At 41.8% G+C, this 72,089-nt stretch overlaps 2 protein-coding genes across 2 annotated transcripts in view; both read left to right on the forward strand.

Moving 5' to 3' along the window:
* The first annotated feature begins 3,293 nt into the window (after nucleotides 1-3,293).
* On the forward strand, nucleotides 3,294-33,996 carry LOC139651983 (vitamin D3 receptor B). The gene is made up of 10 exons (XM_071528896.1): nucleotides 3,294-3,725; nucleotides 4,014-4,090; nucleotides 17,792-17,939; nucleotides 19,131-19,261; nucleotides 21,371-21,567; nucleotides 22,444-22,543; nucleotides 23,541-23,721; nucleotides 25,952-26,103; nucleotides 27,106-27,222; nucleotides 27,986-33,996. The coding sequence occupies exons 3-10, from the start codon at nucleotides 17,794-17,796 to the stop codon at nucleotides 28,237-28,239; spliced, it is 1,278 nt and encodes a 425-aa protein (XP_071384997.1). The 5' UTR covers nucleotides 3,294-3,725; nucleotides 4,014-4,090; nucleotides 17,792-17,793; the 3' UTR covers nucleotides 28,240-33,996.
* A 14,185-nt stretch (nucleotides 33,997-48,181) lies between these two features.
* The window catches only part of LOC139651972 (histone deacetylase 7-like), a 43,275-nt gene continuing 19,367 nt past the window's right edge, over nucleotides 48,182-72,089 (forward strand). The window contains 9 exon segments of the mRNA XM_071528879.1: nucleotides 48,182-48,454; nucleotides 65,660-65,844; nucleotides 67,421-67,508; nucleotides 67,987-68,083; nucleotides 68,388-68,491; nucleotides 69,560-69,676; nucleotides 69,968-70,077; nucleotides 71,150-71,248; nucleotides 71,576-71,741. Of these exon segments, the coding sequence (XP_071384980.1) occupies nucleotides 48,403-48,454; nucleotides 65,660-65,844; nucleotides 67,421-67,508; nucleotides 67,987-68,083; nucleotides 68,388-68,491; nucleotides 69,560-69,676; nucleotides 69,968-70,077; nucleotides 71,150-71,248; nucleotides 71,576-71,741 (1,018 nt within the window). The 5' untranslated portion in view covers nucleotides 48,182-48,402.

Here is a 72,089-nt window from a genome sequence, read left to right on the forward strand (position 1 = left end):
TTAAAGGAATTCCAACAATGCTGAAGATTTGCTGCAATGTGAAACTTTGAAGGCAAGAAAGAGATCTGCCTGGTTGAGTCAAAATCCATGAGCTCACACAATACTAAATCCTAAATCATAGATTAGAACAACTATTTCAGATGTTACTGCTTTAATAACTTATATGTCCTCACTCACTTCCTTGCTTATGAAAAATACACACGGCACAATGAAGGATTGTTAAGGCCATGGTTTCATGGTTTCTGCTTTGAGAAAAGCATGTGACGTAACACTTCATTACTTTACTCATTACTTTGCTGACTGTCCCATGACGACTGACAGATATTACTTTGAATACAGAATGTGTGATGTTTTGCTGGTGTTTACACACATGATATATTAGCCCTCTTTTGGAAGATTCACAAAGGTTATTGTAAGACAGAAAGATTTTGACCACGTGATGCAGTCAAAAAAGGCATCAACCATTGAGGACACAATGGTAGTATCTTCATTTTTTTTTTTTTTTTCAGATGCAATTGTTTCAATATTATATTTAACATAAAATCCAGATCTGACACATTTCTGGGGATTATACTATAGTTTTCAAAAGAATAGATAAGCACAAGAGAGGAGAGGAGAGGAAATAGACAATCCAAGTGTTTCTATTCTCAGGTTTTCTCTACATAACATGATAGTTTTGTTCCCTGACCCTATGCTCCACTTGCACTCTTCTTATTGGTTCATGTCAGTGAACATACTACAGTTACTATTTATTACCATACTATTTATTATTACATAAACAATATTTGCACAATCTTGCAATACTCACGCCTGCACTACCATGTGTAATTTCAGACTGCACACTACGCTACTTCAGCCTCAGACATTATGTCTTTGATCTATAATGATCTATAATTTATTTCATTCATTGTATTGTATTGATCTTAACAACCTCATTTTGTACTGGACCAATGTACCACTCGACACTCAATACACTTCCTCTAAAGCTGCAGCCACATTATATGCCATACTGCTTGAATGCGCATAGATATTTAATATCTAGTGTACAGACTGATATGTATAGTCCATGTCATACAATGTCCCATTGCACTATGTATGTAAGGTCTGGTTGTCCTTGTGCCATACATGTTGCTATGTAAGTCGTCGATATCACTCTGTAGCAATGCCACCAAAAATAATTCCTTTAGCGGATAAAGTGTTTCTGAGTTATTATTTCCGCTCTCCTGGTCTCCAACCAGCAAGCCTGCCCACTGAGTGATAGCCGGAGCATTTGAGGACACAAAATGGCCAGGCCAAGATACATATCTGACATGGGTGTTGTGGAGCCAAATAAATCCCCATTAACAGAATGGCTTGATCCAGCACCGGTGCCAGCCTTGGAGACCGCCCAAGCCACAGGACAAGGATCAACTCTCCATGAGCATGAACTTAACACCCACACACTTTACTACCAGTTACTACACATGAATCAACAGTCAATAGGCTCATGACACATTGCTAAGGTCGTGGAAGGCTCTGAATGTATTAACTCTGAGGTTCAGATAGGATACAAAACTGGACATAAACAAGTCAGTGTTTGGTGAAAGACAGTAAACTTTGTGCATGCGTACTCAGATTTTATTGTATCACCCTAATTGTTGAGTTTTAGCCACACTTCGGGTACAAAATGTAGCAGTGTTTAATGTGGAATGGAAAGGAATGTTATATGTTTATTGTGAAAATGCCCCTCCTTTTGGAAGCATGGCAGCACTAGCAGGGGAGAAGAGAGGAAAACAGCGGAGTGTACAACATAGCCCTAGCATTGTGCTGACTATTGGATCAATGCAGGGGATAAGTGGAGGGCTGATGAGACTGCAAAATACCTGATATGCGTTTGATAAACAGAACATGACTCTAGCAGATTGGACAGAAGACAGCACAGAGATTGTCCAGTTTACTGGCTTTCTCTGAAAAATAATCAATGAATTTGTAAAGTGTAAACTGCTTGTAAGAGTTATCATTTTATAATTTCTATATAGCCACTGTTGTAATGCACATTGGATTTAGGCAAGTCTTTCTGTGTTATTATTGTATCATAAGCTCTTAACATTCTTGACATTCAATGAAACATGCAAAGCCATGATCTGTATTCTCTTTACAATCCGTACAATTCCCTTACTCCCTCTTGTTTTGGTGTGGCATACTTAACTCTCAGCAGGAGTTAGGAGCGATTTTGGTTGGAAGAGGATGTATAGAACCGGATGGGGCCCTCCTCGCTTTCTCTCTCCCCTTCATTTCTGTCGCCTTTACCGTGTTTACATTATAGACACACCCCTGACCTTCACCCAATCCCCCTCCCCTGGCCCTACCACACACACTACCACTACGACCACATGCAAGAGCTGTGTACACGCAACCGGGAATAAATAAATAACATCAAATCAATAATAGTGGGTGCAAAACAATCTGTATTGTAGTTTAAATTCATACTGAGGGAAAACCACAAAGAAATCGAGACTATTTATTCAGTGCCATGGTCTAGTGGAGTGATTTAGTCGTCTCCATTTCTAGCGTGCTCAGCCATCTCTCATGCATTGCAAATGTAGCCTATGGCACTATCGCCATGCAGCGGCATTGCTGCCTAGCCTACCACTGTACTGCAGAGTAGACACACCCCTCAAATACACACGCCTCACTGCACACATTTGCAAAGTGTCAAAGAGATTATAAAACAAAAAACATAAAATGCAAAATGGTAGAATTTACACAATTCAACATATTATTTCAACGGCACGGTATCGATGGCGAGGGTATTTTGGTATATTTAAAGTTCAAATATAGGCTCAAATGGCCGCAAAACAAAGGGACAGCACGGTGCCCACGGAAAATGCAGCCTAACGGCGCGATAACGATACGATTTCCCCTACGAGCCCAATAATTGAACCATCACAATGTAACAAGCACTGTAATCTCCGCACTGTCTCCATGAATCAGAGATCAGAGGGAAACAATGTTGCTTTAAACCTCACGCGGTCAAAGTTGTTTACCTCTTCGTTACCTCTGACGTCACGACACACCCCTGTTTGGGGGGAGAAGGGGGGAGGGGGGAGCGGCTCCACATGTTACGAGCACTAGACCTGACCAAGCAGAGCCAGGCTGGGCTGAAATGTCACCAACCACAACACGGGAGACACGCCGAGCCCACCTTTGATTGGTTATTGGAGGGGCTGGGGGGAAAATCCCTCTTTTCCCGTAGCGGTCCTGGGGGGGCGGGGCATAACAAAAAGTAATGGCCATCTATTTAGGTTCTGAAGAACGAGGGATATTTCTCGTCGGACTATCGTAGATGTATTAATTTTCTTTTCGTTCGTGCTTGCGTTTGTCCGGTAGTGATACCCCGTTGCGTTTTAACCGTTGTTTTCTGTTAGATTCCCGTCGCCCGTGGCCCGAAAACGGTTAATAAGGTGGCTGAACTTGATACCGCGTTTAGGGTTAACCAGCCAGCTAGCCACGCTAGCTACCAGCGCTGCGAGCCAACGTTTGGAAGGGCGTACGAGTTTGACGTTTTGTCTCAAGTCCCTCCACATTTCGGAGTTTTCTACAACGCAGTCATCTCTCTCCCCTTATCTTAAGCTATCTGCAACTCAATATGGAGGGGAAATACTTTGAAAGAGCCTGACGACGACGACAACGACGACCAAGGGATTAAGAGCAAGTCGGTCTTGATGGGGAAAAGTTGAGTTGAGGTACGAAACTCGCATGCACAGGAGGAATGCGAAAGTCGATTCTGTCTTATTATTTCTTATGCTCAAAACAGACAAACAACAAAAACCTGTTTAGTACAGTTACGTCTTATATCACCGTGTTTACTTGTTTTTACATAACTGTTAAATACTTAATAATTTTCACGAAGTGTGTGCTTTGCTGATGAAAATAGTTCAAAGTTATATAAACAGAGCAATTGCAGGTCAGGTACTAGGCTAAAGGCCCACTGAGTGACTTGCGACATGCCATTTTGCTTTTGTATTGAACAGGATTAACAACTTGGGGTAAACTGGTGAAGAAAGGTTTCAAGTCTTACCTATTGTACAAGGGCATGCAAAAACCTCAGGTGAGCCATTTTCTTCTGTTGCACTTAATTCATACCTAACGAGATGTCCTCGGTTATATCGCTCTTCTGCTGTCATTCAGAAGAAATGTAATTGTGATATTTTTCATTAATATATAAATAAAGCCTAGCATATCTGGCTCTGAATTTTTGCTTTCTGTATTGATACATATCTAGGCATATTGCTGTTTCGTGATTTAGCAGCAATATTGTTGGGATCGATGGAATTCAGTCGAGATTTCTCATGATTAATTTTATTGTTACAAGGAAAATGTGAAAAGGAAACTGGGAGGTAAGAGGGGCTATTCTCAGTATGATGAAGTAGGATTATAGGATCAATATGTTCAGGTGATAACATTTAAAGTTTCTGATTTGGAAATATCAGTGATTTTATATAAAATTTTAGTAAAGTTAAACAAACCTGCTACTGAACTATGACCTAAATCAATGTCTCTGCCAGAAGTACTGAGGCCCAACTTATTATAGAGTAGAATAGGAATTGGTGATCTTTATTGAGGCTAATTAGGATATTGTTTTTCATCCCAATGAGGCCACAATACAGTCCAGTCACAGATTGCAAATTTCCCCTCTGTTATATTAAGGCTATTACCTGTCTGATCACCTTTAATAACATAGTGCTATATAACCTCATACCTTTTTAATGTGTTTATAAGTCGTGATAAAATACTGATAAGTAGAAAATATAGTGATCTCTTGCAATCAACAAAGCAGAAGCCAACTGCTCAGTGCAGATTTCAGCTCTCTTGTCATGTAACGTACGGTTACGGTTTGCCTGTTCAAGACCATGTAATACGATTATCTGAACCAGGAAAGGGTTCCAAATCACTTTCACACACACAAACACACACAGGTTCCTCAACAAAGTTTTATTGCAGCCATTTTCCATGTTGTCTTTTTTTCTTTGTTTTTTTCTTACACCTAAAGGACTGACTTTACTGGTCAGAGAGAACTGAGCATTTGGATGATAGTGGTATCGTCAACAAATAAGAGTGTCTCTCTTCCTTATGTCCAAAATTCAAACAGCCTCCAGTCCCTTCCTCTTTACTGCTCATCACTTAAAGTAAATCTGAAGGGACCAAGAACAGCTAACCAGCTAAGTAATGGATATGGCCCTGGCTAGCTTTCCACTGAGCTTAGTGCTATATTTCTCACACCTATCCATTGCCATCAGGTAGGAAACGGCAGGGTTAGACGATCTGGGACTTGAACATAGCAGCTAAGATGTTGTTTTTGGACCAGCTGCTCTGAGGAAAAAAATGAATGGGGCTTCCCTTCCCATTTTAATTTCTTCCTTCAACAGCTTAGCTGACTTGAAATCAGCGGCCACGTATGTTCTAAACTTAAATGATGTGGAAACCTACAACAGAGCATAACATCAGTTAAGCCAGAACCAGAAACCTTGCCCAAATGAGGACTCTATATGCCTCCGCTTTCTCAACTCTGCTAATATCCAATGAGCTCAACAGTAGGAATGAGCATACACCTTCCATGTAGGACACAATATGGGCCTGGTTTCTTTCTTTATTGACTGAAACAATGGCAGGTTGTTTATGGAGCTGTGCAGCGGTGATGGTACAGTCCATTAGGTCTCCTATACAGTCAGGCACCCCTCCCCATCCCCCCTTTCGTGACTACAGTAATTGGTCGCTTCCTCTCACATGTAACCCTATAGAAAGAAAGAGGCCGCTGTACTTAACTGTATTAGCCACAGGCCCACTTGTATGTACTTCCGTGTGTGCATGCTATTTGGCACATGTGCGCAGTTTCTTTTGAGGTGGATGAAGTGTTAAGTTCCCCCTAATATCTTTAGGTCCACATTTACATCCTGTGGTTGATGGTCCCGTGGCCAAGCACATCACAGCTAAAATTTGTTGTATATGTATTGAGAGGAAGTCATCCAGAATGAGTTCTCCTTGGAGAACAAAATATGAGCCACTATTTGATGTATAGGGCAGTTGATGGCAGCTACTTTTGAACTTAGTTTGAACATAATGTTATAGGTGTATGAGTGGATAATAGCCTATATGAAATTTCAGTATGATTGTATATTCTTTTCAACATGCAAATGTTGAAAAGAAGATTTTTTTTAGGAATGGAAATGTCAGTCGTTTCTGACATTTTACATCCTTCGTTAGAGATATTTCCAAAGAGACACAGCGTTTTCTGTGGAAATTATGTAACTCTGACTTCGGCTAAGTGCATTTGCACCCACCGCACCCAAATGTCTGTTGTCTGTCCGGTCCTGTCCAGTCGGTTTTCTGTGCGTATGACTGCATGTGCACGAGAATACTCATTCTATGTCAAATTCTGCATAGACATAAACAGGACTTTGGTGTGTGTTTGAGTGTGTTTGAGTGGGCCTCTCCCTGCCTCGTCTCTTTCCCCTCTCCAGAGTCCAGCAAGGGGCCCAGCGTAAGGGGGCAGGCTGCCGTCGCTGCCTCTCTCTCCCCTTGCAGGCCAGCAGTGGGGCCTGGGCAGGGGAGGGAGTGGTGGAGCGACCATAGGGTTGGACACGGGACATGCCCCCCCCCCCCCCCCCCCCTCCACCCCAGTTTAGCCCATCCTGTGTGGGGCACAGGTCACCTTGTCATGTGCTATTACTGCTGCTGTAACATGCTCCCTGTGATCGTAGGAAAGAGCATGAGATAGACCCTTGGAGTGAGGGAGGGAGAGCGAGAGAGGGAAGCGAAGGGACAGGACTGGACTAGTCTGCTCAGCCAGTAATTTAGTTGCATTACAGACTCAGTTTGTCTGCTTTGTTGTTGTGAGGTCCAGATTCTCTCTTTTTGTCCATTGTTCTCTTTTCTCTTTCCATTCTCTCCATGTATTGTTTTTCTATGAGGGAATCACTGAATGTTAGGGAGGTTGGAATTAGTCGAACTTATTCTGTCATAACCCCCACCACCCCCTCCCCGTAAACGTTGCTTAATTCTCCCTCCCTCCCTCACCCCCTTTTCTCCCTGCTTTGTGGGCCTTGATGTGCTTCTATGTGTGAATCGCAAACCCAGTGTATTTCCATTGTAGCCCAGTTCTCTCCGCAACCCGGGTCATTCCAGGTCTGATTTGTTTTATGTCTCTTCTGTACTCGTAGTGACCCAACCAGAGGTATGCAGTAAAACACATCGCCTTGTGTTTTCTCCCCTCTCTCTCCAACTCTTTCTCTCTCGCTCGCTCTCTCGCTCTCTCTCTCTCTCTCACTCTCCCTTTTTTTTTTTATCTTTCTCTCACTCTGTCGCCCTCTTTTTTTCCCCTTTAAGAGAAAATTTTGGCAGCATGGAATGATTTCCGAGCCATTTGTGGGATTGCGTCATGTGATGCAGGAGATGGATGCTCATTGGACCGTCAGAGAGGGCCCTCTCTCTCACTCAGGCGTTCCATAGCAATCCCTCTCTTTTTTCCAGTGCTGTTATAGGTCTGGATGTGATTCCGACTCTGACTCTTGTGTGTTGGGATGTGGTCTGTAAGCTCATTGCTGACATTCTTGGGACGTGATGCCAGAGGTTTTTTTCCCCGCTTTCCCCTCTCTCTCCTGCGTGTCTGCGTGCAGTTAAAATGATCCCTCCCTGAAATGCTGTCTGGGTCCTCCTCTTTACCCACTTCTTTATCTCTTGTGCCATCCATAATCACCCTTTACTTAAATGCCCAGGTTCTAATGGCACCACTTAATCAGGTTTGTTGGATGGTGGGTGTGTTTTATACTCACTTGATATTGACATTCATGAAAGTCGATCTAACATCTGGGCTATGTTCCAAACCTTTTGCACAGCCCATGTCCCGTTTATGTCTTTCCCTGTAACAGGGTACCTGACAAGGAAAACCAATCGCCACTTTGCCATTTGGTAATCACATACTTAGACATCGGTGCAGTTGGAAATGAAAAGGCAAGTAGAAGAGGAGGAAAGGAGCCCCCGTATGAGTGGTATTGGAATGTTGCCATGGTCCGCCTTGGCACCCTTCCCTGTAAGAAGCTCTCACAACAATTCAAGCTCGCTGCAGATAACGGCAACAGGAACACACAGATTCATTCTTACTGTATTCTGAGGAATAGCCTACACTCCTAGATCGTGTAACATCATCAACATGAAGTGCTAATATTTCTCATTGCACAACTCTCTACTCCCTGTTCCACAGATTCACACCATCTGTGGTGTTGACTTAATTCGCATTGATTGGCATCTAATGTCAACTAATTAGAAGGTGCAAATTAGAGGTATTCATTTGGGACATGGAGGTGCAGATGGTGCAGACAATTTACACAGATTAACGTGACACCACTTATGAGATATGAAGAGGACATGACGCATCTATGGTGGGATATTCCTTTAACTCCACCAGAGTTAAATTCCTACCAGGTGTTGCTAAACAATTAATCATGCAAGTTTTTACATACTGTAATGTAAACTACAGTAGTAATTCTCAGGCTACAGAATTAAGGGTATTCTGCAATATGACAAGTTCAGTGATTTCTCAATTATGTTGAGAAAGCCACACCGACACTGGACTGGTTGTCCTAAGACAAATTAAGAAACTATCACCTGTTTCAGTGATGCGGCTTCACCAGAAAGTGCTGTGTCTTTAAATCTGACCTGGGACTAGTTCTAATGTCAAGCGCTGGATTATGAGACACGTGCATGTCATTTCAGCCATTTGAATGAATAAATCAGTGCAGGAAAGGATGAGTCACAGAACCATTGCATGCTAAGTAGCACTTGTTCTCCGTCTGCTAGTTAGTTGGCCCTGAAGGGTAAAAAGGGAAACTCCCTAGTCTCTCCTCCAAATACAGCAAAAAAAAAAATCAGGATAATGTCTTTATTTTGCAGCTTTCACCACCCACTTAAAATGACAAGCTAGAGTCAGTTTTGTGGTGCAGCACATAATTATAGCAGGCCTCATCTCTTGCTCATCCTAGACCACGTCCGCTGTATCACTCAGATTGCCGAACTCCAGTCCTCCAATCTGTTCTGTTTCTTCTCTTTATGGCTTCTGATTACTTACTTTGCGGCCGCCATTTCACACGCAAGGAACATTTACTCCCACAGCGAAATGTGCAGCCACTAGAAAACAGTTGCAGCGTTCCCTAAAGTGATCAATTTTTCTGTCATACATGTTTCATCTATACAGAATTGCCATCAGTGTCATTAGGTTGATGGATTTTGATCCACTTCCCCTTTGGGTCAGCCAATCAGACCCCTGTATCCGAAATTGAATCACTTTCTTAACCTTTGGCCTGATGACTCATGGAGTGAGCAAGGGGTGTGGCTGTTGTCACGTGGCACTAGAGCCTTTGTGCCCCCGACCCCCACCCCATCCCCTGCCCTGAACCAATGAGTTTCCTGCTCAGACAATGACCGGATTGGCCAGGCTGTGGAAAAAAAAAGTGGCCTGCATCGTACTCCATCAAAATCACATACATCAAGACACACACTCCTGTCACATGCATCACACCAATGTTGCATAACACACACATACACAAACAATACACATCACCCAACACTAGCTATTTGCTTTCTTGCTTTTTAAAGGTAAAGCAGGACCAACAGAAATGAATAGTACTTTAGGTGTCTTTACTTTTCATTTTTGATTCCAACATAAATACCAGCTTGCTATTTCCCCTGATACAACTCAAGATCAGCAACTGTCAGAGATGAGTCGTTTCTTTATTTAGCCCGTAATTGAACTGGCTCATGGCTGTGTATTTTTAGCCAGTCGTTTAAATAACAAAAACGGGCTGTTTGTGTTGATGGCTCCTCTCTGGGCCTCGTCTGTTGGTCCTGTGCGCCCGCTCCTCATGCTGGTTCCCCCTCCAGCTCTCGTATCCGCAGCAGCCAGTGGGACACACTGGGGCTTTGTGGCACAGAATGTCACTGTGACAGAGGGTCACTACTCCCTCCCTCACTTGCTCTATCTATCTATATATCTCTATCTGTTTTTCTCCATCTCTCCAGTGGCCCCCCTACCCCACCCCTCCCTGGCCTGCTTCTGGCGTGCATCCCTCTCTCTCCTCCTACACTACTCTCGCTGCTCTCTCCCGTGGGCTGGCGCTTCCTCTCTGGCTGCTAACGCCGTGAGGCCATTCAGAGGGCAGTAGTGGAGGGCTCAACTGAATTATCTGTGTAGTGATGTGTAATTGAAACATTAACAGCCTGAAAACATGCTTGCCACGTGACTTACTCACTAGCATGGTGGTAAGAAGCTTTTAAATGCTTCTTAACTTGCATACCAATTTCAAAATTGGTGTTTTTGTTACTGCACAGTTTTTATTTATTTTGTTATAAATGTGCTGCATAAAATGTGTATAGAGCTTGATACATTTTTGGTACTCAAAGGTACAGTATAATGCTAAACTTTGACTCTGGTTAAGCTAAGCACAAAGCTATGAAATCACAGATGTACACTGTTACCACTTATCGCAGATTTAATAGATGTTGCTGGCAAGGCAATGAAAGAGATCCAAAGCATTTTACATGAACCAATGTAGCTGCTTTATAGATTTGGAAGGAGAAACTGTTCACGTTTAAGTGGTTTGTCGTCTTCAGTTGGTGTCCATTTAAGCTTCCTCCTGCTCATACTGGTCACATGCAGTGGAGATCAACTACCTTTATTACCCTGAGCAGCTCTCCACTTCAAATGGAAAATGTGCAACATGCAGTGTCACTGACTCACTTAATGTGATAGTCCATGTTTTGTCCTCTGCCCTTTTTTTCCTTATAGCTTCTTGGCCTAAATATAAGCCACGATCCACAGCCACAGTTAGTGTGTCAGTTCCCGTTCATGCTCATTTAACATCCGAGAGTGCAGTCACGACACACATCACCTCCTCCAACAGCCCATTGCCTTGGACTTAATGCAAAGCTTGGACTTAATTATTCTGTTTGTTTGTTTCTACCTTGACCTAAAATCTTTTGGTTTAATAGGAGTGGAAAAATTGTATTGTCACGTGGATGCGTCATAATAATTATCTTTAATAATAATCTTTTTATATAGCACTTTTCAAAACAGCTACATAGCGCTCTACAAAGGATGAAAACATAAAACTAACAGCAAAAGCAATAAAAACAATAAATATAAGAGTCATAAAAGGGAGGACAACAACAATGAATTAAGAGTCATTACATAAAAGCAAGTCTATAAAAGAAGTGATTTTAGTTTAAAAAAAAAGATTTTAAAAGATGATACAGCCAGCCTTCCTCTGGCAGGTCTTTCCAGAGTCTAGGAGCCCTGATGGCGAACGCCCACTTTCTGATCTACATTTTTGAACAGCCAGTAGGAATCTGCCCGAGGACCTCAGGCTATGATCTGGCTCATATAGGGTTAAAAGGTCTGTGATATAGCCTGCTGCCAGACCCATGCATGCCTCAAATGTAATCAGTAAAATCTTAAAATCACCAGGTAACCAAAAAGTCGAAAAGATGTTAAAATCAGTGTGATATGGTATTTTCTTTTTGTTCCGGTCTGAATCCTAGCTGCTGCATTTGTACAATTTGGACACTTGACTGAAGCAGGAATACAGAGAGTTACAGTAGTCTAAGCAAGAAGAGATAAAAGCAGGGCTGACTTTCTCTAGATCACTAAATGATACAACTGTTTATTTTTAGAGATATTCTTCATATGAAAGAAACAACATTGCACAACTCTCTTAACCTGCTCGTGAAGGCTCAAATTACAATAAAAAATTAACACCCATTTCTACCTGCTGGCTTTGCATTGGCAGACATCAATTTAATGGAGTTAGGTGGACCAGAAAGGACTATTTCTAATTTGGTTCCATTAAGGTGTAGAAACGTCTGTGATATCTAGCACTTACTATCTTAGAGGCAAAGTTGCCACACTGTCGTTAGATTTTACAGGCAGATATAACTGTGTGTTGTCAGCATAAATGGAGCATCGTGCAGGACATGGAAGTCATGCATTGCTAATCATGTATCAGCTGATCGCTTTGCACACCAATCACAATCCATTCTCATAACAAATACTAATGAATAATAAATGTCCTTCTACACTTATTCTTGCTACACCAACTGCTGCACCCCATCCGCTGCTTGGTAAAGCTTTACCTCCACCTTGCTAGCTTCCACTTGCTATACTTAATTCAGTTGAGCCTATGTTGGCTCTTAAAGTGACAACACAGCACAGTGTTTCTGTTCTGGCTCTACTCTGTGTCACCCATGGAGGGGATTTGCATTGTGCCCCTGCTATACCTTCAGCATGCTTGCTGGGTAAGCAGGGAGCAGCTTAGTGCAGAGCCATAAAGGCCAAACATAACTATTTGTTGCTATAAATGGTTTAATCTTGTGACTAGAGTGTTCTGAATGAACAGTGAAAATGTATGTTTGCCGATGTCCAAGTGGAAGCATGTAAATACAGAAAAGGATGGAGCCCATCCTGCAATCTAAAGAAATAAAATGACAGTTGATGACATGATTAAGCACACACTTATTGCTATTCAAGACCTTTAGCCTAACATAAAAGTAATATTATAAACAAGTATTTGTTCTTACATGGATAAAGGTTAGGTAAATGGAAAAAGTCTCACTAGCAAAGTTTGCAACTAAAGAAATCAAATGACAGTTGATGGCAATTCCTACTTTAGCACACAATTATTGCTATTCAATCCACTAGATGATACTTTCTGAATGTTTATTTAGCCACAAACTACCTTTTGCTGTCACTTTCCTTGCAACTTCAGCTCATTCTCTGCAGACTCTCTGTGTTCCTCTAGTTTGACCCTCCACTCAGAAAAAGACAGCGTGCCATTCAGGCGCTTCAGTTCTGCACCCATAATAGATGCGTGTATTTTCACCACCACGGACGGCATGCGGCCTCATTTACACGTGGAATAGAAGTGGCTAAAAACAACTCCGCTTGTACGATTTGACATTTCATCAAATTGTGAAATCCCATAGGAGCAGCGGTTGCAGCAGCAGAAACACTGCAGTAACAGATAGGTCCCTATTTGAGGGTGAGATTTGCAATCTTACATCCTCTACTTTTTTGGTAAAGAATATTTAAAAATCTTCACACTTTTCAGAAGAGGCTTCAATGCAGTGATTAGAAGAGTGGCTAACAACGGAATCAGTAATATTAAAGAGCACCCTCGAGTTATGGTGGTTCTTCGAAATCAAGTTAGAGAAATAAGTCGATATTTAAGGACTGATATTAAGTCCTTTGTAATATTGTTGGACACTTGCAGTTTATCAGCCTTCCATTTGCGTTCGGCTTTTCTACATTCTCTCTTGACAGCCCGAGCGTTAGCATTTAGCAGGGCTGGGGTATTTTTCAAAATGTTCTGTTCTTCAAGAGCGTCAAGAATACGTGAGCAGGCAATATTAAATTGATCAACAAGCTCCTCTATGCTGAGCAGAGGCTTTAGAGTAGTGTTGGAAGTTGTCAAACACACCCCTGAGAATTTGCTGGTAGTAATATTTAAAGATGCGGGAGCGGACAGGAGCACAGAGGTTGGGACAGGGTTAAGGCAACAGGACATTAAAAACAATAGCCTTGTTGTCAGATATACGTATTTCTCCAGTACAACATTAGTTCATCGAAAAGCCAGTACTAGGTCAAGTAGTATGAGAATATGCTACTAGGTTCTCCTAACATAACACACAAGTTAAAAGGCTTGATAAGATTAATAAAATCAGATGAAAGACAACTGGACAGGCCACAGACATGAATATTAAAATCCCCAAGAAGTCAAATATTATCATATTTTGGTATATTCAAGGCCAGTAGTTCTGAATGAATTTGGAGGTCCGTAGGACACACAGCAGAAGGGTCTTAGCATTAATTAAGCAGTTAAGTGACTTGTAACTGGAGAAATTATCAAAGGAAACAGGTGAACATTTAAAATTAGGAGGGGGAGTGGCTAGGGAGTGGCTTCAATCAGTGGGGCAGTAAACCTCACTCAGCTAGATTTCAGTAATCATGAAAAAGTCTATTGAACTGGAGGTGAAGTCACTGTGGCAGATGAAGGATTTATTTGATAGAGACCTTGTGTTCAATAATCCAAAGGTTACAGAACTATTAGGGGTAGCAGTTGGACATGTTGGTAAACAAGGAATATGAATGAGATTATTTCTATTGACACTGGGTGATCTAGACAGAAATGTGGCCCCTACAGTTGTACAGTAGTAGATGGGAGTATCAAGCTGAGATGCGCTATAATTCCTAGCACATTATGACACTAATTGTGTCATAATTTGCAGTCAAATGGCACACTTTTCATTTGGCTCTTCTTAATAATATTTTCCTTTTTTTTGGAGTGAATAGCCTACATCTTATTCAGAGCTACAGTCCATGGTGTACATATTGTCCAAAATATATTGTCAAATTTGTAGCCACGGTGTTAAAGTGACAATGCATTTGGTGGCAATGAGTAAAGTCCCTCCTGCTGCATTACAGCAATCAACATACATCCCATTGTTTTCTAAGTGGTAAGAATAGTGTAGGTTCTGGTAAAAGCTGCAAGCAGGCTAGTGTTGATTGCTTTTTATCAGATGTTGCAATAATGCATAGTAACTTACGTTAAAAGTCAGATGTAATCGAGATCCCCACTCGGTTGACCATCATGGAGCAGGAGTCAACCCTGTAAGCTAAAGCAAACCACAGTATTGTTACTGTTTTATCCTCAGGCTTCATGCTGCCAATGTAACACATTGAGCAGTGCCTGTGTGAATAATATTCTGCATTATTACCGCAACAACAGATTTGATTGATGCTGCTGAAAGCCTTATACACAATGTTTGCATATCAATCCAGAGAGAGTAGTGCAATGGCAGCCCAAAGCCCACAACCTCTTCCCTAGAATTGCGTGCCAGGGACTGGAATGAGTACAGATCTGGTCTAATAACCTGATGCATTATTTAGAGCCCTCTCTATACTGTTATGCATTTAGTGTAATGGCCTGTCAGGGCTGAATGGAATCACAGAGGATTGGCTTTTCCTGATCAGTTGATGACATAATAATGCAAACGGTATTTTCCCCATTTGTTCACAGTCAGTGAAGGGAGTGAATGCCTACTGGGACTTGTTAGTCTAGATGCAGAAAGACAGATATTTTATGCTGTATGTCCGGCTACTCCAGTTATGTTGTTGGTCAATATTGCATAACATTACATTGATTGCATTTAGCATTATGTAGCCTAGCTAGTATGTTACACCTACCTGAAATGTTTCATATTTTTGACCCAGTTGTAGACTGCTAGTTCACTGTTGGATAATGGTGGTTCTCTGTACGTTGAAAATGCATCATCTCTCAAAACCTCAGCAGGAGTCCGGAAGGCCTCCTTTCAACACTGTACATGAGATTGACTGGAAACCGATGTTTGTTGTCTTAAGCAGAAGCTGCTTTCCCATGAAATCTGTTTTATTAAAGAACCATGACCCTAAGAAGCTGCAACCTGGGGGTGGAGACAGGAAACTTGGTAAACCCCGACTGAACAAAACTGTATTTCCATTCAGTCATCCTGTTTGCATCGGGAATGTCCTGTTTTGGAGTCTGTCCAGCTTTATATTGGTGCTTTCATACAATCTCCAAATAGCCTCACAATCCGGCAGGCTAATTTACACAATTTTCTTTAGTAGGAGGTTACATGGATTGCTTGAAATATTAAACCTGTGTCCATTCAAATTACATAGTCAATAGCCTGCTGGCCTTATCTTAATGTGGCCATAGATAAACCCTATCTTAATGTTGTCATACAGCCATGGGGCTTAGTTAATGTGTTGATGTGTTTTCTCAGAATTTAACTCATTGATGACTGATTTATGGGCTTTTATTCCATAGTTACTCAAGGTTGTTCAGTAGTGGTCTGCCCTAAACTGGTCACCATCGTCCCATTTAGTGTGTTGTGTCTCTATAGACCTTTGACTCTGTCTGTGTACTTTACCTCTGCACTCACAGAAAGGAGAGGGATGTGTGAAGGGGTTGGTGAGAAAAAGAAAGGTGAGCTTTGGTTTGCATGAACAGAGGTTGAAAGTCACAAGATACAGTATGTGCACTCAGACAATCTGGGAAGACGAGACCTCAGGACACACCCTTGCCTATTCTGTCACAAGTTGGTCACCATGACAAAACATAGCTGGTGGATTACACAAACTTACAGGCCTCTCAGTGCAGAGCGCCAGCCATAGTTAATGTCATAATGAGTGCAATTAAAATGTTGGATTTGTGAGGTTCATGCTACTGTGTTGATTCAAACCACCACATCTTTGTTGTGGCAGTCATTCTTTCCTTCTGTATAAAGTGCAAAGTTACAGCACTGCCTTGAGGTGACTCTAAATCAATTGGCCAGAGCAGATTGCTTCAGGAGCTCATTGATGTGGCCAAACAATCTGAAGTGTTTTCCCATCAACATTTTAGTTTCTCTGGTCTGTTTATCAAACTTCTGCTCAAACCATCTGCTGCATTCCCCCCACAAATATTTGCTGCTCTGATTCCAGTTATGTGGTAGACGAAACGTTTCTCTGTGCAAAACAAAGTAGTAGTTGTATCAGATGTTCCTTGTAGAAGCATGTTGTGCACCGATACACTTAGATGTTGACGTTGACACTTGGGCTAATGCTGGCCAGGATGCCTGCAGCAGTAAGGCAATGACTCGGTCCACTGTTTCATTTCTTCATTTGACCTTTTATTTTAACAGCGAATACATGTCCTGTTTACAGACATCACCAAGAACAAAATTCAGTTTAAAGGCATAAAGGGCATATTCATAAAATATGTAGACGGTGTCAGACAATAGTACTAACTAGCAAGACAATAGTAATAACACATACAGAAATATCAGACTTCTGGCAAGACTGGCAGTCTTTCATTAGAAGTGAATGATGAAGTGGTCTGTCAAAACATTTTAAATTATTCAGCTGGGCCCTTACCTCACTGGCTGTTGATTTGTGAGTTTGTTGAGATTATTATCGGTTTACTCACCCTCCTCTCTCTGCCCTCCATCTCCTCCCATCATTTGCTTCCCTTTCACTCTGCAGTGGAAGCAAAGAAAAGAATGAGAAAGGAGCTTTGTGAAAAGAAGGACAGTGATTGTTTGTTTATGAGGATGCTAGCCTTGCGGTGACATGCCTTTTTTCTCCCCCTCACGAGGCTGTTAAGTGAAATAGATACTCAGTGCACTATGTAATCAAATGTAACCCAGATCCACCATTTTGGCGTGGAACAAGGGTTTTTCCACTTGATTCATATGGCTCCAGTTCCTAGCCTCAGGACAAAAAACACTGGAACTGAGTTCACCTCTAGAGGGTAGATTGGGGACTTGAATCCATGCTGGAGGAGTGGACAATATGATGCAAAATTTGCCACATCTCACTTTGTATTGGGGTTTCAGAGGAACCTGTGTAAGATAAAAACAAAGTTGAAATAAAGACCATCTGTTCATGTTCTTAAAAGGATACTTTGAAATTTTAAATTTACTGTTATCGATGATTTTTTCTGATGTGACAAGTGTCTAATGAAGTGCAAGAGTAAAGCAGATCAAAATTCAAAAGGTTATAATATTCCTTTCTGAAATAGACTTCACATGTTCTGAGTTGGCAACCTAATGCTTATGTTTTTTTGTACTGATTGGCAGCAAAGTTCTAGACTAAATGAACAGTTTGTATAACCAGGACTCAGTTTCATCCGTGTCTTTTTTCTCTTTCTTGCTCCTGTTTTTCCCCCCTTCTATCTCTGTCTAGTGATGGAGTCCACGGCTGTGAGTACCTCCACTCTGGCCCCTGATGAGTTTGACAGGAACGCACCGCGGATCTGTGGCGTGTGTGGTGACAAAGCCACTGGCTTCCACTTCAATGCCATGACCTGCGAGGGCTGCAAGGGATTTTTCAGGTACACAAACGCATGGATGTGCAAGCTCACAAATATACTGTAATACAGACATGAGTTGGCACATCTAAATGCACACACTTGTACACTGTCCCTGTGTAGTCAACACAATAGCACGCATCACCCTCGCAAAAAGCTGAAAATATAAACATCGACTGAGATACTCAAACACATGTACATTAGCACACACACATGGGCCTGAACTGGCATACATAATGACCGCCCACCCACTCACTCACACACACCAAATGTAATTGCCGCCCACAGTTATATAAGAGCACATACAAAGCCACTGGCAACATTCATGTTCACATTCAGGCATAATGTACAGCAACACATAGAGAATACAAATGATCTTGAGCCTATAGAAATAGTTAAAGCGTTAGCCATTTCAGCTAAAGACATAACTAGAGTAACGCAGTGATTGTGTGTGTGTGTGTGTGTGTCCATCTGCTTGCATCTGTTCCTCTTGGCAGCGTTGATGTTTAAAGGGAGAGGATGAAAAAGACGGATGTTTAATAATCTCCTTCCTCATCTCTCAGCTGGCCTTGGCTTGAACTTTGCTCTCACTCAACCGTGTGTGTGTGTGTGTGTGTGTGTGTGTGCATGTTGCCTGTGTATAGATGTACGTATGTATGTGTGCATCTCTGAGTAAATTATTATGCTTTGCATCGCCTTTTGGCAGAACTCATCTTTTACCCTGAACTCCTTGGCACTCGTCCATGTTTGTGCTTTTTGACTAAGCTCCAGAGTTGAAGGGCAGAAATGTTTATCTAGTTCCACCGTGATTACATATTTGTGCACTACAGCGTCAATGGTGCCACATTCTTACACCTGTTAAACTCAAGATGCTACGCACAGACCGAAGTGCTCTATTGTCAACGCTCTGTTGCCAACTTATTCATGTCTGTGTTCAGTCACGCCTAGAGCCTTAATAACTCTCTCCTTCCCCAAACACCCTCCTCCCACACACACACACACACTTACACACTTCCCCCTTATTTTCCCCCTGTCCCGTCCTTTCTGCAGGTGCAGGTGCAGCATGGAACCTAAGGCCAGCTCATCTTTTCCTTGCATCCATCAACATTTCTTGTTAAACACACTGTTAGGTTCTACTTATGTGCTTATAAAATTAAATATATCAAGATAAAATGAATACAGTTTTTTGGGGGGGGGGTTTTGTTACCCCTGCAGGCGCAGTATGAAGCGCAAGGCCAGCTTCACCTGCCCCTTCAACGGCAGTTGCACCATCACCAAGGACAACAGGCGCCACTGCCAGGCATGCCGGCTCAAACGCTGCGTGGACATCGGCATGATGAAAGAGTGTAAGTGTGGCAGATAACCTGTATGCCCTCCTGTCCCCAGCAGTACCTACACACTGTCAATTATACATTCAAACAGTGGCTGTTGTAGGTAATCTTGCAGGTCTGTCCCAGTTTTGTCCCTTGTGCGCCTAGTGCAGGATATAACAATAAAACTGTAAAACTGTTTGGCTAGGAAAAGTTATGGAATTTGAAAATTTGTTTTCCTGTCATGGAAATATTTTAGAAAGTTGTAAAATATCATTAACATTTGGAAAAGTCATGAAATTTTAAATAATGATAGTAAGTTCATCATTTTTGTATACATGAAAATAAAGATTACAGAAGTAATTTGGAAAAATACAGTAAAAGAGAATAGGCTAAAGTGCAACTGGTCAGACTGTGGCATGGCTGCTCTGAGACTTTGTCACCCAACCTCTCGCTTTCCTCGCCACACAAAGGCTACGTCAACATCTTGTTGCTAGCTAACCAGCAAGTGGGTTCAAGATTAAGTGACCAAGACAAATTACTAATGTTAGAAGTAAGCAGACAATGTTACCCTATGCAAAATGTTTTCATGTAATTCAAAACCTTGACCTGTAAAGCAAAACGTGATCAGTGTTTGGCATGGTAGGGAAAAAACTACACAAGGCACTTTTGTTCACATTTTATTTTTATTTTTTAGTTCTTGCAGTTCTTAAATGTATTGATACATTTAAAACTTTAAAAGTATTTAATACTTTAAAAGTATTAAGTACATTTACGGGTTGCATTTAAAGGAAGATGTCATTCTTCAAGCTCTAGTCCACAGTAAAAAAAAAAATTTACTGTCATAGTATTTGTAAAGGTTGCTTTATACATTACACTACAGTAGTACAGTCTCTAAAATAAAGTTATGGAAAAGTTTTGGAATTTAATTGTAAAATAGGTGTGGGAACTCTGCATATATACAGTATCTGTGTGTAATTATTTATTTATTTATTTATTCTTAGCCAGGAGTGGGGAATTGGGCTAGCCATTTATTTTCTCACATTTAACGTAGCAGTAATGGCAATGTCTTGTGGTTGTAATCCTTGGTTCTGTTTCTTGATGGATAATAAGTTGTACACAACTGCTGCTCGCATTTTTGGAGGCCCACTGTCCCTCTTGTAAATATTATGTAATATCTGGACTGAGGTCAAGTATCTCTCGGTCTTTGCCCCCATTAGAATGTTTACATGGTCTATTTGAGCTAGTGGAGCCTCCCCACCGTGTGTACAGTAAGTATACTCCATCTGAAGTTTAAACACCTGCTGTTATGTACAATCCGGCCAGGCCTTTGCTTTCCACAGAGTCTTGTTTGTTTTCACGGTCTGTAAATAGCAGGTAAAGCTTTCTTGTTTTCTCCTGATATCCGGATATTGTCCACAGGGGCCTCTTTTAAGCAAAGGCCTCTTGTTACCCCTCAATATTTTTCCCAGAGTTTTTCTGTGAATACCAGGAGAGTGACGGCACTGACACTCGGATACACTGTACGTGAACAGGAGCCAGTGGAATGCACTTATGTTGCCGCTGCTGTTGGAAAAACAGCAGCATGTTGTTGGGACAAAGCTCTCTCTCTCTCTCTCTCTCTCTCGCTCTCGCTCTCGCTCTCGCTCTCGCTCTCTCTCTTTCTCTCTCTCTCTCTCTCTATGTCTCTTTCTCTCTCTCTCTATGTCTCTTTCTCTCTCTCTCTGTGTGTGTGTGTGTGTGTATGAGCTAATTCAGTGGCTAGAACAACAAGGAGGGAACAGAACAGAGACAATGCGTTCTGTTGTTCAGTGCCAGCAGGGGTCTCCATATGGACTCGTCCCCTCCCATTCTCTTCCTCCCGAGAATAACAAGCCCCCCTCCACCCCGCATGGACATAGCCTTTATCACAATGTAAAACACATGCACACATACTCTGTGAAAAGCTTGCAAACTCAGGTGTACCATCAAACAATGTTAACCTCTATTCTGTTATTCTGGCTTTCCTAGGTTTAAACAACTGAGTTGTAAGATTTACAATGACTTGTTGCCCAACTTTTACCATACTCTCTTTGTGCCTTGTTTCACAACACCCTTTGTCATGCATTTCTCTTGCTAAAAGGTCTCTCTATCCTTGTCCCCCAGTCATCCTGACAGATGAGGAAGTGCAGAGGAAGAAGGACCTGATTCAGCGGCGGAAGGATGAGGAGGCGCAGCGCGAAGCCCAGAGGGAGGCGCGGCGGCCCCGTCTTACTGATGAGCAGAGCCAGGTCATCGCCACGCTGGTGGAGGCCCACCACAAAACCTACGACGACTCCTACTCTGACTTCTCCCGCTTCAGGGTCCGTCTCTCAATGCGATAACGCTCATTATCAAATCAACTTAATTTCCTCTCAGCACACATTACACAGACATTAAAACGGAATAGAGAGTGGTTGTTTGAAATTGATGCAACAGTGTCTCTTTTAGACCAGTATTAACAAAAAGGCTTTTCAGTTTGTCAGTTCCATAGTACCATGAAATAATAATGACATTACTCTCAAATGATTACTTAGGCCTGGGATCCTTGTCAACACTGTGACACCAATTCCCACTTAACATTTCACCTCTCTAAAGGGTAACGTTACTCTGTAATGACACCATCAACCAGCGTACACAGCGTTTCATTGTTGTGATTCCTCACCTCAGAACTCACTGCTGCTTCAGCTTCAGTCCAGAGGCTGTCAGCCAAGCAGTTGTATTTCGACTGGTTGAAATACACTAACCTCACACCCAGTCCCTCGCCTCAAGCCATTCAGTGCTGTTTACTCTCAAACACCTCTGTCCTTTCGGACATCTGACCTACAGCGGCACTGTCCACTTTGTAACAGAATTCCATCTTTGCCCCGCCCCCCACGGCCACACTTAGGTCCATTACTTTGACCCTATTTTCCTCAGGGGTCATTCCACACCACTATACTGGACACTGTTTTGATTCAGAATCTGAATAATGAAAACCAATTGATCATGGGCTTTTGCGTGTTGACATAAATTAAGTTTGTCTTGGACAAAGCGTTTTTTTATGCATAAATGTGAAATATTGCAAGATTGCCAGACGCATTAGTAATTTCCGTCAAATTGCTTACCGTGTTTAGTGCAAGCATTTTGTGTCTATAGTGATGGGCCATATTAAAGAATTTGTTGTTTTTTTTACGCATGTGCTCTTTTTTTCTGTCTAGCCCCCGGTGCGCGAGGGCCCAGTGACGCGTAGCGCCAGCAGAGCTGCCTCTCTCCATTCTCTGTCTGACGCCTCATCCGACTCCTTCAGTCACTCTCCGGGTAAGAGACACACACTATGAAGGGTGCTGAAATGAAGACCTACTGGAGTTGATATTAGTTTATCTCATTGTGGCTATTGTGGATGTGTCACTTTGAATGTGAGTCCACGAGTGTGTCCGCACCTCAAAAATGACACTATTTAAGTCATTTAGTCTTTTATTCAGTCTTTAATCATCAGTCTTTCTTGAAACAAGTGAAAAGATTTGCTGATGATGATATAATTAAACTGTTTCCAATGCAGTTTGCCTTGTTACAGGAATTGTCTAGAAACATACTGTATCCTTATGCTGAAACAAGGCAGAACAATTCAAGAAAATTACTAGTATCAAGAAAATTCTTGAAACATCTTCATTTGCATTAGAAACAAGTGAAATTACCTCACCTCATTGGCAGATCGCCAGATTTTTTTCACTTGTTTGAAGTAAAATAATATTTGAAGACTCAGTACTTGTTCACTTAACAATGTCTTGTTATCTTAACAATGACTTGTTAAGATGGATATTTTTGCAGTACACTGTGTACATGTTTGCTCATGTAAATCCATGACGTTGCTTTACTGAGAATCCAGAGGAAGTCCTGTGAATCCCCTTCTCCCCCGCTGACACCTGACTCCTAGTAGTAAACATGGTTCTTTAATGCATCCGTCACTAACGGGCAGAACACAGCGAGGGACATGGTCACATGGCCTTCAGCGAGCACTCGACAGATCACTCCTAACAACCCAGCTAGCTCTGCATGATTCACAGGTTGTCAGGGCTGTCATCTGAGCTCTCATCTCACTTCTCCTGACCTCACGCTTATGTATTTTCTGACGACCATCTCCCTCAACAAGCCCCCCTCTATCTCCATAATTTCTCCCCCATCTCTCAGCACACTGAGGCTAGTGTGTTCACAAGGGAGTGGTGTGATGTTTTCATGTCATGTGTGTGAACTCTTCCCTCTCTCTTTGCCTCCTCTCCTCTCCTCTGCTCTGCTCTCTTCGTCTTGCTCCCTCCAGAGTCAATAGACACCAAAATGAACTTCAATAACCTGCTGATGATGTACCAGGAGCAGGGTAGCAGCCCAGACTCCAGTGAGGAGGATGGCTCCCGTCTCTCCATGCTGCCCCACCTGGCTGACCTGGTCTCCTACAGCATTCAGAAGGTCATTGGCTTTGCCAAGATGATCCCCGGGTTCAGGTGTGTGTGTTTGTGTGTTTATGTGTGTGTGTATACAGAGGAGTTTTGACGTGTCACTCTGCATTTAGCTGTTATTAGCTTACGTTTAGCCAGAAAACCAGAAAAAAACACTTTAGTCTGGAAATTTAAAGACTCCCGGGCTTATTGGCTGGCAAAAAAGAGGGCCTTGCAAATTTGTCATTGGACAATGGTCGACATAACAAGAAAAAAAAACAGTAGGTGAGCACAAATAATTACAGTGCTTGTATGTAGCCAGTTCTGTTTTCTGTTTAAACAGTGTCAGTTTACTTTAGTTTTGGGTGGTTTGCATTTTGAGTTGACTGTTACTTTTCACACTTAATAAAATCGACTGTAACTCTTAACTGACTTGGCACTTTATAATGGGGAGTGGGACTGCAGAGGACTCTTTGTCTTTCCATTTATTTTGTTTGATCCGTTGCATTTTTGTTTCAACTTTAGGATTGTCCTATTTTTTTACCATATGTTGTCAATACAACAAAACCATTCTGCTCCATAAGCCTATAGTCAAATATATGCGTCCAGATATTGGTAATAGGTGAATAACATGGCAGGAATTGTTTGACGAATTGAAAATCTACCGGGTATTTTGTCCACACACTGAACTTTTCTTTACATACTTGTTTTTTTTTATTATTTGCATATCTCCGAGTGACTCTTTACCTAAATGTTAGTGTGTTGAAGACTTTGTACACTTCCTTGTTTTTCTGCCCGATTAGTCGATATTGTGCCACGGTTATAGCTATGGTCTAAAGGCCACAGATTAGCTGACACATCTGGATGGTTTTCAAGAGTTGTATTCTTCACAGAACAGGGTAATACATTGGCCATGCCATGTTGTTGGTCTGAAGTTGGGTCCTCAATGCCTCTAGGGCTAGGCAATCACATGCCCTTTCTTCAGTTGTCGTGGTAACCATCTGAGGCTCACTTGTACTCATACCCTCATGTTGTCTTTCTAAAGAGCTGAAAATAAACAAAGTTTTTGAGAGCATCACAGTGCATAGACGATGGTCTTAACACAGGAAAGAATATCTTCTTTTAAATGGCACAAGAGCATTTATTGAGAGAAATAGAGGTCCAGGTAAAGTCTTAACCTTGAAAATGGAATGAACGCCCCTGTGTTGCTTGAAGATCCAATCAATATATTTCTGTGGAAGGGAGTCAACACATTATTTGTGACTGTTGTGGCAAAGTTTCTATAGACACCCAAGGCCTTTTCGTTGCTTCTCCCTCTCCTAAACATGGCCACTGTTGCCTTCCAGTGTGTGTGTCTCCTAGAGTGTGCCGACAGGGACAATCGCTCAGTGTCTCAGGGGTCACACCAAAGTCAAGGCTAAAACGAGCCAAGGCCTGTCTTTCCTGAAAGTTGTCATTCCCGCTGGCAGAGAGTGATGGAAGTTGTTGGATTAAGTTTGGAATGTTTGTCCACTTATGATCTGCTCCCTAAGCCCCTGAAAAGCTCCCCAGACCTCCCCTTAAGATCTGCATGTTTCAGCTCCTGTCTCTTGCTAGCTCAGTAGTTTGATTTAGTAGAAGAAGAGGGAAGCCACACATTTGTAACTCTGATGCAATAGTTTTATTTTATATTATGAATCAACGCTTTGGTACATATTGCTTTCTATGATTTGATGAAGTAAACATTTTAACACATTTTGTTAGGAGATTGGTCCATGATTTTAGCTGTGGCAATGATGGTACATCAAAAGTTCTTAAGAGCTTAGTATTTCTGATTCCTTTAATGTAATGGCTAAAAAGTAATTGACAAGTTTCAGTAAGGTTTTTCAAATGATTTGTCCATGCACAGTAACCAACAACAGTTTCCAACAGAACGGGAAGAAGCAAACAGGCAATGTTTTTGATGTTTTTTCTTCCTGCACACCATAAATCAAGCAGCTCCTGATAAACTCTGAAATCTGTGCCTGACCTTGGACCCAGCGTCAATTAACCGCTGATAAACAGAATCCTTAAATAAAATATATGACTGTGTTTTCAGGGAAACTGATAAATTCCAGACACACACACAGTGTACTCTTGTAAACTGTCTGGGCAGTTACTTGGTTGGAATATTTCCTGTGTTCAGTAGATCAGTAGCTGTATCAATTTCCTTTACCATTTGATATAATCAACAGATAATGGTTTCAATGGTAAAAGTAACTTAGGATATTATTTGTCGTACACTGTATAACATCCTGGGTGTTTGTGGTCCCTGCAGGGAGCTGACTGCGGAGGACCAGATTGCTTTGCTCAAGTCCAGCGCCATTGAGGTGATCATGCTGCGCTCAAATCAGAGCTTCAATCTGGAGGACATGTCCTGGAGCTGTGGTGCACCCGACTTCAAATACCAGATCAGCGATGTCACCAAAGGTCAGTCTGTGCACCGCTACATATATTGCTGACTGCATTGGAGACAAGCCAATGATTAGGACAACACACATGCATGCTTGCCAGCTCATGTTGCTTAGTTGGTAGCTGGGGAAGAACAGGCATGCGCGTGTTACACATACACACCTCTCATCGAACCTGAAGGGAGTGGCCTTGTGTTAAGGAGAGGAATGGACCTCATAAGTGTGGGAGTATAGGTAAGGTTACTCGCTGCGGCACGTGTACACACCCATGTGCAAGGATGCTAATGCACTTATTGCTGCGGAACCAGTCTGACACATCCACAGTAGGCCCTCTGGGCATGGCTTACTTTTGCCTTTCAAACAAGACCCCTCTTTCTGAGATCAGCCAAAGAATGTCACTCCTGACCTGCTCACCACACAAGACAGCCACTGTCTAGCTCAGGAGAAGCTGCTCTGTTGTGCTCCTCCTCTAAATAAGTGTGGATAGTTAGTCTGAGTTTGACTAAAGGGTAGATTCGTTTTCTTGTTGTGCTTTTTTATTAGAAGTAAATTAGTCTAGTCTGTTTGAGTTTAACTCACTTTATTCTACATTTCAAATTAATTCTATTCCCAAAACATTCACCTTGGCAGTTTATCTGATAGTAGTTTAACACTTTGTTTTGTTACAAGCGGTTACAGTATGATTAAATGGAGATAGATTTCATCAGTATTTGTATGACTCATCTAAGCATCCGTATAAAAACAAACAGCCCTAAAAAACCTTCAACAATCCCCGTTATGATTACATAATGCTGATCAAAAGTACTTCCCAGTGTTATAACCAAAGCAGGACATATCAGGAAAAAAGTCCCAACAGAGTTGAGTCCAACAGGCAAAATTAAATATTAAATATGAACCATTAATTACTAAGAAGGATGGTAACATTCTCTGACGAAGGATTCTCCTGGGACACACTATGGAGCTGGTAGACTTCCCATGTATGTTCTACACAGGAACTAACAATGGGTTGTGTCTCCTATAGCGGGCCATACTCTGGAGCTGCTGGAGCCCCTGGTGAAGTTCCAGGTCGGCCTGAAGAAGCTCAACCTCCATGAGGAGGAACACGTGCTGCTGATGGCCATCTGCCTGCTTTCCCCAGGTAGGTCTGTGTGTGTGGAGGTCGGAGTATGATTTCTGGTGGGTGGTGTGGTGTGTGTGTGTGTGTGTGTGGGGGCTTTATGCCTACATAAAGCGTGATGGTTATTTTTGTCCTCATAAATTGTTTATATTTCTGCTCATTGGTCTCCTTTTTTCCCAAAGGAGAATATATTCATTGTGAAGTATTTTTTGTTTCTGGTGAAAGATCAACGAAAACATTTTGAATGTGGAACATTTGATGTGTTGGTGCCGACTGCCAGTCAATTTAAAAAAAAAAAAAAAAAAAAGTGCAGTTCTCCCACTTGGAGCTACTTGAGTGGTTTCATGTCTCTGTGTTGTGAGCAGTTGCCTTCATGTGAGCACGCATTCATGTGTATGGTATGCATTTACATAATATAGGATGCATACATTATACATGTGTAGTCATGCCAGTGAGCACGTGTACATAAGCGGATGTTTGCATGCCTTTGTGTATATGAGGCACGTCATTAACAATGCATATATATCCTCTCCCTGGTCTAAATTTAGCCAACCACTTGATCACAGTGGTAGAAGTAATACTACAATGAACAGAGCACAATTTTATATAATTTATCTATTGGATATTAAAAGTATTTTCCAGCATAAAAGGAAAAGGCCATTCTAATGCTCGACTTTCCAACAATACTGCCATTTTACCTGTCAGGCTCTGTTGCTTTTAAGCTTGTCTAAGGATTAGAGACATGTTAACGCTCTGACCCCCGCCCTGCTCTCCTCTCCTGCAGACCGCCCAGGGGTGCAGGACCACGCACGCATCGAAGCCCTCCAGGACCGACTGTCAGAGACCCTGCAGGCCTACATCCGGCTTCACCACCCAGGCGGACGGCTGCTTTATGCCAAGATGATCCAGAAGCTGGCCGACCTGCGCAGCCTTAACGAGGAGCACTCCAAGCAGTACCGCTCGCTCTCCTTCCAGCCGGAGCACAGCATGCAGCTCACCCCTCTGGTGCTGGAGGTGTTCGGCAGCGAAGTCTCCTAGAGGGCCACCTCTGAACCTCAAAGGAGCAGAAGATGGAGAGAAGACCCCCAGGGGTCAAAGAGGAGGGAGGGAGCTGAGCATGTGCTGGATGGACTGTGGATGGAGGTGTGGAGGGATTGGGAGAGAGACAGAGTGCGTGTGTTGCGTGTGTGGCTGCGTGTATGTTTTGTGTTTTCAAGGAGTTTATCTTGGCATAAAGACCTAGGTCAGAAGTTTTGTGGGGAGTAGGCAGATATTGAGAGAGACACAGTATACAAGGGAACTTCATATATACAAATTAAATACATACACAGAACTTCAGGCCTATATATTTGACATAATGTTTTTGTCTATATTTAAAACAAATTGCTGCTTAATACGCCTGCACAGTTTATGTACACATGCAGTGTACACACCAACAATACAACAAACATACTCACTTGTTCATTTAGCCATTCAGTTTGAGCTACCTCTTGGTTTTACATGGGTTGTTTTGTATTTACATCTCCTATGTGAAACAGTTTTTTTCCACAGAACAATATAGATACAGTAAGAGTGACATTTCAGTGCAAACACAGTGCCTGCACATTGCTTTGACTTTTTGACGTTTTGAAATCCACTCTTTGTCCTCATCAGCTTCTTTCCAAGGCCGTGTGTGTGTATATGCCTGTGTATACACTTCAAACACATGCCTCTCACCTTTCACCAAAGGTATGGTCAACTACAGTATTTTCTCAAAAGCTTCCAATATCTAAAAATAACCTTGCACCATGGCCTTTTCACAGATGCAGTCACTCTACATGCTTGCAAGTTGTCTGACTAGCCTCAAAGAACTTATGAAGGAAATATCTGTACCTGGGTTTATACTGCAGAGTACAGAATCTAGTCTGTAATTTAGGGATCGTTTGATTGGGTTTTGGGGTGGGTGCTTTTGAGGTGAGAATTAGCCACTAAATGTGTTAGCTATTTTTACACTGCTAACTGTCAATCAAACCAAGCCTGCATTATGGCTGGTTATTCTTCTCTTCTTTTTTTTTAAATTGATTTGCTGTAAATAGTTAATTGCTACACATGTATCCTAAGCACTGTTATACAACCTTTTACTCAAGCCTATGTATTCATATATGTAATATCACAGATTTTAAAGGGCTACAATGCCAAATCTAACTGGAATAGTCAAACGAGGCCAAAGCAAGCTAGCAATGGGCCTGTCTTGTATTATATAGCCACATACCGTACTGGGAACTGGCATAGATAAGGATGTAACGGCAATGGATGCTTTTTATTCTTAACATAACTTCACCTTTAAAACAATTCCATGAATTGTTCCTCCTCAGTAAACAGTGAGCTAGGTGGGCGGAGAGCTCAAAAAGCTGCTTCAGACCTCCACAGATATCACCCCTTTCGTTTCTGACTGGGAAGTGGATTTTCTAGAATGTCTGAGGGCCTGGTTGTTGTAGTGGCGTGCGCCGCTGACACCCAGGTCCTCCCGTTCGATGATGTATGCTGCGCAGCCCTCTAGTGGCTGCATCATGTAAATACCAGGTATATATTATATGTCCGCAGCTGTACATAGGGCTACATAGATATTACTCGAGACTCAATTTTCAAAAATATATATGCAAATACAATATTGACCCTTTTTGTTTTATGATTCATTATCACTCTGTTTTGAGACACTATGCTCTTTTGACTATGTACATGTTTTTGCTAAGAATGAGTGAGGAGTGGCTTAAACGGGGATTGGTTGTGTGTTTGACACAGTCAAATGCTTATTGTTTGTTTAGTGGTGGGTTGATTTATTTGGCTAATTTCCAAGGTTAATTATTGCGAAAGAGGATGTTGTACAAGCTGAACATACAGTGCTGCTCTCTAATATAAGCCATATAGATCACCAAGATAGTTATAAACCTGATTCATTACAATAGATTAAAAATGATGATTCCAGAGCCTTGGATATGCTGTTAATATAATCTAGTATACTCACATGCTGTATATCTATAGCTTTGGATGATTCTGTTAAGCTTGTATACAATAGGAACTCGTATGCCTTCTCTCTACCTTGAGTCATCTTTGGCTTGTGCTTCATCAGGCATCATCTAATGGCTTATAAGCTGAATTTCCCAGAGCATTTTTGAGGCCAGTAATGTATGGTTTGCTGCATTTGAGATTTATGGCAAGACTATATAAATTACATATTTGTCTCCTTGTCTTCAGAGACAATGCCCCAAACAAACGTTAGCTGGAAGGCCCCCCAGGAACAGCCATGCCAGAGATATTTCACTAGAAGAACCCTCGCTGTGGCCTGAATCCAAGAAATATAATCCCCTGAAGAGGGAAATTGTTTGCCAAGATGACATGAAGTCTATACTTTCTGACTCGCAGAAGACATTTGTCGAAACAATCCCTGTGATTGGCCCAGAGAGCTTCCTGTGACATCATCTCAGTTAGCAAACCAGGGCTATTAGTGGAGGATGGGGAGAGAAAGCATATTATGTTGTTGAGCTGAACATGTTGCTCACAACTGCTTTGTGTCACTCATCCTTGAGGAGTGTTATAACACTTGTTGGTTGAATTTGTTCAGCCCACAAGGTCTCTTTAACCTATCATAGGATTTTAAGTCCCTCTCAGTCACTATGGCTTTATTCCAACTTGTGCTATTAGCCTCCGTGAAAACTTGGATAGTCTGCAAACGGACAGTTAGATGGTTGAATGATCAGCTGATATTGCTCTGCAAAGCACAGACAGTAACTAGTTTTAGGATGGTTCCATAGGCACCTAATAATTGTGATTAGTTTGGTTTTCATCCTGAAAATCATGGCGATTATATACTATATATAATTCCTTATGTCCCATAAATGTCCCTGGTGTGATTGAGAGGAGAGGAGTTGAGACTACAGTGTCGTTAGACAGTACCACTCATATGTACAGTATGTCAGTTTGATGAGGGGTATGATGTGCTTGGTTATTGAATATGACTTTTGAAGTTTGGAAAGTCTCCATGTTGATTTTCTGAATACATACCTCTGTATGTAGATAGGGGTTTGATTTTGTTTTATTTTTGTTGAGATAGAGATACAGTGTTGATTTGTGTATGTACAATACAGTGGGAGGTTTGGTTATCATGTAAGTGCCACAGGGAGAGTTCCCTCTACACAAGAACAGGGTAAAAGAGGAGTTGCTCTTGAGGATTTGAAAATCAAACAGGAAAAGCCCTGGGGATGCATCATATGGCCTTTAATTGAACAAGTACATTATGGTGAATACCACACAGCACAGGGAAATTCTGGCTCGGTACAAGGGTTTCCCCTGTTACAATGAACACTTGTGTTTTTTTCCTGTTAGGCCTGATTGCCTGTTTCAGTCCCCACCCTACATGCATAACGAGTAGATAAAGTTAAATGTTAATATGGTGCATCTCCAAATTTTCTTCTTTGGTTTTCACTACAGTTAGCTGCTCAGAGTCAGTAAATTTTAACTCTGCATTGTGTTTGTTATAATACTGGAACCTGAAAACCATAAGGCAATGGAAATCTATTACAAATTAGATGGGTTTGTCTTTGGTAAAATCTCCTTTACCTTCTAGATTGGAAACATTACACACAGTAACAATGCCTGCAATCTACAACTCATGGTACACTATCACCAGCAAGCTTTATAGTTTATCATTTTCGTAAACATTATTGAAGTTTTCTTGTATAATGGTTGTACAAAACTTACTGCCATTACAAATCCTGTCTGTAAAACGTGTTATTATTATTATATCGCTCACAGAGAACAGTCGGCCATCTTCCATGTGATGGCTTTCCAGTCATTTTATCCGAATAGGACAGGGATTGTAATGGAATCAACTCAATGTAGTTCTTAAAAAAGGAGTGTCCACAATGGATGTACACCATAATCTACCTTAAAAAAAAAAACCTACCTCTTTTAGCTACAGATTTTGCTTTAGCATTAAGCAGTTGCCTCTGTTTTTACTTTTGTAATATTTGTATTCATGTTGGTATTTATTGCTGTCTAATGAATCATACTTCAATGATTACCTCAGAGATATCTCGCAGATTGGGAGAGTCTAGCTAATGAAGTCATTCATAGTTTGTTTTTTGTACAGTTTTTTTTTTCTCCGACTAAGCATTGCCTTTGGTTTTTTTTAACGCACAAAACACCAGGACTTGTTTTTATATAGTGCCTGCACTCTGACCAATGGGGCTCAGACTGGCTAGGATGAGGCTGCATTTATTCCAAAAGTTGCATCCTTCTCTGCGTCATTACCTTTGCCCAGTCCATGGGACATCGGGGTAGTTCTCAGCAGTAGTTGCAGTTATTTCTTTGCCATGCTGCTGATATCTACCCTGTCTTTATAGTTCTAAAGGGCAAATGGAAAAGGAGAACTTTCCGGAGTGAATGCAGCTCTATATGACGAATGACCTGAAAGACTTTGTGGCAGTTGGAGAAATGAGAGATGTGTGTGCGCTCCTCTTGGTATAGTTGGCATGGTCTTTGCTCTTTAGTACACCATCCTTACCTTGTCCCTTTTACTTGCCCCATCATTTCTTCCATACCCTCTCCTTGTCTTCCCCTCTCCTCCTGTCCTAAAGTTGGCTCCCACACCTTCATCATTCCCTGTCGATCTTTTGATTTTCAGAAGAGGGGAATTAGGAGAGGTCGAAGCTCGGTATCCATGCAATGCTGCTTTTATCTTGAGCATCACCAAGTCACGTGTTATTGACACTACATAAAGTGGGTAAAGTCCCAAGTGTCGGCCTCAATGGCACGACCGGCCACATTGAAAGATTGTGTCTTTTGAAACATAGGAAACTTAGTGGTGCTTATTGGAAATACATCCAATCAGATCATAGTACCATATTAATGGAGCAACTACTCACTTTGGTGAATTTAAACTTTGAAGTTTGTTTTTTTTATTATTATTATTGTTCATGTCAAACTGCTTCAGTTAAACACTGAATGAAATTAAAGGTTTTTATTGATCAGTGAATACTAAGGAACAATGTGGCCATGGTCACATACTCCCTGAGCTGTGTGCCATACGACCCTTTTACAGCAGGGGAGGGTTTTATGAAGCTGGCTTCAAATGTTTACCAGCTAATCTTTGAGTTGAAACAATTTAAATGGAAAACTTTTGCTGATTGTGAAAGATTTCAAGATTGGCTTACTACTTAAATATTAGCACTCTGTCGGCCCTGCATATTGATCTTTCATCGAGAATAAATTTGAATTTGGCGTTGATTTTTAACCCTGCATAGAGAACCCAAATCACGTCACATTCAATTAAAAGCCCAAAACAACAAAAGCACTTAATGTATCGTTTGTAACACATGCATACTTTTTAGATGAATCTACTAGCCATAAACTGCCTGTGTAGGTCAGCATGATATGGCTCCGATTATCAAACAGTTAATTCATCTAATTTCTAATGTTATTGCAATTTATGTTTTGTCTCTTTATTTTTTTCAAAGATCTTATTCTTTTTTTTTCTATTATAAATTGGTGTTTATGTAATGTTATTTTTGTCAGATGTTTTGCAAATCAAAAATAAACAACTGTACATAGTATTGGGCTTGTGTGTGATTGTTTTTTTTTTTTTTCTTTTAGCTATATTGCCTTACTGTCAGAATTATTGCTTATCATTAAGGTTGCATTTTGATTTTATGGTTATTGCTGATAAAATGCTGCTTCATATCAAACCTTGGTCTGCTTGTCTTTCAGTGACGATTAGGCAGCAATGGTATATTGCTATAATAGGTGAATGAGCACAGTTTCCACAAGAACTCTGCAACATGCACATGGTTATAAGGGATTCAGCTGAAGAAAAGTACTGTACACTGCAGCATGCAGTTTCTATTTCCAGGTCCTGTGTAGCTGAATGGGTAGAGCTTGGTAATAATACTGCCAGGGTTAAGGGTTTTCAGATGTGTGTGGGTACTCATCAGTGTGTTTGCAAAGCATTGCACTCCAGTTCATCCTCATATCTCTGCTACTTATAGCCACCCCAACTGCTTCACACTATAAACTGAGAATTATAATCCCAATTTTAAGTGTGCATGTTCTTCGGGACATGTGTGCTGTGACTTTTCTCTCCAATACTCAATACTTTTTTTTAGCTGGATGTTTTTCCAAAATATGAAATTATACTGTAATTGGACATGTAACTGCTGAATTACAGAGCTTGTAGTACACCCATATACTCCCATTATTTTTAATATCCATTTAATTCTTTCATTCACTGTCTTTCTTTCTCTCTCTTGCTTTCTCTCCCTTTCTTTCTCTCTCTCTCTCTTTTTCTCCCTGTCTTCATTACTCAAGTGCACTGCTCTCTTATCCTTTCTGCTTGTCCAACTTGTTTTTGATCAAATCATAAGGAGGAGTTGCATTCTACCAGTTAGCCACCAGAGGGTGCTGTCTCTTATTACATGAAGTTGTAGACGCTAATTGACCTAATGACCCCTCTCCTTCAATACTGAGGCCAGTCGTGAATACTTGCAATCATTTAAGTTGCACTGTCCAGCCTCACTAAACAGGCCTGTGTAGGCAAACTAATAGTCACTAGCTCCCTTCTGGTCTCCACTGCGCTGCTTGTGGCTTGTCAGTTACCCAGCAACCTAACACAGACAGCGCAGTTATAATTTAAGCATCTTCCAGATATGTGCAGTACATTAGAAGAGATTTGAGGTCACCGTCTGCCGCACGCGCACACAAGCGCTCGTACGAGTGGAGAAAGAGAGATTGTATGAGAAGTGATGTGCAGGAGGAACAATAAAATGTTATCAGAGAAATCCAGCCATGGCGTGACAGTTAATCGCCAGGCCTGGTACGGAGCACGGGCAACTTCTTTCCCCTGCTGATAAGGCCGTGCCCGTGCGGTGTGGTGAGCCGTTACCTCTCTCCACGGGGTTAGATGAGGGGAAAAGAGAGCCGCATCTCCTAGGTGAGGGGTTTTAGCTGCGTTATCTTACAGCAGAGCAGCGGGATACTGTACACACTGTGCTTTTTCACAATGGACGGGCGAGCATTGTTCACCAGCATCAGTCTCAGATGCAGTGTTCAGGTGTGCATAGGTGACCCAGTGGCACACTAACATTTTAGGATATCCAACGGTAAAATGGTTCTTCCAGGATGTAGGCCAACACACATTCATGTTATTCTAATTTCTCAGCCATATTGCACTTGCGCTTGTATTGTATGACCTGTTTCCATCAATCAGTCTACCTGCCACCGATCAGAAGGTGATAAGACTTACACGACGATTGTTCTAGGGCTGTTCTGTACTTCTTGTCAGGTTAAACACTTTTCTGTCCACTAACATCTATTAATTTGGAAGATGTATCACTGCTATGAAAAAGTGTGCTTTTAATTCATTTTTATGGCAAATTACCAGGCTCAAGATTTTCTAAATTATTGTTAAATAAATGGTTCTCTTCTGTCAACTTTTCAAATGTAAGCACCCTCTAAACTCTTTCTCAGCATGAGAATACACTGATACCAGGCTCTTAACCTTGAAAAGAATGTCTTGATTATTACAGTATTTATTTGTGTTCTTTTTCTCAAATACTATATTATGCACAAGTTCAAAATGTGTGGTAAACAATAATAGCCAAATACAGCCTCAAATTGACAAGGTATGCATGCAGCCTGCTGCCTGTGTCCTGTCCCTCTGGCCCTGCTCGCTCTCGGTGTCCCGTGCTGTGGCTCAGTGGCCAGGGTCACACCAGGACAGCCTCTTGGAACGGTGCCACGTGTCTTCGTTAGGTTTTTGGGCGAGGCAGGGGCTGGGAATAGGTACTAGATAAAGAAGGGGAGCAGATATGCTGCAGAATGGCCCGAGTGTGCGAGCACAAAAGGGTGGTCCCCAAAGGCATTTATTTCTGTCTAGAGGCTATTAATACTGACGGGCAGGCACAGCAGCAAGGGGGCGCTAAGGGGCGCTTGAGCTACCCCTGGAATGAGATTTGTAAACTGTGCGAACAAATTTGTATTGTGAATCCGAGGGCACGGTTTTGGAAATCCGTATGCACAGTTTACAAATCCGTTCGCACAGATTTACACATCAAGTTTTTTTTTCTACCATGTGACCCCAGAGGGGCTCCGTAGCAATGAGTTGAGTCAGAGCTCGATTTTATGGAAGCCCGTTTCTGCCATCTGTTAAAAAAAATCTGCCGCATTTTCTTTTTCATCATCAAGTGACATTTTTTTCTCAATAGTATGACTTTGTATCTCATAATTAGATGCTAAGATCAATTATGAGATAAATATGAGATACTAAGTATCTCATAATTTGAGATAGTATCTCATAATAATGACTTAGTATCTCATAATTTTGAGATAGTATCTCATAAGTATGACTTAGCATCTCATCATTATGAGATACAATGTCATACTATTGAGAAAAAAATGTCACTTGATGATGAAAAAGAAAATGCGCCAGATTTTTTTTAACAGATGGCAGAAACGGGCTTCCATAGTATAGGCTGGTTGTTGTTTAGCAAAACTTATGTAGTGCTGTCTATATGAATGGTTCAATTGCTTTTTACTATAGCACATACGATGAATGGGTGTGCCTATTTATGTGGCATTGTTTGTCTACATGACTAAATACAGTGATTCATTTGTCTGATATAGCACATTTTAAAATCTTTTGTGTAACGTCTGACTATACACTTGATTTGCCGTCTAATATTGTGTGCATAGCTGCATAGCCTTGTGTCTAACTGGACTCTGTGTTATATCATATACAGTCTAATAGGCATAGGTCTAAATACACAGTCAGTCTTCAGCTCATTGACGCACGCGCATGCATATAATGTTGGGTTGGGGATTTGGCTCCCAGTGGAAAAACAGTGGACCCTCCTTGTGTAGCAGTATAGACTAATTCACACCCTAGCCTATTGTATTGTTGTTATTATTATTATTATTATTATTATTATTATTAATAATAATATTATTTAGAAAAAAGTTAGCACCTGCTGTTAATAATTAAGCTCCCCCAGCCACAATTATCTGCAGCCGCTACTGCTGACGGGTGGTGCCCTCTTACTATCAGACTGACAGGCTGATACTGCTGCCCCAAGCAGCTTATGGGCAAACTGATAGACTGATACACTGGGGCCTCTCTGTGTGAAACGTAACTGTATGTTTTACCAAGAATGGCCCTGGCGTAAGAAGAACTGTATATTTTTGCACCCCAGCTTGGGGTATGACTGTTTGCTTGGCACAGAGCTGCCTGCAGGGGGATGACGGTTGTGACTTTCCAGTAATAACAAGGGTGTATTGTTTTGCATATGTATATAGGTGTGTGTGTGTGTGAGAGAGAGAGAGAGAGAGAGAGAGAGAGAGACTTTTCTTTCAAACCAAACAGCAAACTCTAGACATCATGCGCTCACAGTAAGACGACAAAGCAAAAAATGATGCAGTTGGGTCACTAATGTGGAGCTCATGCTATGCATTGCCTGTGTGTGTGTGTGTGTGTGTGTGTGTGTGTGTGTGTGTGTGAGCCTATGGGGCGAAAGAGAGAGGATCCTTTTTTCCTCCTTATCCTTCTTTCTATTGATTCTATGCCCACTTATCTAGACTGGATGTTGGATGCCTTTATGCGAGTCATCCAAATATCATTAGGGCTAAACCCACCATGTGGTTTTGCTTCAGAATGTGAGGAACGCACGCATTGCCCATGGATGTTTCTCTACTCTCAGGCCCTCCATGGGGCAAAATAACACTCTCTTCCCGCACAGAGCTGAAGGTGGAGACAGAGGCAAAATACATACATCAATAAACTGTTTTATGAGAGATTTTGGAATGGCTACACACAGATTGAAATTAAGAAAAAAAATTTAAAATTATACTCACAAAAACTTTGGAATGAAGAATCTCTTTTTCTCCACACTTTGCTTTTTTAATCCCTCTCTCCCTGAGCTGGACATTGTTCCAAAGAGAGGAAAGAAAAACATCTTGGTTTTTTTTTCTGTTGTTCTTGTGCCCTCCGTAATTTCCAGGCAAGAGGAAGAGGGCAGAGCTGGACGAAGAAGAGAGTGTTTGTGTGTGTGTGTGTGTGTGTGTGTGTGTGTGTGTGTGTGTGCGTGTGTGCGTGTGCATCCATGCGTGCGTGTGTGCCTGTGCATGCCTGTATGTGTGTGTAAGGAAATGTTCTCCTTTGGAAAATAATGGCTGCGAAATCACATTAACAGCTAAACATCCAAACATTTCCTCCATGTTTTCCCGTGCCCGATAGTAATACTCTCAGTCCGGCTGTGTTAGTTCCCTTCTTGCCACTTCAGTCATGTGCTTTTTAAAATTGCCCTAATTTCATTATACATGGATTGTAGGTGGAAAGTTGGAAAAAGTGCTGATTTAGGGCAAGGCTAAGGTGTTTCTAAAAAAAAAGCATTATTGTTTTAAGATTGCTATTATTTTAACCTCTAACCTTTAACGTTGCTTGCCTTCTACATTGTTCTCAATGTCTGTGTAAAGAAGTTAGATTGACTCAATTTGATTTGATTTAGCTATAAGTAATGATTGATTATTCATTTTGGGCCATTGATAGTCTTCCAGGAGCCGAGGAAGCAATGCAGCCAAATGAAAGGCAGAGGTCTAGTAATGAGGATTTGGGTCTGGTGAGCTGATCCCATGCTAATTTGTTGGTTGGCCTTCAAAATCAAATAATTGTGTTTGTCTCGGCAGTTGGAGTCCCACAACTGCTTAGTTCAACACTGGCGTGTGGATAGAAGGTCACTGATTTCAATCCCCAGGCCAGCTGGGAAAAGCGAATGAGCAACGCTCTCTCCTCCCTCAACAACTGCTGCTGATGTGCCCTTGAGCAAGGCCTTTACATCCCAACGGCTCCAGTGGAGCTGCTCAGTAGAAGACAGTAGAAGACTGCTTGTACTGAGCTGCTTCCAGGTGTGAATGTGCATATCTGTGAGATTTAGTGTAGAAGTGGGGCGTTACTATAAAAAATCCTGCATGCTCAGCAAACCTTCCCAGGATAAATAATGGTTAGAAAAAGGATGTAACCTTATTATAACAAAATCATAATGACTCTGGGTTTGGATAAAAGGGAATTCTACCTAGAAGAGTGAAACAAGACTCCTTCGCTTCTAGTGACACTCTGAAATTGAGAAATACAGTAGAGCTGTTTTCTTTCTCTCTTAATATGAGAACAAGGGTGGAAATGGAAAGACAGGATAACCTTGTACTTGATGAAACTCTTCTGTTGGATAAAGATTGAAAGTTTTCAGTTCAGCATTATGGAGGCGAGTTCCTTATTTCAAAGAGGATTAGACTCTTTTGAGATTGCACCACTGCACAGCAACTTTCAAACATGGCTTCCACCAGTGATGCAATACATGTTCAACACCAACGTTCTCAGGTTCGTGGGTCCTTTAAAATGTCTGTGGAGAATCCAATCTAAACAACGTGCAAAAAGGTCATTCAATTCAATTGAAATCAAGTTTACTTGATTACTTAAGTGTATTTTACATAAGGTGTCACATTAAACAGCAAATACTGGGCATTTGCATAAAATAAATATGCGAGGGAGCATTAAACATGGAATAACAAAAAACAACTGATCACACAAGAATAACAATAATAGACAGAATTGTGCTTTTAGTCATATTCAACATATTCAACACTTGTATTACTCATGCATGCCATGGGTTTTTCATGCATAACTTGACCAGTGTTAACAAATTATACCTTGGTCTAGATGGATAGTGTTGAGGTAAATTAATGACTTGTTATTACGTGTGTGTGTGTGTGTGTGTGTGTGTGTGTGTGTGTGTGTGTGTTTGTGTAAAGTGTACGGTGAATATGAGTGAATATTTTAAATGTCAGTGCCTGAAGCTGGGGCTGAGTACCTCTGTGGTTTCCTGAACATTTAGTCTGAGATCACACACACACACACACACACACACACACACACACAAACACACACGCACACACGCACAGCACAGAAGACATTACTGTAAGCTGTACCACAGTGTTGGGTGAACCGGGTTTGTGGATAAACCCAAGTTCATTTTTCATGGTAGTGTGTGTGTTTGCATGTATGAGTGTGTCGAGCGTGTGTGTGGGTCTGAACATCTGAACATATGGGTTTTTCTGCAGTGGGACAGCGGCTCATGTGCTCCGACCAAACCAGGTCATTTTGACCTGGTTGCAGAGACAGAGAGTGCAATATGTTGCCTTGTGTGTATATGCGTTGTCATGGTCGCATGTATTCATGAGAAGGATTTGTGTATGAGTGTCATGCGAGACTAAACCAAATGCAGACTGCGTGTATGTGTGTGTGTGTGTCTCTTCAGTATAGTATGTGTGTGCATATGTATGCTGATACAAGTCTGCCACTACAATGCATTATTATTGCATTGCAAATGTGTCAAACATGTCATACACATTATCAAATACAGTATATTGCTTCATATTGTGCGGATGTGTGTGTGTGGACACGTGTCATGGTGTGTGTGTATGTGCGTAACACATGGGGCTCTGCGGCTAGAAGCTGTGTGTTCAGGCCTGTGCAGCGGGGCATTTTCTGTGTAAAAACCACCGAGGCTGTTTCTGATCACAGCTGGAGACTGGGGGACACCTGTAGACCTCTTTGCTCGCCCCTGTGGTCAGCCTGGCCTACATACAGCAGAGAGAGGGGGAGAACAAAACACAAAATATACCACGGCAACAGGAACATGAGAGGGTAAAAGCAAATGCCAGGGGATCAGAAGGAATGATAAACTAGAAAGAAGGTTGGAAGGATAAGAGAGACAAAAAACAATGGGATTGTCACTGTAGAATAAAGTCAGCGTAGTGGATAAAATCTCATTTTATAGTCTTGGAGATGCTTCCAAATAGTAGAGACATGCTGCATTGGAGGTGCGAGCAGCATTCTGAAAATCCCCAAACTTTATCCTTGTATATTTCGAGCAATCACTAATTTACCAATCATTTCAATTGCATTTCAAAACTCTAAAAAGACTTGGACTTTGGACTTGGACTTGGGCAAAAACTGCTTCTCTCTCTCCTTCTCTCATCCTTTCTCATCCTCTTCCCAGCTGCATCCTCGTCTGTCTTCTAATCTTAGGATCCCGCTCACACTCAATCACTGTGCGGCTGCTGCAACAAGGGTTTCACATGCACACACACTCACACACACACATACATACAAACAATGAAGGATATATTTAAGTTTGATGGTTTTGACTGAATTTGCTTATTTTTATATAAAACAAGAAAATATTGTGCATGAGCTCTAATGATAGGGATGATAGGGTTGTTGTAGATGTTAAAATAGAGTCTTATTTACAGTGAACCTGAACCACTGACTTGATTGGTCTGTGTTTGTATGTGTGGGTGTGTGTGTGCGTGTGTGTGTTAATGTCTACGTGTGTGTGTGTGTGTGCGTGTGTGTGTGTTAATGTCTACGTGTGTGTGTGTGCGTGTGTGTCTGGTCAACGAGCATTTGGGAGAGCCCTTGATAGTGCTGTTATACTTAAAACCCAGCACGGTTAAACATTGAACTTTTATGTAGAAATTGTTTGAAATTATTTTACAAGATGGTTTCATGTCAAACCATGCATAATTTAAAATTATTTTGTAATGTATTATATAGATTTTGATATGAAGTCACTGTCTTGCCCTGTCACCTTGTACTGTGAAGTCCTGTGCCATGTGTCTCAGTATGTGCTTTGTTACTATATAAGATGTTGATTTGTGTCTGCATCAGTGCCACCAAGACAAACTCGTGTGTGCTTTTTCAGTGCATGTTGTCTTCACAAACTAATATTTTTGGTTTAATTATTGTTGCATGGAAATAATATTACTGACATGCAGTGAAGCTACGCAACACCATGACAGTGAGAACGTGCTCACTGGTAACAAATAGTCTGAGAACTGTAGTAGTATTAGTGTTAGAAGTCGCAGGTGGCCAATGTGTGTGTGTGTGTGTGTGTGTGTGCGTATGTTGTGGTGATAGGGTGAGCTGCATTTCCGTCGGTGCACAGGTGCATCGCAACATGTAGCCCCTGCATAACTTTCTCCTACACACACACCAATAAACACACTAAAGATGAGGCGATAAGGTCCCATCTCCAACCATATAGGCGACGGTGGTATTTCAGCAGAGACACGAGGAGGAGGAGGGGGGGGGGGGTTTCACAAGAAGCGGGCCTCAGAGCCAAAAGCTCTCTAAACAACATAGACTGATCTTGGAAAGGCACAGTATTCAACAATTCCTGGAGAGAGAAGAAATAAAACTTCTACAATGATTTCTAAATCTGAATTAAATACTAATATGAGTCTGTTGATTTTGTGTTTTTGTGTGTGAGCGTGTGTGCATGTTTATATCTGCATGTGTGACAGCACGGTTAATCTTTCTTCTGGCTGTATCTTATGTTTGTAGCTTTGCCGTTTTTTGTGTTTTCATCTTATTTTTCTCTCCCTGCAGTGGAGGAGGATTAGGGCCATGTGGAAATGTATCTGAGTTCTGAGATTAATCTCAGAATTCTGAGAATAAAGTCAGAATTCTGTCAGACCTCTGAAGTTTAAAGTCAGAATTCTGACTACATTCTCAGAATTCTGAGATTAATCTCAGAACTCAGATACATTTTTCACATGTGGCCCTAATCCCCTTCTGCACACTGCTGTGTGCACACATGACAAAAATATTGTTTGTTTTTTAATCTTCTGAAAAGTGAGAGTAGCAGATTAAAGCAGGTGCAGATGCTTTCTAGCACATGAATACAGAGACAGTGAGAAAGACTCACATACAAACACTGAAACAAAGCAGAGAAAAATAATGTAAATATGTATAGAAGCTGTTTTACAGCACAGTACATAAAAATGTTCTACATTTTAACAGACACCGCAAAGTGTGAGCTGTAATTCTATATGCATAAGTCAATGTGTGTGGAATGGACACAGCAAATGTGTCAGCAATGTCAAGTCATTTTTCCATGTTCCAGCATTAACATATGACGATGTAGTACAAAGCCAACACCAAATAGCCAGTACCCACCTAGCCAGGGTGACTTCATGTTATTTCCACTACCTCACACACACACACACACACACACACACACACACACGGATATGCAGTCTGTCGTCCTTGTATTGGGCTTGTTCATTCTCTCCCTCTCAACCGTTCAAGTTCCCAAGGCTGTTTCATAAAAGAGAGCCCAGTTAATCGGAGGCACATCCACCCAACAGTGAATCGGTTCTGCAACAGCTGAGCAGAACATCTGCTGGCCGTTCAGTTCCAGCGGGGAAGCTCTGGGCTTGATTTAGACAAACGTTTGACATCAACCGATACATTTGTTGAGTCCCCTTCCAGAAACGTCCACCCTCTAACACACTGGAGTGCTGCTACCTTTTTGCATCATTTCTACTTCAGCTGCACTTCTTCAAGCTCACCCCACTTCTGTGAATCCATATCTGTACCCCCGTCCAAAGTTTTAACGGCCCCCCACCCTCCTATTTTCTCCCTCCCTCTTCTTCTCTATACAGCTGTTCCCTTGCCTCATGTTGCACATTCTTTCATTCTTTAGGGCTCTGGCTGTCAGGGACCCATTACTCTCCTTCCTGCTGTGTGTGTGTGTGCGTGTGTGTGTGTGTCCGTGGGTGTGGGTGTGTATGTATGTGTGAGGCAATGTAACAATTTGAAAGGGATCTAGAGCCTGAAAGACAGACTACAGCTGCATAGTGTAGAGCCCCCTCGCATACATACAAACGCACACACACACACACACACACACTCTCACACACACACACAGTCCCCCAGCTGTTTGTCTCTCGCCAATTACTGCGGTCCCTGCTCCTCCTGTCCCCCCCGTTCCTCCCCTTGGTCCCATAACCACCTTCCTGCTCCTGCTATTTTTAGCCTGAGACAGAGAGAGGGAGACAGAGAGAGAGAGAGAGAGAGAGGCCCCATCAGGGCCCAATCACGGCAACCACTGTGCGACCGCTGCCCTCGTATTTTCAGTCCTCTCCCTCCCTCCCTTCTTCCCCTCATCTCGCACTCCCCAAACTTCCCTCCTCGTCTCTGGCCACAGGCTCAGGTAATATACTTGGGAATGCTAAACAAAGGAAAAGTTCAACACAGAAACAGGCATGGAAAGCGAACCGACAAACAACAATGCAATTAGCCAGTGTTTGGTCTGGCTGGAACAACCATGACCTTTCAGGAAACTCCCCCTTCCTGCGAGAGACGGGTCGGCTCGCCGCTCGGCTGATTGAAGGCTGAGAAGCACAACAGCCAGCATTCTTGGAAGTGTATGTGTGTGTGTTTATTCCTTCAAAAGGTCATTAAGGCCTGTACAACATGTCATCCTGCGTGATCATGACAGCATCTAGTGCAGTTTAGGTTTTAGGAGGATACCAGGAAAAGGATAAGATAGGATTTTTGGAGGCAAAACAGATGCCGATTATATTCTGACGGTCTGGTTTCTTAGCGGACACGGCAAAGTGGACGATGGAGCTTTTGAGACGCTGTTTACATAGCAGAAATGTTCTTGCTAATACTATGAGCGCCAATCACTGAGCAGATAAGCTGAAATGGATAATGGGGAAAAAAGACAGTCATTGACATGCTGATAAAACATTTCCAGTGTTTTCCTCCTGTTGTGATCTATCTCAACTGCTCTGGCAGATAAAGGCGTCTCTCTCTCTCCTACTGTTCCTCCTCACACCGATCTTTAGGGTCTTTTACCGGCCTGTGTGCCTCATGTTTCCAGATGATGCAGATCCCATTGTATTCCTCAAGGACTCCTAGCCTGCTTCCTATCAGCGTTGACGTCTTTTTTTTTTTTGCCCTATTTTCCTCTCCGTGCTCCGAAAGGAACAGGTTAACCATTTGTAACAACTCGACCACAGCCTCGCGGGTGCCCGGCTCCCATTGATTACGCCACTCTGTGTGGAATTTCTGTTCAGAGGGTTTGAAAAGTGGGTTCATGGACTGCAGATTGTTTCTTTTATGCATATTAAAACCCACATGCTCTCACAGTGGCTAATTGGAAGTTCTGGGAATTTGCTTCTGGGGAGGTTACATCAAAAATGATGAAACACAGACAAAGCATTTCTCTCAATCCATGAGGTAATACATGCATTCAATACATGTAGTTTCTCTCAAGAAAACATCATGTCATAGCAGCCATCACAATCTTCTTCCCTCCAAATATTCATGATGTTTGTTTGAGGGGAAATTGAGACCAGGGAAAGCCTATAACCATGAATCCTTCTCACTTGCCATGAGGACAAAAGGTCACAACCCACAAACATGGGTTGCCTTTGGTCAGTGTGTTTTCCCAAAGGATGGAGTTACATCTGAACCAGCTAGCTAATCCGTAGCAGCTAGCGCAGTAGCGCAGGGAGCCAGACCACACAGCAGTTGAGGTCAGGAGGGTTGTCGACCTTTATTGCTGCTCCTCTCATTCCTAAAATAGGAGTATTTGCCGTGGCAGTCGACAGACAGATGAAATCTCAGGGAACAACAAACACAAGTTAATTCAAGATAACTGGGCTAACTTTAGCATTAGCAATGTGTGCTGGCTTAGCAGCAGCACACTGCCTGTTGCTGACTTGTTATGTCTGCCCATGGCATTGTTGTCTGCTGAAAGTCTTGTGATAGGTCAGATGAAAGGCATGTTGATTCAATAAGGGGAGAGTAAAACATTGTGGACCTATTTACCGTTGACCTTTTGGGGGACTCCTACATGCAGAGCTGTGAACGTCTTACGGGAGAAAAGGGATGGACATAATAGCCATAAGATGAGCTTTGAAGACTGTAAGGTTTCATTTGTGATCACTGAGACCTGATGATGCAATGACATATAGGAGAAATGACTGTCCATGTACAAAGTGTCAAAGTTTTGGTGTGTCATCCCATTGAAGAAGGGAACATTGAATCTAATCTTAGAACAATGACAGTCGGTATCTGCCTACCTTGGCAATGACCTCACTGCTGGCTGGCTACTCTCCAAAAAACAAGCTTAATCAACCACAGTGGCAACAAACTCACAAATTGTCAAACTTCCTTGTTCATTCATTCATTGTTATAGTCATGTGACATTCATTCATTGTCATCATTACGTGACAACCAAACAGTGTACCACTCCATGGCGCAAGTGCAATACTGTATGATGCATCCAGTGATTTAGCAGCAACTTAGTTACTAATGCATGGATCAGTAGCTCAGTTGCTGTATCGGACATCACTTCAGACGCAGGGCAGTGCCAAAGTTGGCCAAAGGGTAGGAAACAAATGTGAGTGACTCATTCGTTCAGTGAGTTAGTTCACTTAATGAACCATTTTTGTCTTGGGGTGGTCACCCAAAGCACTGTTGACTACGAAACTGTTGTGTTTGCAAAGGTTAATGAAATCAACTGGTCGTGAATCAGTTCACTCACTACCTGTCAGACAGCCCAAAACAAGTTGGTTCCTCAGTGCTACAGCTTCTGCCCCTCTTCCATGTGCAAAGCAGAATTCTTAAATGTGATCTTTAAATGCCAAATTAAGAAGAGATATACATATATTATGTAATATTTTATGTAATATTATATAAATGTTATGTATTTATGTAACATGCTATAAGCTATATGAAGAAAATTCTTACTCAGTTACAAACAAACAGGTTCGTTTTTAACAATAAAGAGAGCTTTTTTTTAGAGAAACAATGTTGCAGTCCGTCTTTGGGAGTTGCTGTCCTCACTGCATTTTCTTCATGTTGCTGTGATTTTTTAACAAGCGCCCCTGTACCAAGAAAGGCTGTTTTGTTAAGCTAGCACAACACTAGAAATGCTATAAGCTATGTTTTCCAATGGTTCAGTTTTACTAACTAGAAAGCCAAGTAGCCTAATAGTACTGTATCATCTAGAAGACATTAAGGCATCTGATCAACTAGGAGCCAGAGAGCTGAGATTCCATTCAAATAAACTACTACTTAATTGTGTCTATATAGCGCTGTGGGACTGTGCAGAATTTGAACTGTCCCAACATCCTGACTATTTTCTCCCTTGTTAATTTCAGTCAGGCTGAAATCTAATTACCTGGGTGAAATATGTCGCCTTGTGTTAGTAATCACACTGAATGCTCCATTTGTGTGTTTACACACAAGTAAGTGCTTGACTGGGTCATGGAGTTCAAAAAAGCTCTGTACTACATACTATTGCTATCTGTCTTTGATAAGCACCACAAGTCAACTGCTGCCTTCGAACAAATGGTGAAAAAAGTGTTGCATAGTGTAGGGCCACTGGATACCTTTTGTGTTTGTATTTCTTTACAACAAGTCTATGCAAAGACAGAGGTTTATCTCGTAAGTACAGAAGAGAAAATCGGTGTGTGTGCATGCATCAGCTTTCCTACCATTGAATGAGCTGGATGGGTCACCACACTTAACCCCCCTGCCACCCTGTCCCAAATATTTCTACTGGCTTTAATAAAGCGTGTTAATGCTGCTTCAGTGTCCTTTGCATCCCACCAACACCAATTTCTAGCAGAAACACCGGTGTGAACGGTCATTGTGCTGCCAAATTTTCTTCCAAACAACACTTGCAGATGTTAAAGATGTTGAACAGTGTTATATATTTTTTTCAGTTCAACAAACAAGGTAAATGTTTTAGTATAATGTGTCTTTTAACACTTGTAATGTTTGATGCAGTATTCTTATTTTGGTACTATGTACTACGTGCATCCTGATGCAACATTTCCTGCTATTGTCTGTCAGACACAGGCGACTACACAATCTCTCGCTCTCTCTTTCTCTCTTTTTCGCATGCACACACACACAGACACACACACGCACATGCACAGCCACCCCCCTCCTCCTTTCCTCTCCCCGTAGCTTCTGGTGCAGGGGCAGCACTGACAAAGTTACAGGGGACTGATAGGGCAAAGCAACTGTGTCCTCTCTGAAAAAGAGAAAGAAAGGGAGGGAGGGAGAAGAGAGAGAGAGAGAAGGGGAAACAGAGGCAGAGAGAAAAAGAGAGAGAGTTTAGTTCACATGAGAGGCAGAGCGAGACATTGAAAAGACAGAGGGAGCCCCTTGTGTCAAGCAGTTGACTGTGTCTCCCTCCGTCAGCGCACACCCTGGCTCCAGCGCTGCGGCACCACTCCCCTGTCAGAGCAGGATCTATCTTCCAGCCAGCCTCTTCGCCTGTCCCATTCCTGCCTCTGTGATTGACCTGAATGCTGTGGGATCACGGGCGGACCCCGTACTGGATGTCAACACCCAGAACCGGTAGGGAATAGCAGGTTTTGTACCAAATATCTCTCTAAAAGACTTTGTAACTGTTTTTCAGTGACTGTGTATTACAGGAAAGTCAAGTTCTTTACTCATTCTCTAAGAGAGTGTATGCTGAGGAGGGGATCCTGGCTGTTCTGACAGTTGTGCAGATGTGGATACAGTTTTTTTTTAGACATGCCTAAAGTTAAGATTCCTGTTTCAGTTGTTGGTTTGGTTCGTCTGAGCTCTCAGTATGTGCTGTTACTACCGGCAGATGGTCAACTTTGGCTGGCTTCAACTGTGGGAAGCTTTGGTTTCTTCTGGCTTCAATGTAGCGGCTGCCCTCTTACATGGTAATCAGTGCAAATACTTCAAAATCAAAAATGTACAAGCAAGTTTGGAGGAACATTGTGGTCAGTAACAGAAAAAAATAATAATTGTACTTCACTTTTTACATTTTTTTTATTTGTTTGGCTTTGGAGGTGTTGTTTCTAGGGACGGGGAAGGGGAAGGGGAGAAAATTGGAAACAGACCCACCCACCCCGGAGAGTCAGTCTGTCCACGAAAAGTATCAGTGTGCAAAGAATGAGGAGACACAAAACAACAGTCCAACTGCCAGTTCTGAGGGAGACGGAGAGAGAGAGAGAGAGAGAGAGAGTGTACAGGGAGGGGGGGATGATTTTCCTAAAAGTCTGATATGTTTTGGTGACCCTGTGCCACTTTTCTCACAGAGGTTGTTTAGTAAGGCTGGAAAGAGGATTGGTTGGTACAATGAGAGTGAACTGAGCTGCTGTCACAATATGGGCTGCGTCTTCCGCACCACAGAACACTACTTTCAAGCGAGGAAAGTACAAGCAAGGAACATAATCTTAAAAAAATGTTGACATACTTGACTTTTCAAATCTGTTTTCCTCTTGCACTCTCTCACTCGCTTAAATTGTTTGACAGCGGCCACATGTTTTTGAGGTTTTTGGTGAAATGTCCTACAGTCCTGTACATCCCATCACCATCAGTATAAAACTGTGAATCATCAAACGTAATTCTATGGTGTATAACATCACCACTGTGGGACTGCTTTCTCTGCCAGCTGACAGTAAAAACTGGGTTATAAAAAAGTAGAGAAAAAGTTAGGGGAGTATGGAGCGTGTTTAGCTTTTTGCTCCTTCCCTCCCTGTTTTAATTCTACTCTGAGCACCATACATAAATCTAGCTGCATAAGATGAAGTGCTGGTCTCAGCCTTTGCTTGCTCTCTCGCCCAAAACACTAAACTTTCCCTCTATTTTTACTCTCCCATGGGTGTTCCATTTTTAGAGACTCGTCTACGTGGTTTGTTGGGCTGTAAATCAGACTACTTTTACTCTTCTATGTCCCCTCTGACAATAATGGCGTATAATGATGACATTCATGGTCTATTTTGCCCTGCCTCTGAGGTGACAAACACAAATTACAGTTTTAGGGAGTTTCACATTGGTTTGAACTCAGAGAACTAGAGCTGGAAGTAGAACAAGAGGCTTGGACAGATGTCACCCTATCTAAACTGAACTTTGTTGTTGAGCAAATCTGAATGTTTCAGCAGAATCTCTCATGTAAAAGTGAACCTTTATCTGAGAATTCAATAATCAGTACATTAAATATTCACCAGAATCCATTTGAAAGTGAAGCAAATCTCATCTAAAAGCCTCACGCAAAACTTGGAAAATGCTCTCTTGAACTAAAACCTCTAATGGGCATAAAATTGGTTATTAGTACAAATTTTAAAGGTCAAGCGTCAGGAGGTTAAGACTTAACTACATTGCGTTAACTTTTTCACAGATTTATAGTGAGAGCATCAAAATTCTATTTTATTCTGTCAATCATGGCTAAACTGTTCACCATGTTTACATTCGGGTGTGCACACTGCACTTTAAATGCCAGCAGTCACACCATGCCACAGACCCGCCTTCGCAGTTCTGTCGTTGTTGCTGTATACTATGTATGTGGATGAATGACAATAAACTTGAACTTTTAATTCAGTTAAACTGAATGAATATTTAATTTAAATTGGGAAGGAACAAAAAACAGCCTGTGCAAAATGAGAAATCATTCTGGGCAGTCAGACTGTTTTAATGACTTCATGAACTTGACGGTCTGTATTTCTGTCATTGTGATGAATCATCAGACTCTGGGTTTGTTTAGTTTGTAAAGGTCAAGCGTCAGGAGGTTAAGAGGCCACAGTCAGCTGGAAGTGGCCCACAGGGACATAACTCTCCCTCTCTCAGGGCCACTGGCTGATACTCCAGTCACGTCATGGGTGTCTAAATCAAGTTGAGTGGGTGTCAACTGAGGCAACAGTGGGATTGGTAACAATGTTGTGTGTCTGAATTTCAAAGATGCAACGCTTGTCTTGCATACAGTGTTAAGGCTTAGCCAACAGCCTAGCAACACTAAAAAGTGAAGTTTGAAGATTTAAACAGGCTGTTATATGTCTTTTGACATAGTCCATCCATCAAACCAGCATAATGAATAATGAATGTATAATGAATGTTTCTGAAGAACTTTCCCAAAAGGTGTTAATCCAAACACACCTAGTATGTACGTTTGATTGATTTCAACCAATTGGATTTGCAATGGTTGCATCACACTTTCCAAAAAAAGTCTTTCAAAGACAACACTGTAACTCGGATATCAGTTTACAGCGGGCCAAAAGTATGGCAAAACAGAATGGATCACCTTTCCTTCAAACAAACCGAGTGTCCTGGTCTGAAGAGGGGTTCTTCAAGACAGTGTGGGCTGCCAACTGTCAAGTGGGCACTGTAAGAGGATGAGGAAGGTTGAGGTTGAGGTTAGTAATAGTTGATATGGATCATGCTAATGATAGGCCTGCATTAAGTTCACTTCCATCTGTTTCACTTGAACAGGCAGTTGTTTGTGTTTTAAATGGCATACTGATTCATTTGGCTACCACCCCCTTGTGGAGGAGTCTACTCACTGCAAGATTTTAATCCTGGAGTTCATTTACTGAAGCAGTAGCAGCTACTTTTAATTTTACTGCAGTGGTGAAGTCTAATTATACAGGGACATGTTGAGAGAATGTCAATATAAGAAGGTCAAAGTAATGTCAGGAATATATCATTCTCATTGCATTGTTTGCAGATTACATGCAAATTGTGAGAGTGAATGTTTTTTAACCAGTTTTGTACTTTCCAACTCCCTCCCTGTTTCAGTTTTATCATCTAGTCCAGTGCAGTGTAAAAAGTCAGATTGATTATTTTTGGAAACCCTCCTTATATCTGGCTATTCAACTCAGTTTCACTTGATGCTTCATGCTGCATTTCTCTACGGTTTGATGAACGATATTAAACGACTTTTGAAGTTGAATATGAGCTTTAAAAATGCTCCCGTGGAACGGCTGCACAACAGAATTGCTCGGTTTGTCGTCTGAAGTATTTTAAAAGGCATGTCACTAACCTTTTCAAAGGGGCACATACTGTACTGAGCACCATGTTGTGACCTTTTTCCACACATGCACACACAGGAGTGTGAGGGCGTCATAAAGCTACACTTTCCAGCATCTCTGTCAGTTTCCAGAGAAACTAGGCGAGCGTTGAGTGCTATCTCTCCTCTCTGTGGGTTGACTTACAGCCTATACTGGGAATGGAAAGGCTTTAGAGGCAACCCACTGTCGCGAGCAGCCGCTAGCAGCTTCTCGGTTCAAAGTCACCACACAGTTGCTTGCTGGTGCTGTGTAGATGTGCAGTGGTCTCGATTATACAGAGTTCAGTGAGTGAGAACTGAAAAAACGAAACATTTCCACAGTCACTGTTTTAAATCCGCAATGGAACGTTTTTTTTTATGTGTACTCAACAAGGCAATACATATGGTCTGTTGGTCTGGGCCTGTAGAGTCACTGTCCAGCTGAATCTCTTCTCTCTGTCATACATTCCAGATTAGCCAGAGGTTTCAGTATCTCATGTCTGACTTTGCTTCATTAACACCCTAATATGTTGCCAGTTTACCTGACAACAAACACAAAAACAAGACTAATTGACACACTAGTTGATAAAAGGCAGGTAGGTTGTCACACTGAAAGAGATGAGCAAGAAAGAGAAAATTATGGAGAGAGGAAAAGGAAGACAGACAGCTAATGGGCTCAGTCTGGGTGTGTTAGTGTGTTGTGCGTGTATGTGTGTGCATGCGCGCGTGTGTGTGTGAGAGTGTGTGTGTAAGGTAGGATGCCCCCCTCTCGGATAGTAGAAAACAAATGAGTGTTTGTCCATGGTTTTGGACTCCCAGCCTCCACCCTTTACCAGGAAATCTGTCACACAGATAATGTGACGCATTCCAGGGATCACGATCATGTGCTGTAGCCATTCCTTCACTGACTCTTCCAGTATCACTCACATTATTTACATCGAATCGTCAATTACAGAGATAACAATTTTGTTCAAAGGTGCATCATTAAAACATCACACACCATGAGGATTACAAGTTTATTGCATGCAGCTAGGACAGCCGCCGGTTGTTTGTGTTTGTATTTGTGTGTGTGAGCGTGTGTGTGTGTGTGTGTGTGCGTGTGTGTGTGTGTGTGTGTGGCCATGGGACGCGTTGCCCATGTTGTTGTTTTTTGCTATATTGTGCGTTTTCGTCATTCACGCCCCTGCCTTTTCCACTCTCTTATCACTTTCTCATTCTCCCTATCTTTCCCTGCCTCCCTCCTTTTCTTTCATTCTTTTTGGCAATCTGCCCTGTGTAACTGCTGCTCCCTCCATCACTGTATTGCCTGACTGCATTCCTCTCATTCCTATTGGCTTCCTGTGACTGGAAGAGAGCCGAGCCCCACTGGCCACAAAACCCTACCTTGGAGTCCTACTCGAGATACTATACGCATGCCATGTCCTATATGTGTCTTTTCCCTTCTTCACTGACCTGCTTTGTGTTTACAGACTCTATGAGATATTGTATAAAACCTGTGGTATCTACTGTGCCTCTTCTTCTCTTCTTCTGTCCCTCCTTGTTTTCTTTAAGAGAAACACCTGATGACCTGAAGAATTTGAGGATGTCTTTTCTACGGCCTCTTACCCATGGGTCTCTTACTTCTCTTACTGAAGGACCCAGACACACACACAGACAGGCACACACACCACACTTCATAACAGTGGCACTGGCACTGTCCTTATGTCAGAGCATCCAGTAGTGCACAGATAGTGTGAAGGGGCAAGATAAGCAGGGAGGGCTCAGATGAGATGAGACGGCAAAGTGTCAGCAGACAAACACACGCTGGTGCCAACTTCACCCAGTCCTGCAAACAAAAACATACACTGACAACTAACGACAAGGCAGTAACTCATTCAGTCATATGCTATGTTTGGTTTTTGATGTGGTGTTGAATTAATGTCATCAGTATTTGATGTCAGTTCATACATTGGTTTTGAAATAGCACTTTCCCAGTTAGTTAAATGTGTGCACATATACTGAGACATAGAATGATAACTTTCCCTTTTTTTAATGGAGCAATCCAAACTTTGTCATGTATATTATATCTATATTGTATATATTGCAGCCTAAGGTGGACAGTGAAGCTGTACATTTTCTTACTAAGTATTATCGCTCCTACATTTATTATTTTTAGACATAAGAGTAACTTGAGTAACATCTCAGGTCTCAAGTCATTCGGAGGTTAAAAAGAGACTAAAAAGGGACAATGGCCAAACCCTGAGCTGACAGTGAGTCATGAAAACTATTTGCAAGGACCATACCAAAACAGTACATTAGTTAATTTTATGGGATACAATTTTGGAATATGTAGAAAATCTTCATGATTCACACTCAAGTAATGAAGTGTCTTTTGAGCAGCAGTTCTACTTGAGTGAAAAACTCAGCACTCTCTCTATGTTTGCATATAGAAGAACCTCTGTCTCAAGCATGCATTGTTTATAATGGAAAATCTGCTATGAAATTCGATTTGCCTGCACGTATCTCAAATTATTATTCAGCCCACAGTCAACCCCGTGACTGGGGGATGGACTGTGTCGTCCTGCCAAGAGCATTGGGGGAAAGAAATACTGTTGTTGAAATTAGACTGAGTGTTGTTGATAGCAGTTTTTTAAACTTAGGCTGTAATTTTCCCCTTAGATACCCAATTTTCACTCAACAACAGTAAACCTATTGATTCACCGGCACTGCAGGACCGGCTTGGGTCACATGAATTAAAAGACTGGCTCAGTTCATCCTCACATAGCTGGATTGTCCCAAATTGGTATAATATTATCTTCACGGACACAGTGATATGGACACTTGTAGAAAGCGGGTGAATTTGGCTAAGTGCAGGATGAGGAAAAACCCTGTCATGTGCAGCTTCTTGCAGACAGTGAGAGTTTAGTTTGAGAGAGACTGAGTGAGAACGAGCAGCACTGTGAGAATTAAGGGTAACTTTGCTGTATGTGTGCATGTGTGTGTGTGTGCCTGCATGTGTATGTGTGCATGTGTGTGTACCCTAAAAATCACTATAATATTCCTATAATATTCCTGTAGGGATTTATAGTGTGTCTGTGGTAGCTTACTCAATAGTGAGTTTATAGTGATCTTATCATACTTTAGGCTATTTTTACCTCCTATGGCACCAATATTCCTATAGGATTATAGAATGTTTTGCAGTGATGGTTGTAGTGTATCAGGATATGAAGGATTTCATTCCAAAATGCTACACAACCATTTTGGCAAAACAAATTCTGCATGAAATTCCTCAGTAAATATTTCAAAAACTCAGACGATTCCATCCCCATAAACAGAACTACTTCGTAAGCAAACGTTTTAAGATGGCTCATAATTTAAATATGAACCTCTAATGCGCCTTATTTTCATGCCAGCAACCATTTTGTAAGAGCACACATAATTTTCTTCAAATGGTGGATGTCTCATTTTGGCATAAAACTCTTCTAGCCTAGTTCTTTCTGGTCAGGGTTTCTGCTGTTTAATTATTACTGTTTACACTTAAATGTCTCAAATGGACATCATTCAGATGGAGCAGGATCCACACACACACACACACACACACACACACACACACACAGCATCTCTACCCAGCTGGGTTCAGCAGATGGAGCCCTCACGCCGACGGCACATTAGCAGAGGAGTGAAAGTGAGACTAGCAGGTTTTATCCGCAGTTTCACCACCGACAGAGGCTATGAGGAGAGAGAAAGGTGCACAGAAAGAGGCGGCCGTGATGTCAACAGGCTTTCGGTGACGCTGGGCAGACTTTTGGCTTACATAATTATCGACAAATTGAGTGATAAGCTTACGGACACCGCGCTTGACAGTGGCGCGTGCTGGCGGATGGAACCACTTCTTTACACCAAAGTGCCTCAACTAAGCTAACTGACGCCGCAGAAACAGCAAATTTAGTCAAAAAAAGACCCAAGATGTCAGGGATAGATTATGTCAAGAAGGAGTTACCCATCTGCTGCCTTGTCTGACATTCACCTTCAACTTGCCTGTCGATGACAGACCCGTCAAGTGTCAAATGAAAACGCGTTGCTTTTGAAATTTCTCCTCAACAAAAGGTAGGCGATGTTTATCTGCTATTCTGTGAAGTATGTTAGTAAACGCAGTGAATTTGTTTGAACTCCCAAAACTGTATAAAAGTGATGTGTTTTTGTAAAACGCGAACTTTTTTGTACTTTTCCACTTGTTTCATTCCCTTGCGTTTCTAACATACCTGGAAAACAAGTGCATGTGGGGGGAACTTCTGCTTAAAGCTGCTCAAAATGTTTCGGGTTCAATCGATAAATCGATCAGTCCTGACCGTTATTCTGCTGCTTTTCCCCCTCTCCCTACAGATGGACATCTAAACTCATGTAAACTGAATTGCTGACAGAATAATAAAATCGTTTTTGTACATTTCTAGATTAAACTAAATTGAAGCTGTAGCCTACCAGAAAATAGAAATGCCATAAACCCATGTGATACATTTTCTGGCTAGCTTCCAATCTCTGCAGGTGTAAAAGCTTACCTATCCTTGAGGTATAGTTCTACATCAGTTTTGATTTTTTTTTTTAAAAGACTGTATTAAGTAAAACAATTTTGTAAATTGGCCTAAACCATTCCCATAGATGAGTGTACATTTAATGGCAATATTGAGGTGTTGTCCTGAGGTAGTGTCAGGTGCTCCAGTTTTAGGCCTAGTTCGGGTCACACTTCCCTGTGACCTGTCTGTGCTAATTGACCATGTGTAACTCAAGGTGCACTAGTAATTATCCTAATTTGACAAGAAATACTATTTAGGGGTAGATAAATAGGGCAAATAATGTAGTGTAATTATGGTATTAAGGCCTCATTGTGAGTACCAGTGTAGAGTTTCCCACTGGCTGAATTATACTGCCCATAACGTCATTGAAAAGTTTGACTCATTCACTGGGCAACAAATGTGTAGTTGTTTGATGTACCATTGGGTGGGCAGCTGTGTGTGTGTGTGTGTGCGTGTGCGTGCGTGTGTGTGTGTGTACTCGATTATGACAGAAATCGTAAAATTGTTAGATCCCGTCCGAGCCTCCTCAGTCTCTAGAAAATGAAAACACTCACACACACACACACACACACGCACACGGCAGCCATGCATGGAATAATGTTCTCATGTGTCCAGGTTCCCTCTCTAGACGGGATGAGGTCATAGCCTTAGTGCTGTTGTGAGGATACAGTTACATTAGTTTCATGTGGACCATGCCAAAGGAATCGACACCACCTCTCCTCTCCCCCCTTTGTATTGCCTTTTAGATCTCTCCCTTACTCCTTCATTCTCTCTTTTTTTCCTCTCGTCATCTCAGATAACCAGCTCAGCTCATTATTGCTTTGAATGTGTGAGTGTGTGCGTGCGCGCATGACTGTGTATGCAGCTTGCAAATACATACATCTGTATGTGTGTGTGTTTACAAAAGTGCATCATTGAATAAAGACGTTGACGATAATAACCTGCTCTTTATGCCTACGTGATCGGTATCACCTTACCCAAACTCTTGATCACAAAGGCCTCATCACAGGCCGACTCCACATGTTGTGACAGCCTATGGGATCGGCTTTGTCACAGCTATAAACACTGAACAGGCTTCATGACCCAGGGTTCAAGTGAAACCTCATCTTGGACAACCCACTTTATTGATGGCTATGCCACATTATTTCCTACTTACACTGGAGATGCATTACGTTCATGTTGTCTGTGTGTTGTTTCTACATGTCCATCCAGTGTGACACTTTCACAGCTGTTCAAGATAGAGCCATGAAACAAAAACCAGAATGGTCAGTGGGACCATGGGTCCAAAATGATAACAAGGGCTTGCTGCACATACACATTTACCAAAGTTCCCAGGAACTTGGGAAACCAGTTGCTGGAGGTCTTCATTTTCTGCAACCTTTGGCTGATGCTGACCAAAGTTGCCTGGCATTACTATATATCCTGGCTATAGCTGCAACATAATTGGTGCTACAGCTTGCAAATCGTCTAGTTCACATCAGCCATCAGACAGCTGCACTGCTACACTGTTGCTAGCAGTCTGAACACAGTGTCAGGGGTTGGCGGATGTTGCATTTGGGCTACTCTGAGTTTGCGTTATTCTTAAGGTCAGAGTATAGGGTTGTGTTTCATCTTGTATAGTGTGCAACCCTGTTATTCAAACCACAGTTTTTAAGAGACATAAGACTGTCTTGTTAATTCGGGCCATTTCTGGGCACATTTCCAGCTAATGTGTGGTTGGACGCAAAGGGAAACAGGTGAAGAGGAGTGCCAGTTGTTTTCCTGGAGGAAAACAACTAGCACTAACACTTTCCGCTGATGACAGTTTGGTCAAAATTATGTTTTGGATGGATATTTTGTAAAACTCAGTCAAACCAAAAAATGCTGAATCTTAAAACACCTACCTGCATTGGACTGTTTTACTGATTTTTTTATTAGTTTTTGTCTGTTTTATATCATGTTGAGTAGCAGTGATAGAGAAGCTAATCCAACCAGCAGTGACCCCTAAATAGACTAACCACAATGCACTTATAGTATCAGCATAACAAAGACTCAGTCATATTTAGTAATCAGGCCATCATCAGGTAGCCATTTTGGGGTATACCTTTGGGCTACGGGCTAGTTGTGAAAGTGAATATCAACCTATTCCCAGGCCAGATAACCTTTAAAAGTCCCCAGTGTTTTCCCAGTGTGAGCCACAGCAGTGCGCTGACAATAGGGACAGTGTTCTGGACAGGCCAGAGCCCCAGATCACATTTCCTGTTCCTGATTTGAGATCAACTCAGCTGACTACTGATACACTCTCCTCCTCTCAAAACAGCAACGGGACCATCGCTCAGCTTGTGTATCATGGGAGTGCATGTGTGTGTGTGTGTGTGTGTGTGTGTGTGTGTGTGTGTGTGTGAGTGTGTGTGTATGAGAGAGCGAGAGAGAGAGAGTATTAGGGATAGAACGAAAATTCTAACAAAGACAGTAACTTTATCAAAACCAGCACTAAAAGCAGGCTAATATCAGAAGACAGTAACCTTATTCTTACTGACTGCAGGGTGTATTTGAAACAAAGAAGCCCTTCTGTGTACATAGCCTTCTACCCTTGTGTGCAATAACAGACCGTGATACACAGTACAGTATTGTAGACACAGGGGCGACTTATAGTAGGAAGTGGGCATGAGAACTTGTTCTCTTAGTCAACCCATTTTCATCCTTCTACCTTTCTGGATTCCATACAGTGGCCCAGTGGGATATCATGTATCGTGTGTGTGTGTGTGTGTGTGTGTGTGTGTGTGTGTGTGTGTGTGTATGTGTGTGTACTGATGGCCATTATCTGACAGGTAACATCTGGTAATGTCAGGGTCACAGAGAGAGAGAGTGGATGTATGTGGGAGGAGATGAGGTGCACAGACCATTGGGCTGGATCAGTCCATGGTTAGATGATCAGTCATTGTTTCTTTTGAACTACATAAAGGAAGTAAAATGACGTTTGTATCAGGTCAAATGGCGGCTCATCTCTCAGAGTTTGCATAATTGAAGGCAGGGTTAAGGTGCTAATTTGTGTGTCTGTGTGTGTGTGTGTGTGTGTGTGCATGCATACGTGCGGTGCGCACACAACAGTGTATTGACCTTGTATTATGTGTTGCATATTATTGTACGCTGTTATTTTCCACTGCTATGAATGATGAGCACCTGCCAGGTCATGGTGGCATCGCGTTTAATTCTTTTAGAAGTGACACATACTGCATGTCTTTGGGCAAGATGACATTTCAGTCTTATGCCGACCTCATGACAGCACACCAGGCCAAATTTAGCTCTGTTTTCAATGCTACCATTTTTCAATACTTTTTTCTCCACCAAAAAAAAATGACCCTTTGAAACCCACAGGAGAAAAAATTAAACTATTTCAACAATTGTTAGTCTGTTTTGGCCGTGAGAAATCAAGCTGAAGAATCACGCTGAAGAGCGAGTTAGCTTGTGACACCCTCTCTCTCACACATCCCTACAGTGAGCAGGCGACCCCTCACCTTTTTCCTTCGCCGCCCGAGGGAAGCAACGTCAAGAGCGATCTTAGAAGTCTCTGACCCCCGACCTTTAAAGTCCCCTCTCTCATGGAGTGGCAAGAACAGTACAGTATCCTAGACAGAATGATTTAGAGAGAAAGAAAGAAAGAAAGAAAGAAAGAAAGAAAGAAAGAAAGAACGAAAGAAGGAAAGAAAGAAAGTCAGACTTAGGAGAGAAGCTCATAACATTTCTTTGTGCTATCCTGTTGATACTCAAGAGTGGGGAAGTGTCTTTTGTATTGGCAAAATAAGTTTTTGCTTCATTGATGAAGCTTTTTTATAAAAAAAAAAAGATTTGAGTGGTGAAGTATGCTTTTCATAGTTTGATTGCAGAGAAAAACAAATGCCAATCATGAAGTAAACACATTCTCTCTCCACACCCATATAGCATTCATATACGAGGCAGAAGATATTGACAGCCACTCACTCACACGCCATACACATACAGACACAAGTGTGGGCAATTGGGAATGCTATTAATACACTTACAAGCATACACACACGCCACCCGCTCATAAAAACACAACTGGGGTGATACTATTAATATGTCAGGAAACACACATGCAACTACACAAACTCAATGTTCTCAAACACATGTGCACTTGCTTGGAATACACATAATAACGCAAGTATTTACCAACAGGTGACACTAAAAATAAACTGTCCCTGCCTACATACTGACGCTCATACAAAGAACCACTGTGTTCCCGTAAAGAAACAAATGGGTACTATTAATATACTGGCAGCAACACACCAACACTCATGCACAGATACACGTGTACATGCACACTTAACCGTCACACATGCAGATTCTGCTTATGCAAACACAAAGACCTGCTGTGTACACTCAAAAGAAACAACTGCAAACTATTAATATCTTGGCGTACACAGAATGGACACTCACACACGTACGCATATGGATGCACACACAAGAAGGTGATTGATACTCCAGCTGCTCGGAAGCAGAGGGACAAAATGTCCCCAACAGCTGTGGATTCCTCTAGATGTAAGGACAGCGGGAGGACTGAAGGGGGAGAGGGGCTGCGGGGGAGAAGGAGGGAGGGATAGATGGAGGGCAGGGGAACTGGTGGAGGTGAGCTGCCACCAGCACTGAACTTGTTATTGTGTGAGTGGGTGGGTCTGTTGTTCAAGTGCTCAGTTTCAGCTACAGAGACAGTGGATTTACACATGACATGATTTACACCAACCTGTCCCTTATTGACCATGGGCAATCAGCAGAAGTGGGCACTCATCATGACACCCTACATGGAACAAGTGATAGCTGATGTTTGCAATATTCTTTTAGATTTAATATTGTGTAGACCACATCTATTCAGCCTAGCTGTGGGATGGCAGATTCAAGGTCGGACAAAGACTAGGTGATGATTTTGTTTCCCTTTCTGTCTCTCGCCCTCTTTTTGCTTTGTTACTCATCTAGCCAAGTGTAAATCTTAAGCCTGCCACCAGTGTTTATGTATACAAATAGTAACTAGCACTTAACCTAATGTGTGACTTCCAGACTTACTCCATCCAATACCACTGGAGAGCTCACTCCAGCCCAACAATAAACAAAGCAAAGGGCCACGGAGTGGATATAAATACTGCTAAAGACATCTGTAACTCTCAGGCTGCAAAAATGAGCCAGTGAGGCCATTCAACCAAAATAGCAGCTTCTGCTTGCCTAAATGAACCAAGAGGATGTTATGGTGCAGACTAACTTTAGAAACAGGAAGTCACTGTTTCTGTGTGTGTGTGTGTGTGTGTGTGTGTGCGTGTGTGCGTGTGTGTGTGTGGCCTACGCATGTGTGTATGGCCTATGCATGTGTGCGGATGTGTGCATGTGTGTGTGTATACTTGTGTGTGTCATTGCATTGGGCTAGCAGTGCCTCAGTGTGTTGCTGCAGCAGCCCCACAAAAAGAGGATGATGGTTGTGAAACGAATATGCTATTACAGAAACCAGAAGTTTGTCTCCTGCCTATTTTTAGCACCACAACGCTCAAATGAGAGACAGAGAAAAGCGCACACACAGATCTTATCTAGATGCAGTTCTCTCTATATTTAAAATGTTCTAGATTTTATCTTATCAATAGCATTTCTTCTCAGTCTACATCAGTGCATTTTGGAACATTTACAGCCCAAAGAAAGAGTCACAAAACATCAAAAACAATGTTGACTAAAAATACCTGTACCATTGCACTAGTTATTTGTAATTTCACGTTGAAACAAGTGCTTAAAACGACCTCTGTCAGTGACCTCGGGGTAAGATGATAGGAAGCAATCAGAGCAGCTTTTGAAACCCTGCGAGGTCAGAGTGGAAGAAACCGTAACTGTCTTGTTGGCTCTCTGAATGCATAATGCAGTGAGTGAACTGGTTTTGTGTCCAGTCATATAATTAGTCTCTAAGTCTGTCTTGGAACTACAATGTCATGCTTAAATGCAAAACCACCGGTCTGAAAGCACACTGATATAGGCCAAACATATTTGATTGGAATTGTGGCTTTAACTTTAAATTATGATAAAATACAGACAGATGTAGTCGATAAGAGCCAGTCAGTGTAGACCATGTGTCTCTGCAAAACATGTTTACTGTCACATTTTCACTCTTAAACTCAACATGAATAGAACTCAGATACGTGTGGTGGTTACAAAATGGTCTCTGCTGTATTTTCAGGGTAAAAATATACCGCAGGTGGTTCATTTCTGTTTAGACGAGAAATAACACTGACTTCCTGATCATTTCCTTTCTCTCAGGGGAGCTGACTTGTTTGGTAATCCTGTGTGTGTGTGTGTGTTTGTGTGTGTGTGTGTGTGTGAGAGAGAGAGAGAGAGAAGAGAGAGAGAGGGAGAGAGAGAGAGTGTGTATGTACATGATTTGAGTCCCTCCCACCACCACCATCCCACTCCTCCAATGATTGTCTGATTTCCTTTGAAAACACACAGACTTTCTTCTGGTAATACATACCGTTCTTCTGCAACTGGTACGTCCTGTTGCACCTTTCTCCTTTTTTTTTTTACCGTAAAGGACCTGAAGCTTATAAGAACATATGGTCAAGCACTGACACCTTTGTCAGTGTCACATACTAGCACACAGACCTAAGTGAGCTGAAAGTAGAACAGGTTGAAATACTTTTGTGTCTGTTGCTCGACATGTCTTGGCTTCCTTGAGTTACCTGCAGGAGTCTTACCTGACAAGGTAGGATTCATGTGGCAGCAGGAAAGGAGAGAAGACAAATATATAGAATAAAAAGGAGGGGTGCAAATTCATTAATGATCATAGAATATCGCCATTTTAATAATATCGAAACATTTCATTTCGTTTAGAAGGTCAAATGAAATAGTCAATCTAAAATATATTTTTTAGTCAGAATTATGAAGTATTGTGTATGTCTATCACTCTCACTTTCATGCTCTCTGTCTGACACACACATTCACAGGTACACACACACTCTCTCACACACACACACACACACACACACAAGTCAGTCCTGTGAACAGGACTTGTTATGAACTGCTTATTGGGTTATCAGGCAGGGTGATAGACCTGAAAACACCAGGCTTACACAATATGATGTTATCCTTACTGTAGATAGTTCTCCTCTTATTAACTCCCCGCCTGTTGTTTCATGTTCCACTGGTGTGTTAGTCTCACTTGACCTACAGTAATAAGAGCGTGGGAGTGTTTTCTTCTTCAGAGGAATTCTGTCAACACGAAACGCCTTCACAGACATCTCTCTCTTTCTGACTCAGTTTTGCTGTTGAGAAAGAGCCAAATAATGCTGTCTGAGTTTGTGCGACTTATGCCTCTGGCATGGACTTCAGTCGGACTTGATGTGTTCACCCTACATGCCGAGCAGAGATTTGCTCCAGGCTGTTTTGTTGCACTTCTGAAAGTGAGATCTAGTTATATGTTTCTGTGACTTGTGGAAGTGTTTACGTGCGAATGTATTGTAAAATAGTTGTGGGTTTGATTCAGACCATTATGTTGTTTTTATTGGAGCTACTGTTAATTTGACTGGGGACCAGTAGTCATTAAAGGACAAGCCTTCAAAACATTGTGTTTAACCCTAGAAAACAATAACTTGACTTTCTGCCTATTCAGTGATGCTGTTATATTAATGTTGTCCTTTCTTCAATGTGCCAAAGTGATGCAGTTGATTTGATTGCTGTTTTCCGGCAATTCCTTGATAACTCCAGTAAGACATAAACAGTGGCAATACAAGTGTGTGTTTGTCTAGGTGTCATGATGTGAGATTATCTTTGTTGTCACTGCGAAGTCACTGCAGTGTTACAGTCCTGTCCACAGACGGTAATGCAGTTCGACAGGGTATACCAGTAAAGACACGGCCACTTGCCAGAATTATGTGAGTAATGTTGAGTAATATTTTGGAGGGCAATCATTCAGACATACTGGTTCAGTAAATTTCCATATTCTTCCCTCCCTCCCACCATCTGCCTTCCCCAGAGGGAGCAAGGTGTCTCCTTCCATACTGTATCTGTCTACTCTTTTGTATCAGTAGGGAAGCATTCCTCACAAGACTATTGAACCCATGTTTATTGGTTTCAGGTGTCAGTCACGTCGACACGTGAAACAGTATCAAGTTATCTGTGAGCTTGCATATGTTTTTGTCTTGTTAATATGATTCATCACAAAAGTCCTGAATAACTTTGTTGATGTTCCCTGTCTGTGGACAAGTTCAGTTTTAGGCTACAGGCAGCATATTGTACCATGCATGTAGCAGTTAAATCCTGCATGGTGAAAGCAAAGGTTGCACTAACATATCAACAGTGGCCTCTGGATAATATTAAGCGTAAAATAGATCAAAACCTTTTCTCATTCCATTGCACCTATAAAAAGACATCTGCTTTTCGTTATGATATTGAAGTTTGTTCAATTGTCTCACAGTTTGTTGCTAAATTTAGCTTTTTTTTTTAGTAAAACCTGGGAGGGAGATGACAGATTCATGTCTCTGACCCAAAAGTTTTGGCCACACAATGTTCAAACCCCCCCACGTTTCCTTCATTCTTTCCTTCTTTTGTGGCTGCCAATCGCACCCCCCCCCCTCCCCCTCTCCTTTCTTTTTTGAATGCAGTTTTGGACGATGGCCAGTTCACTTGAGGCAGGAAGACTTGAATGAAATGAAATATGACTGGTGAACGTGCTGAGTTCAAGTACAAATACACATCTGGGCATACACTTAGTACACTCTGTATCTTGTTTGCGTTACCACAAACAGTAAATGACGTTTCAATTGTTCGAGGACTTATTCAGTGAGTATCTGTTTAAAACATACTTCCTCAGGTAATCCATTGTGGTATGAACTGGGCATACCATCCTAAGTCATGTATACTACTTGTCCTTTGGAATTTCTGCTAGTTGTGATGATTCATCAACATGTTGTGCCTGTTACTGTGACTTTGTGTGTTTCATTGGACAAGTCTAGACTGCTCTTTTCAAAGTTGTGCCCAAGACCAGCATGGGGGTCCCTGTTTAAGCTGATTTCTCATCCCATATCAGAAATAATCCATGTTACACTTGACACCCATAGGCAAGTTCAAATCCACAACCTTAACACATACTCAAAACAAATCAACAAATTGATTTGTCACTGTCTCTGTCTGTCTCTCTCTCTGTCTCTCTCTCTCTGTGTCTCTCTCTCTCTCTCCTCTCTCCTCTCTCTGTAGTGGATGTGATAGTCTCCGATCAAGTTTTGTCACCCATCAGTGGGGAGCAGCCGATGGACCTGAGTGTCACCCAGAGGTTTGTGCGTCCAAGCCTAGACTCGGCCATGCTGACCCCCCACCATCCTTTCTACCTGGGGCCCTTTTCCTCCCAGACTTGCTCCCAGTTTTCCCAGCAGCATTTACAGGTAAGGACAAACTTAAGTTTGAGGAGGAAACATTCTTGTCATAAAGTTAGCAAGTTAGCAACCGTTGCAGATTGAGGTAGGGGAAGCTTCAGCAACACCAAGCATTAGCAGCAGTGTGAATGTGCCGGAATGAGTGTGAGGTTGGTCAGGTTAAATAAACCACCTATTGTCAGTTTCTGATTATGATTAGTGTGCATAATAATTACACAGTTACAATAGTAGTAATAGTAACGATATGCAAAATGAGATGCCATTCCAGCTTGACCAGAGCAGTAGATCCCATCATTTTGCATCCTGCATTTTATGTGTGTAACAATTTAGACCTAGGCCTATCACCCAATAATTATCTTCCAAATGGAAAGCCTGTATGCCTGTAGGCATAGTCAATGAGGTGTCCCATAGTCTCAGACAATAGCCAGCAAGCTACTTGCCAAACTGGCCAAAATCTCTGTGCCTACATTGTTGATGGGTGCTTGAGTTCCAACACTGGATATTTGTTACCCAAAGACAGAAATATCGTCCTGCAGTGGATGGCACAAAAAAAATATTACAAAAAATTAGAAAAAATAGTGTTAGAAATCAACATTAGACTTTTCCTGACTGAGTTGAAATAATTGTACTGGATCTTTTAAGAACTGACTGTCACAACTATATTAAAAGGTTGATGGTTGGTTGGCACATAGCCTTCATCATTAGACTCCTACAGGAATGCGATCAAATTCATTTGAGACAGAGAAGGAGTTAATAAAGCCCATATTTATGCTTGTGTGTGGCGCCGAACTTGCTAGTACAGTGTACAGCACATCATTTGGAATGATGACAGAGGGGAATTTGACACAACATTTGTACACAGTGCATTTGGACACCTGAATCTGTATCATGAGTCTGTGCCATCCCTAACTTGCTCTGTCACTATCGAGCTAAACTGGGTGCCTTTTAGCAAGAGAGTAGCGGCAACAGCAATTTCAGAAATACCTTCCAGTTAGGGGAGCTAGCATGGATGTATATGCTCATGGAATTCCCTTCTCCTCCCACATCAGGCAGCAAATCTGGATAAGTAGTTACTTACTGCCATCGTGAGTAAATCCTCTTTTATTTGGATGGTACATACTGCAAGGCAGATAGTAAGAAGCCAAAAGAGCAAGCCTGTTTTTTTTTACCACATTGAGTGTTTACTAGCACCAGGCAGATGCTTCAGCAACACCTAGCTTAAGCGGCATCCATGTGAATGTGCAGCAGGAATGAGTGTAAAGCAAGACAGGTTAATCAGCCTTATTGTCAGCTTTTATTCTGACTGGTGCTTGTCTTGGATCAGCTGATAGGTGCTGTGCTCCCAATGGAGTGGTAGCTTGCTTAAGTGTGAACATGAACTCTTATTTAATCCAAGTTGTCTATGTATGGTCTGATTCAAAGCTTCAGACCATATTCAATTATATAGAGTTATTTGTTTCTTTGTCAGAGACTGGGCAGTGTTGATAAGCTTTGCTCCTCCCTTTTTGTCCAAGCCTCATATGTGCACAACCCATGCAGACTGGACTGTTCAATTGCTATATCTCTACTATGTTTTCCTTTTCAGTATAACATTGAACAAAGGCAAAGAGAGATGGAACAAGAGAATAGAGAGGAGCTGCAACAGCTGATGCACAAGAGTAAGAATGAACAAAGTGAGTATCATGTGTATTTCTCCATAATGTAATGTGGTTTTGTAGGTTTTTTTTTTTAAGAAGACCACTGGGTTGTTTATATGCTCTTCGCATGAGTCATAGAGCACCATATGTTTGAATGAAAACAAAGGGGATTTCCAACTGTACTGTGGTGCATTCTCGGATTCCAAGGAAATCCGTATTCATATCAAACCTAAATCGGACAGAGTTTGTTTCAGGAAATACTTCACGCTATTTTCATTTTCACCATATAGAGGAAATGAGAAATACGCACAAGCAAGTGACATATATCTTGGATCCTGCTTCTGAAGTTTGTCTCGCGATTGCTTATTTCTACTCTTGTGTTGGTAACATCTTTCTGATACCTAGTATACCTGCTATTCTTGTAAGGGAAAAAACATCAGTGTTGAAATTTCACTTATACTATGTATTCAAGTCACTCTCTTGTTCTTGATTGGGTGACTTTATTGACTGACAGGTGCTGTAGCCAGTCCCATCGTAAAGCAGAAACTGCGGGAACGGTTGATTATGAAGCAGCAGGCCGCCCTTGACCACAACAGTACTACACAATTCAGGTGAGAGAGAGACAGAGACGTTCAGAGCAGAACTGAAAGATGAATGCAGAAAAAGTAGAAAGCAGACTGTAAGAGTTGCCAATACAGTGCAGTTTCTGCAAAAGGTGTTGACTCTCCTGAAGTTTTATCGTGTTGATGCTGCACAGCTGGTCTCTGAAAAGATTCAGGAGAAAACTTGAATAATACTGTGCCCCATGGTGCCTTTAGTAGTTTATAGAATCGATGTTGACCATCAGACAGGATGGATAAATTGAGCAAATCTGTCTCTATTCCCTTTACTGATTATAATGTTTCAATGAAATAGGTTTATTGAATACTTTAACAGAGTAAATCTGGATCCCGACATGCCCCCAAAGTCTCAGCCTACACCCTCTGACCAGCGCAAGGACCTCGCCCTCCGTAGGACAGGTGAGAAACTATTGGCTGTTTGTGATGGGGTTCCCATTATAGAGGCTGTCTATTGGTTATTGGTGATTTTCCATTTCATCTCAGTTCTACTGTGGGGTACTCAGTGTAATATGAGTTACACAGACTCATCTGACTGCATAACTCAATGGGATATCTTGTTCAGCATGATACTTTCCAGTATCTAAGCAAACCTTCATTAAGTTACTTATTCTGAACTAGAGAGAGAGCTAGAGAGAGAGAGAGAGGGAGAGAATGAATGTACTGAGGAGTGTACTTTCGGGCAAGACAGAGGAAAGTCATCAAGTACCAGGCCTGCAGGGCAAGAAAGAGACCTAAGAGTCATAAAAACAACAGTGAGAGCGAGACACAAAGGCCAAAGCAGTTACATAACATTAACTAAGGTATGTGTAAAATGAACTGCGTGAGAGTCCAGAGCAGGTCTCCCTCACTGTGTGAATGAGAGTAGGAGTGGTTTCTTTCTACTGTACGTCTCTTCAAGGACTGCGACCATTCAAAATGCCATTATTTATCTGCGTTGCCCTAGCAGCCCTAGGTGCCAACACACACACACACCCTCCTGTGCTTTTTTTGGCTTGGTGACAACAGTAAGCTGTCTTTTATCTGTACTGAGCCAGCCACTGATTGATTGTTTTGTTTGGCCTTATTATAGCCTGACCAAGGTAAACATGGAACTTTTTCATGCCATTGACTAGGTCTGATGTCTTTGTTGGGTTCGGTTGTGCCGCAGATTGCTTTAACAGGGTTTTGTTATGCAAAATAAACTGATTTTATCATTAGAGTTCATGCATGACTGAGTGGTTGGATTCTAGCTGATAGATATGTAATGTATAAGACATCAGCCAGATTTTCGTAGGTTAAAGTTGATCATCAAGTTCTGTGAGCTTGTGAACAATACAACCATTTCACTTTTACCAGACAAAGGGGGGTATAATTATGTGTATGTTTGCATGCTTGTGTGGTTGCATGCATGCGCGTCTGTGCACATGTATGTGTGTGCATGTGTGTGTGTATGAATGTACTCATGCATTCATTTGTGTGTGTGTGTAGTCTCTGAGCCAACTCTGAAGTGGAGGTTAAAGAAGCACATCAATACTAGGCGAAGCCCTCTGCAGCGCAAGACCAGTGCACCTCCCATCGTCAAGCACAGGACAACAGAAACCCTGGGTAGAGTCCCTACATTCAGCACCATCACACTCATGGCATTATGCTGCTGTCTTATTTACACTGCTATCTTAGCTATTTCAACTTTATGCTGCTTATGTTGCTGTCACCTTACTACACGAGATGCATTAATAGCAACACATGTCATTTTAACACATCTATGACACAATTTGGGTAATATTCCAACATCTGTGCATCTTCAGGGATGGCACAACCTGTGCTGTATGAACACATCTTTTCTGAGAGTGTTGTGTGTCATCAGTTGATTAGGTGTCTCTCCATTCTGTCACCCAGACTCCTCCCCCAGCAGCAGTAGCACCCCGGCATCGGGGTGCAGCTCGCCCAATGACAGCCTCCTATCAGACAGCGGGGCACTCCCACTGACGGCTGGACTGGCCCACGAGGTGAGTCATTCTTTTATATTAGCAATTTAGCAGATGCTCTCATCCCGAGCGACTTATAAAGAGTGAGATAGGGGCTCACTTCATTGAGACACATGGAGACATGAATCCATGAATCCATCCATTCACCTCTATCCTCTTCTTCTATCTAACAAGAGCCCTCATGGGCTCTGTCTCTCCCATTATGGATTTATCCATAAAAAATATGTATTATAAACTTTCTGGCTGCTCTCTTTATAAACATAAAAATAGCTTAGACCTTATGTAGAGGAATCCATGAACAATCTAAAATTTCAGTCTTGTAGAAATTAGAAAAGGGTTGTTCCACTTATTTTATTTCAGGTCTTCAAAAAAGGACATCCAGTCATTTGAATGTTAATTGGGAGTTTAATGCATCACAGTAAAGTAGTGGTGCCCAATGTTTTAAACAGGGAGATTTGAGAAGGCCAGATGGCCCCATTATTCACCATGGCCATGTTACTTGATCACTCCTTGTCTAATTAAAACATTAATATCAGTCTATTTTCCATGAACTTAACTGTCCTCAGTTGTGTCAATAGGGATGTGGGTAGAGATGTTTTTTTCAACACAAGTCTTGTAAACTTACCACCTGTGTGGGATCACATTTACTATCTGAATTTTTGATATACTATAAACCACATTCATGTTCTCAGTATAGGGCGCTATGGAGAGACCTGAAATTACCTCTATTAGGGCTGCAACTAAGGATTATTTTCATTAACAATTAATCTCTCAATTATTTTTGCATTTTGTACAAGTTACCAGAGCCCAAAGTGATGTCTTAAAATTGCTTGCTTAGTCTGACCAGCAGACAAAACTTCCCAAAGTATTCAGTTTATAAAGATATGAAAAAGAGCAAAGCAAGCAAATGTTTAGTGTTTTCACTTGATAAATAACTAAAATGATTAATCGATCGATTTTTTAAAATGTTTTTATGCTCTCAAAGAATAATGTATTAAAACGTTGTGCATATTGTAAGAAAGGGAATCTGTATATTCTAGTAGGCTGGTGAAAGTCCGTTGATCTAGAAGATTAATATTTCTGTCTAACTCAGGCACAGAGGCTGCTGCTGCAAGATGGCAGTTTGGCCCACTTTACCTTGCCCTCCAGTGTCTCTGCCATGCCCACCATCACCGCTGGGCTTCCTGCACAGGTTGGCAATGACTGAATCTACATTCAAGCAGCTGCACTTACATTTTCTAACAAATTACTTGCAAAAAGTGCAAATTAATAATCAATAACCATTTTCTAATATAAACAGTTAATTATACAGATCTTTCCTAACCATCTCATTATGCTACGACTCTGAACTTCTTAAATAGGGCATGTAAACTTCTTATAGGAACAGTTTTCCACTTCCCTTTGATCTATGTGGTAGTTTCATATCTTGTGAATGAGTCATATGCCCATTGATCATTTTCACTTGACTGCTGACATCTTTTACTTGCTTCTTGATGTGTCTACCTCTTCCTGTCCCTAGGCTGACAGAAATCCAGTTAACCAGCGAGTAACCAGAGGTCTTCCAGTGTCCCTGCCTCAGATCTACCTGCCTCTGGACAGCAGCAGTCCGGCCCTGGCCCAGCGCCTGCAGCCCGTCTTCATACTGGAACCACATACTGGACTGGTGCACACACAGCTACTTCCTGGTGAGATGTATATCTGGTGTTGTACAGTAGGAACAGGCAAACCTCCGCACATGCTGATAAGCACACAACAGAACACGTACATTCGGACGTGTGAGTGCACACACACACTTTTTACGCTACAAGCTGCAGCTGCATTGTAATCCATGCTGTCCTCTATATTGTACTACAGCAATCCTTTTGTCTGCATATAAACAGAACAACAGTGCCCTCTACTGCCACTTGACAGTTGACTTGACAATCAAAATGTTGTTACCCTCTGACAATATAGAAATATACATACTGTAAATGCAAGCAACCAAGTGTAATAATATCATTTTTCAGTACTACATTAGAAATATATTTTCTAGT

This window comes from Centroberyx affinis, unplaced genomic scaffold, assembly GCF_046629955.1.
Source record: "Centroberyx affinis isolate AG114_WGS23_722 - 3 ecotype Tasmania unplaced genomic scaffold, CSIRO-AGI_Caff_v1 ptg001738l_1, whole genome shotgun sequence".
NCBI lineage: Eukaryota > Metazoa > Chordata > Actinopteri > Beryciformes > Berycidae > Centroberyx > Centroberyx affinis.

Excerpts from the sequence above, each read along its gene's own strand:
- LOC139651983 (XM_071528896.1), top strand. The coding sequence starts at position 17,794 with ATGGAGTCCACGGCTGTGAGTACCTCCACTCTGGCCCCTGATGAGTTT. Across the intron at positions 17,940-19,130 it reads GGCTGCAAGGGATTTTTCAG|GCGCAGTATGAAGCGCAAGG; the intron begins GTACACAAACGC and ends TTACCCCTGCAG. Across the intron at positions 26,104-27,105 it reads GATCAGCGATGTCACCAAAG|CGGGCCATACTCTGGAGCTG; the intron begins GTCAGTCTGTGC and ends TGTCTCCTATAG.